Source organism: Cygnus olor, chromosome Z (genome assembly GCF_009769625.2).
Source record: "Cygnus olor isolate bCygOlo1 chromosome Z, bCygOlo1.pri.v2, whole genome shotgun sequence".
Lineage (NCBI taxonomy): Eukaryota > Metazoa > Chordata > Aves > Anseriformes > Anatidae > Cygnus > Cygnus olor.
Window position 1 is genome coordinate 70,840,507 of NC_049198.1, and position 67,122 is coordinate 70,907,628.

Here is a 67,122-nt window from a genome sequence, read left to right on the forward strand (position 1 = left end):
TGCACAATTTCCTAGGAATGCTATCACTAGACAGAAATACTTCCATTTGAGCTAGAGATCATGGGTCTACCAGCTCATGCTGGACTCTGGTTGAATTCTGCTGGTTATGGTTCTGCAATATAGTAGAAAATCTGGGAACAAGAACAGTGACTGAAAACAGTTAAAACTGACATCACATGCAGAAATATGGAGCATACCTGCCCACATATCTGGCCCTGTAGGCACACAGAGCAGATGTTAGCATTGTGATTTATTTTTTAACCCACATATTTGGTTAAGGATGTCCTGAAAGTTTTCTTCTGATCTAAACTTATTTTTACAAGGAAAGAAAGTGATCAAAGATGATTTAAGAAACTACATTTAACACCTGTTTCCTAAAATACAATTGACTGAGGCCAGCAATACTGAAACAAACAAAAATGTCCAGATGGCTTGTTGACTGTCTCTATTTTGCCCAGAACAAAGAAATCCCAACTGAAAGATTTAAAGGACTCATCAGTGACATGTAGCAGAAAGCATATCTTACAACAAAATGTTTTTCCTTTGAAACACCATCACAACTACATGCAGAAATGCTGCATTTTTACAGGAACCTGCAAGTTAGCTTACTATTACATAACAACAGATTAAAAATTTGTTTACCTCAAACTTACACAGAATTTGTTACCCAGTGCTAACAATTTCCTGCTTCCTCTAGAGAGGAAAGCACTTGTGAGATAATGCAAACATTCATATGTATCTAAAACAGTTGGTCAATATAGCACCTTCTCAAAATAGCACCATGAACGTCTGCAAATCAGAAGTAAAAGCAAGGCAGCTTCAGTTGGCTGTAACTTACTGTAACTGGCAAGTGGCCTTACTCGGGTCTGGGTGTGGAACACATATCCAAAGAATCAGAGTAAAAAGAAACACAAGTATTTCATCGTTAACAGAAGGAACAGCAGTTAAGGATCATTAGAAATGTCTCCAGAGCCTCTCGAATCGTAAGGGCACAGTTATGTCAATGCTGCAAATAGATTGGCAAGGGGCTATGTATAAAATACAGGGCAGCTATATCTCTCCATGAACTTCATTATGAGGATTATAAACCTGAATAACAGAAGTACCCCTGAAGACATATGCTATTAACTCAAAAGCTCCATTCAAAGTGGCTTCTTTTAGGACTACCTTCTAATAGGAAGTATTTTTGTAAATTGGCTACTATCTGATTAGAAGCATTAAAGTTCCTATTTGCAGTGAAAACCTTTCTAGCATAATGGCATACTTCCTCCTAATGGATATACCAGAGAGCTGGCCTTCATTAGCAGTGCTCTTAAACCAGGTTCTCTTTATTGTACAAGCCTGTTTCCGTAACAGACGAAAATAAGTATGGCCAGTAAAATTTCATGTTGTCTTTTTAGTCCAGTTCAGTAATAGTTATGCATAGAATTTTCAAGAACCTGCTTCTAACTACTTCTTAATTTCCCACTGTTTAAACTACTTGCATTTTCCTGAAATATACTAAAAAGCATTGGAAAGTTTGGGAACAACAGAGCAACATTCCTGACAGAGGCTCTAACAAGAGAAATGTTAACACTTAAAGAATTATCTGAAGAGGGCAATGCTAAATTATTTTTCTCTATGCTTCCAACACTAAATTGTAACAGATGTACGTGGAAAAAAGATAAGTACACAACAGACAAAGACAGGCTCCCAGCCAGAGGTAGGTCTGCCAAGAGTGACAAAGGAGGCAGAGAGACAGAGGAAATCTTGCAGGGCTGTAGCTGTTTTGGAGAACTTCACTGGCAGGCAGTCCTGCCTCATCGCTTCTCCTTTATCAGTCCACTCCTGCATATTAGTATGATGCACCACTGTACTGGGCAGAGACATCCAAATGAATCATTAAATACATTATGTAATTGCTAGCAGAAGCGTGGTGGTTTAATAAGAAAGAAGACTTGCTCTGAAAAAGCTCGTATTCCGAGAAGACAAGCTAGGTAGAGAATAGTCACATGCTTATTTGCCCAAGGTTACATGAAGACCTCCAACTTTCTAGAACAAAAATATGAACTTCATGTTCCTGGTCCAGCACAACGTAAGGTAACTGCTGGTCTTAGTATATGTGCAAGAAGTTTTCATTCACAGAGGATGGCATGTCATGTCTCTTTAAATTACTTCCTGCCTCTTCAGCTCTCTCATATTTAGGAACAGCTGCTTATGAATTCTTGCTGGACAAGAGTGTCAGGAAAATGAACCATAATGAAGTGCTTCAGTTTATACAGTTACACCAAACCTTGGCAATCTATCCCAATGAGAAATGGAATTAAGAACAGAATGTGTGAGAATGAATTCCACAGGAGAAACTGCAAACTTAAGTAACAGTAACCCAACAAGAACAGTTCTGTTATTCTTAATTGGTGGAGAAAAATGCTACCTACTCTTTATCACTAATGTAGACAAAGGCGTTTTTACTCAGCTGCCAACTACTGAAGATCTACTGACTTGATGGGCAGATGTAGTAATCAGTGGAAATGGTGGATAACAGAAGTAATACCCATGTATTGCTACTGCCCTAATCTCAGAAAAATATTCCTAGCTATTTGCAATTTTATGTTAATTCCTCTCTGCTTTACCAACTACAAAGCCTGCTGTTACACTTTAAAATATCCCTTTTGAACACCAGAAAAGGAATTATACCACCCAGAGAGACTGCATGCCTGAAATAAAAAAAAAAATAAAATAAAATAAAAGCCAACAGGAATCAGAAACATTTAGAATTCCAAAAAGGGATATCGTATATTCAAAGTGGTGAGATACAAAACATAACTTCAAAAAAGTGACTAAACTACTAAAGCTCAAAACTTCTTTTTATTTCACCAGTTAACAGAATGATTTTTCTAGTATTACTCAAAGCATCTTCTGAACAGGAGTGGAAGTAAGCACAGACAATTGCTTCTTTCTTATAGGAGGGAAAATTATTATTTGGGAGGATGTCATAGGAAATTGGTTAACTGTACTTTATCAGCTGACTCTAACCAGATGTTACATACCTGTGCAGACAATGATTTTAATGTCGTTATTCAGTTGTAATTATAAAACAGAGATTAATAAAACTGCACTTAACACAGGTAGCTCTTGATTTAAAATAGTTTCACATGACACTAAAGCTACTTATTTTTTTTGCAACTGCAGTTTTATAAACCGGTACACTATTTGCAATTATTCCTAATTGCTATGAGCAATGATTGCAATATCTACGGAACATGTGTTGGTGACACTATTTCACGTGACAACTTCACTCTGTACTTGTTACTGAAGTAGCGTTACGCATGAGTGACTGATGAAATCTCCTACATTTTCACTTGGAAAGACAGCAGGCACTTAATCTGAGGTAAAAGTTGATCTGTATTTTCTCTCATAATGGGTCAGTTTGTATGTCCTAAGGCATCTGAAGTAGCAGTTAATCCTCAGACAGTCTCAACTGGATCAGGGGATTATTCATGTAATCAGGTATGATACAGACACTTGCTATCAGGCATCCATGTGGCTGGAATAGCTAAAGCCTGTGGCCGACACATGAGATGCATGCTAACGTCCCTGACACAACATGTTTGTGATGGAAGGTTTTTCTCTCCACACCACGCTGTCAGAAAACAAGGGGACACAATAAAAAAACCCAGTAACAAACACATTTCAACTGTCAATGCTATAGCAGAGGTGTGCCTTACAGCTACATCCTGACAGGTGTTGGCTTTGGCAGGGAGACTGCATTTTCTTTATGCCAACTTTGAGGGATAACACGTTAGAGGAGAGAGACATTTTCGGTCTCTAGGGACGATGATGCAATCCCGGCTTGTGTCATACCCATGGTAGCAGATAAACGTACACCCTCGCAGGCTAAAGCAGCAGGTGGGGAGTGCACTGCACTGTGGAGATAAGATCTGAAGAAAGAGAGAAACATCCAGTTAGAAAAACAAAACAAAAAACAACCAACCAAAAAAAACTTGAAAATAAACATTTAAAACCAAAGCACAAGTCTGATACAGACCTTGTGACACTCATACTGATAGGGTAAAACACATTTTCTGAAGTTTTGGAGGGTTTTCTTTGCAGACCTGAGCTGCTGGTATAATTCTGAACACTACAGCTAGTGTGTGGTAAGTATAAAGTGTTCCAATAGTGTCAGATGACTGCCTGACCTAGGTTAACTTTGGCGATGATAACACTCATGCCCAATGTAGATTTTCACGAAACTGAATTTTGTCACTGTCCTTATACATCTGAATGGGCATCATCTAGTGAAGGAAACAAAGGATTAGGAGGAATGAAGCAAGGTGAATGTGTGACTAGGTATCTCAGTAATAACTGAGGGCTAATACTTAAATGAAAAAAATATTAATAATATTTAAGGACATGAGCACTCAGGTCTGTGTACTTTGTTAATTCAGTGCCAAGCAAACTCAATGGGGATCAGTTAAAACTTGTCAGCAACCATGACAGTAGGAATTCATGATCTGTCCCACTGCAGTAACATGATTCCTGAGACAGCTGACATGACAAGCTGGTGAGCACCTGAATACAGAGAACCTTAGTGACAGAAACTGCAGAGAAATCAAGCTTACAGGGACCCCAACAAATAATCCAAGACCATTCAGCTGACCCCATGGCACGACCAACTGCGGTCACGTCATTCCTGACAAATGTTTGCTTAACCTGCTCTTACAGACCACCCAGAAGCCAGAGTTTCACAGCATTCACAGCAACCTATTCCCACGCCTCCCTCTCCTACCATTCAGGAGTGCACAGGTATATCCATGGGCACCATGGACAGGAGCAGGTTGGACTTTCCATAACAGCTTTTGTGTCTTTGTAAAATATCTCATTCCCTGGCAGCCTCTTCTCTGCCAGGCTAAGCAGCCTACTAGTAGTAGGTCACCCTACTCACACATTGGGTCTGACAGATCTCATGTCTCTGCTGCTGAGTTCATCTGCCTCCTCCACTGGGCCACATCCTCCTTGGAGCACAGTGCCTAGCACCGGACTACGGCCTTACAACTGGACAGGGCAGGAGGCTTACATTGCATATTTGTTAAAACTACCTTTTTACTCAGAAATGCATTACACTGACGCTTGTTTAAAACTGAAAAAGTACATGTTATTTATGGTCACTGCAGCTACTTGTGAGCACTGGAACGTTCATATATCACAAATGTCACCTGGGTTTTCCATCCTCTGCCTCCCACTGTGGATGTGGCAGCTTTGATTTCTGCCAAGGGTTCTGTCTGATCTTCTCTGAAACAGGCAAATGCTTTTGAGACTTTAACTATACTTGGGAACAAGGGCCTACAAAATACCTGATGAGTTATCAAGTCCCAGCCCCCATAGTGTGTAAACACTGCAGCATGATCTCTGTCAAATGTAGCCCATGTACTTAGCTCCTTAAGGACGTCATTTTTTTTTTTTTTTTAATGATTTATTATTATTTTTGTTTTTCTCATTACTTTTAAAGCAAGGCTGAAATGGAAGATCAGGACCTAATCTTCTCTATACACATTCACAACTTGTTCATACTCATACATACATGATTCTTCTAGCACTGCCTATTATCTTAAATAGCTCCCTTCCCACAGTGATACTAATCGACCGGAAACAATTTTTAAAAGTATTTATAACCCCTTGTCACGTTTTTGTTACAAAAACTGAAATAATTGAGGAGCCTTTCAGAGCACAACAGATGAGGGATGTGCTTCACGCTGCAATAAGCCCTCTGCCAGAACCTGCAAGGTGAGACACCAGGACAATAATAACCCCTTCTGCCTTTACGGCCAGGTTGGATGGGGGTTTGAGCAAGCCGGTCTAGTGGAAGGTGTCCCTGCCCATGGCAGCGGGGTTGGAATTAGATGATCTTTAAGGTCCCTTCCAACCCAAACCATTCTATGATTCTATGAAATCCATAAATTCCATGCATTCCCCGAACTGTAGGCTCCTGACCATGCAAGCGACATAAATTGGAAGAATATTCTTGAACATATTAGAGCAACAACAAAGACCTGTTTTGTAGGCAAGAGATTTTACACATACATAGACATACACAGTTGCTGAAAGGCTCTTTGTTGTTTTACCTTTGAAAGGAGAACAGTCATAAAGTCATTGCCCCTGCATGAAGGATCACAAAATATAAAGAAATCAATCAGATTTCCAAAATGCTTTGTGTCCTTTAGCTAAGAATCAAACACTACTGAAAAACCATCTTCCTTGGCATTTTGAAGGAAGTTGGGAACACTGGAAATTGGCTCTTTACATAAGTAACATACAGCAACATTTCTGTTGGCATGACTTCACTTTTAGAGTAGCACACCAGACAAACTTCTAGTTACCATTAAAGCAAAACATATCTGAACAAAATTCCTCATGCTCTTCACTTTCTGAATCCTTCCTTTACTATGAGTCCGATACTTTTCAGATGTTTCCCGAGTGATTGCAAAGACATAAAAGGCATCAATTCAAGCAAAGTCAGAGTAAGGGGACACTGAAGGAATTCTTCATAAAATTTATAACCCACCCAAGAGGCCTTAAACAAGCAGGTTGGCTAGAAAGACTATCTGAAAAGCAAGACATGTAAGCGTTCTGGAGGATGACTTAACTGGAGTTTATACATACCGTGCTGCTGAGAATGACAGGAACAGTATAAGGCAGACAGCAGCAAGTGACCCAAATGCAACAGCAGTCATGTATTGAAGAGTGGGTGATAAATCTGAAAGAAAAATATCAAATAGATCAAATGAACAAATAGCAAGTAATGAAGCTTCAGTCTGGCGATGGACCTACTGAGTCTGCTCAAAGCTAGAGTACTGTAACAAAACTACTGTGCTGGACTTGCCATGCCATCAAGCAGTAATAGAGCTGACTATTCAGCAGCTACCAGACTGCTGAGGATGTAAGATTAAATGGTGCATTTCTCAAAAGCGATTACACTTCTCCATCCACCAGTTTCCCACTTTTTTTTTTTTTTGGTAAGATAATTACTGTCCACATTTTCCCCTCTCACCATTGGCAATTTCAGTCTAAATCAAATGCCAAGGTAGTCTCTTGTGACAAAAAGACCTAATGCTTAATTAAATGGCTTGATGCATCTCTTTCAAAATTTTTGTAATCTGGGCATGGATTTCCCTTCCCCATTCTTTTTTCTTCCCAAGTGAAAAAAAAACAGAAATAAACCTGGCAATGATAGCCTTATCCAAGCCTATCTTACCAGAAACCACTGAAGGACAGAACAGAAGGCTTGTAGTGATTTACAATTGAAACCAGAATTACTAAGAACTACCTGCAAAGGTTGCCTGAGAAAAGAAAATGCAATCGTTTCCAGCTACCTCCTTCCCATTTTCAGTATCAGTCATGGGTTACTCATTTCCTTCTCGATTTCCCACAGACATCTGGGGCAATGGATTTTGTTCCTGCAAGATTCCACAACCCTACTTGCTGTTAAATCTTGCAAGCACAAGTATTTAATGTCTCACCAAAAATTTAAATTCTTGCAAAAACAACACTCAGTGAAATTACAGCATATGTCTACAATGAGAACCTGGCTGCCCAAACATCAGAAAAGCAATTTCTTTTACTTAAGTGGAAAACTTTCTTTAGCTCATCTGAATGCACCGACACAAAGCTGGCTGGACATTCACCCAAAACATCCTCAACAACTCATCTGAAGCACAAATAATCATACAAATCCATAAGGTGCACTTGATCAGTTAACCATCTTTGCTCACGTCTCCTCAATAAAACATGACTTGTATCTAAGTAGCAACTCTCACCTGCTATCTTAGCTGATGTCTGGGAAAATAATTTCAGACAAGAGACCCTACGAGGAAAATCTGTTCTACCTACAAGCATGTTCAGTTTAGATACAAGTTATACATGTCCTTACATCACTGTCATGCCAGTTTCCATACGTTAGTTACACAGAACAGATGCTGACCCTCCATAAAAATGAAAGAACTGCCTTCCCAACACATAGTAGTCTATTTTGTGAAAAAACTCAAAATCTACTTTACTCAGACAACTATTTGTAACAGAAGTAAGCACGCTTGCTATAGCTTTCTACCACTCTTTATGACAATGATTTATCCAAGAATGTATACCTTTGTCTATGTGGAAGTTGAAATCTTTCAATTTAGTTTACATTTAATTTACAGATCTGCCCTTCACACAGGTTGAGCTAAGTATAACTCCTCAAAGGTTTCAGTAAGCCAAAAATACCCTCAGCCTCTCCAGCTGCAGAAGTACATTAGGCCAAGGACACTGCTTGGCTGGAAGTCTGTACAATATAGAGGAAAATGCATTTACAACAGAAAACCAAAGGCCTGTCCTACTCCCACATTCCACTGCCCATTCTTTTTCCCAAAATAAAATCCACCTACACCTAAGACCGTCTCTGACAATGCTCCAGAAGGTGATAAAAAACAAGTTCAAAGAGGACAATTCTTTGTCTTTTCAGAATTATTGTACAGCTCTTGCCTTTTTGGACCAGCAATAGAGCCATCAAGCCTATTGAATCTTTGAGCTTATCAGAGTATCTCATAACCACAACTGCCTAAGTGATATTCTACGTGTGGTGGTAAATGAACCAGTCTGAGAGTAAACCACAAAAAAAAAAACAACTTAGAAATAAATAAACACTTGTCAGTGGAAGACTAGTAATAAGAGTCAGATGTGGTTTTTGATGAACAGTGGGAAAAATGCAACACAAGTGCCTCATCATTCTAAAGTACTATCTCACTCTCCAGTGCCATTGAATTTCCAAGCACCAGTTCATGAATCTTTCAACTCAAAAGCAGAATTTAGAGTTTGTAGGAGTCTCTAGTGGTGTTGCTTTTTTTTTTTTTTTTTTCCCTCAGGAGAGGCAAGCGCTTGCTTTCGCTGAAACATGACAAAATTAATAAAGAAAGTACTTTCTACCATGGTGGAAAGGAGAAAAACTTGATTTAGAGCTGATTCCAAACTCTCCTCTGAGGTAATCTCTTTCTCTGAAACATTTTACAGTAGAAAAGAAAAACAAGGAGAAAGCTGCACTCTCCTACTGGCTTTTTAAGTTTTGCCGTTATACTTTATGAAACTGTACTTACAAGAACAAAAATTATCCATATTTTTCACTTCTGCATCGTGTCTTTTATTTTCCTAAATTCACAAAACGACTTAATCCTCCAAGGACTACCAAGGTGGAATTAACAATGCATTTCCTGATAGACAGAAAATATTAAAAACAAAACAAAACAAAACAAAACAAAAAACACCTCAAAGCCTATATAGAACTATCTTAAAACTAGTTTTTAAGATTTCACTTCTGTTCTTCAAGTCCTTTGTGCACAAATGTTGCTGTAAGATTTAGGTGGGATGCAAAGAAAGAGTAATACCGTAAAACAAGCAGAGAATCCATTTTGGAACATCATAATCTAGATACCACAGTGCAAAATGAATTTTTTGCCTCTAACCTCTCCCATCCTCAAAGTCATTCAACTATTATTGGAGAATGAAAGAACAGCCACAGCAATTACTTGTTTATGCTGGCAAGCAAGGCTATGATACCTTCTATTTTTTCACTAAAGGAAAATTTGACTTACTTTTAATTTGTGCCCATACAGCACAGGACTGTGTTCTCACCTGAAAATGAAAGCATAAAAATTACTGTTTCTCACGAGAGAAATTTATTATCACTTACACACTCTGCAAGAGCAGTCATCCACTACGTACTGAATTTTATTACTTTTATGGACGTTTTTGTTTTTTTTTCCCCTGGTAGCAGCCCCTATCTTGACTATAAATTTTATAAGCTATAAAGATAAGATCAGAGATACAGCTTTGATGAAAGCCCGGCTCTAGTTTTTCAGATCATCATTCTTCCTCTCTTTCTACAACCTATGCAGGTAAATGTCATCAAAGGATCTTTGAAGCTGCTTAGATACGAATTCAGAATTTATGAAATGCCAAGATAAGGCTGAACATGCTGTATTAACTCTATCCCCATGTAGCACATATACATTGAAATACTTAATGACATGGTTTTCAAATACTACATCACTCCCCCTTCCCCCACGTCCCCAGTATGACAACTTGCTTGGTAATTTTAAAATATTTTTATACAATACGTAAAGTAGCTAATGTTTACAGTAGTTGAATAAATGTTTATTAAGGATCTTCTTTTGCAATTGTTTAACAAGTTTGCTTTTTACTGTAAGTTCTGTTCCCTGTATAGCTTTCCCCCTGCACTTCACACTCATACTTACACAAGAAGACTCCCAATTGCCAGTTCTGTTTAATATCTACTGTTTATTTTGTCATCACTGTGAATTCTGTTTTTGTAGTGCTTCTGCACATATTTTCCAGCTAAATGATTCTCACAGACCTTTGTAAAATAAATGCACACATTTTTTTGTGTGTTTTAGCAAAATACATATTATGTTGCTCTGGATAACGACATGTTTCTATGAAATCGAAGGCTACATTTTGAAGCATTTGCACAGAAGGGCAAAGGCACATTTGTATGCATAATTTTCCTTTGGTGTGTTGGCATGAAGTGTGGAATTTCAGTGCTTCTTAAAATACTTTTTATACAGAATTTTCTGGTTATTTAAAATGACAAAACACTAACAGAGGGAATCCTATTAGGAGAATCAGAATAAATATTAAGGGGTGGATTTAAAACCAAATGCCAGATTCTGGCAAGCATTCATATAAGTGCCATCATCTTGAGATAGCTGCCTCTGCCACATACTCTGGTTTGCAGGAAATCACTGCTCTCCTGCCTGTAAGAGAAGTTAGAGAGCTCCCAGGAATCCCTGCAGTGAAGTTCACTGACCTACACTTCACACTAAATCAAATTACAGTCCCTTTCTTTGATGAATTAGCAGCTGGTCACAACAGTAAACCTCAACACCCTTCCAGAAAATTATTAGTGAAATTACTCCTGCAAATACTCAAGCATCCATGGATCTCAAACTCCAGATTTCAACCTTGGTATTCAGCTTTCTACACTGAAAATAGTTAAACTGGGGATAGAAACTCCTTTCAGAGATGAACACTTAAAAGACTTCTGGAGAAAAGAGAAAACGTCTTGTACACATACACTTTTCTTAGCTGATTTCTTATTGGGCTAGTTTTAACTAACTTTTCTGCCAGCAGAGGCCATTTTTGATTAATTTTTTTAAAAAAATCTCTCGGATTTTTATTGAAAATACTGCATGTTACAGAACTGAGTTACCTTCACCTTTCACAGTACTACTCTTACTTTTTACATGAATAAACTGTTCGCTCCAAAACAGCTGATGTTGACACTGAAGACTGAGGCTGAACAAAAGTTATACTAAAGAAATTATTCTCAAATAATTTTAAGCTTGAAGCACCTTTTTATTTCTGGCCCTTCACTTTGAGCCTTGGCTCTTTGCACAGCATGGAATCCATAAAGTAATCACTGGAGACAAAAATAGGTACCACATGGGACTGAGTTATTTGATTAGAAACATCCTTTACAGAGAACAACACTTCCAAGGGTGGACAATTTGTTCCACTTAAGTAGTGTTTTTCCTTGTCTGTTCCCAAACCATCCTCTTGTCTCCATCATTCCTATATTCTAATTGCCAAATTCATCGATATGAAAAATGGTAATTTCTATTATCTCTAACTTCCTAACTGACTTCCTTTTACATTCCCAATGATCTCTTCAGATAATATGATTAGCCTTTTAACACATCTGAATGTCTTGCACAACTGAAATATGCATTTCTGGTCCTCCACCTTGAAAAATAAGCAGGAAATAAAAACCACACAGCAGACAGCTTTCTCAGGGCTTCCAAATATGAGAAAATGATAAATGAAAGTGAACTCAGTATGACAGAATAGCTTACTTGTCATTACCATGTCCACAAAATTTTATCTGAACTGATTTTCCCACCTTTGCTACAAAGAAGATATGTTGGGTATATGGAGGAATAACGGCAATAAAAAAATCACAACCTAGCCATGATTTTGTAGCATGTATGACACAAAATACACCATTCTCAGCATGAAGGGACCTGGAGCCAGAAGGCACTTTGGCTGTATTCAAATAGAAATGTAGGCACAGAATCACAGAATCACAGTCTGAGGTTGGAAGGAACCTCTGAAGATCATCCAGTCCAATCCTCCTGTTGAGCAGGATCACCTAGAGCATGTTGCACAGGATGGCATCCAGGCAGGTTTTGAATATCTCCAGAGAAGGAGACTCCACAACCTCTCTGGGCAGCCTGTCCCAGTGCTCTGTCACTCTCGCAGTAAAGAAGTGCCCTGATTTCAGATGTGATAATAAGTGAGGGCCAATTAAAGATCGTATTTTAGAAAGATTTTTAAATATGCAATTTTAGAGTCCAAATTCAGTCACCTTAGTGATCAGACTGTCAGAAATTCTCAGCACCCAACAGACTTCAATTTAGAATTCTGAATTCCTGGAACTTCTCTAATACCAACAGTTGTACAAAATATGGTGGCGTGAGAACTGAAGACAAACCAATACTTATGAGTTACAAGAAAATGTTCCGTTTCGAAGAAGAAGGGACGGGAATGAAAGTTGTCTGGTCTTTTCAACCCTAATGATGATTTGTAACTGTTATAACTTTATGTACCGTATTTATTAAGAAAAGCCATACAGGAAAGTGTATATTAGGGAACTAATGTGTTTTATGTAATGAAAGGAAGCCGATGTGTGTGTGTGAATGTGTAATGAAAGGAAGCCAAGAGTGACTTCTACAAATAAAAGTATTAATATTCCATTAAATTGGTGGCCTAGAAAATATGTCTGGCAATGCTGAAGATGAAAAAAACAGGAAATATTCTATATCAAAGAGAATAAGAATATAACTTAGAAGCAGTTCAACAAACAGCTTGCAGAGCTGCTTAAGCAGTCTGCACTGTCATGTGCAGGAAAAGCCTCAACACAAATAATAATAAGTAATGTTCCCCAGTAACAGAAAACATCAAAAGGGAAAGAGCTGGGGAAACCAATACGTAAAACCCTACAATGTATAAACTGAGCTCAGACTTATTTAGGAAAGCTTAGACAGGCTAAACTTTTATATACTTCTGTCAATAACAATCCTGCTCCACGGAGTAAATTCTTCTAAAAAATACAGTCTGACATCCAAAGTCTGGAATATTTTGGGCTTATTTCTCCTGAACCAAATGTCTTTAGATGTCATTTCTCTACTTACTGCCTCACGCAAATAATTAAAAATTTATGACAAGTTACAGACTTGTATCAGGATCAGAAACCAAGTTGTCTGTGCTACAAAACTTCATGGGCTATTATTAAAGTAGAAAAAAAAAAACAAAACAAAAAAAAAAACAAAAAACATACTTTGCACTGATTAATAAATACCAGCAACAGCTCTTACATGTATTTGCTTTATTTCACTCAGTTTGGACTGAAACAGTTATATTTCTTACCAGAAGCTGTATTCACTTACTCAGATTTGGGTGTAGGCATCCAAAATTACACAGAATTATTTACAAGTGACTCACAGATGAGTTTTTGCCTGCTTCCTTGCTTCGTGGTGCATACACAAGGCCCCAGAACTCTATTTTCATGTTATGGACAGCAGGCTGAGACAGCTTTTAGGTGTTTCGGGTATTTTTTGTTTAGTAGGTGGTGGTTTATTTTGTTTTTACATTTGACATTCAGGAACTGTATGCATGTGAAAATTACAGTGCATGGGAGAAAAACTACCTACTGCTGAGGCCGTAAGATTGACAACCTCTTGACCATTGAGATGGATAATGACTGGAAAACTAGTGGCATAATGACATTGTGGGAGGCAAAACACTGGAACACTGAACAGCTGAGAGAAACCTACAGTTAAGAAACATTTTGTTTCTAAATAAAATACATATTTACCTTAAAATGTAAAAAAATGAAATAAAAAAATGCTAGTAGCATGGTTTTTCCGACAAAGCTTCCTCAAAAGAGATGGAGTTGACATTCTCTGTTGTTCAGAAGGTAACACACATGCCAAAATATACTTTTCCCTTATCACTTGGAGAACTGGAATATAACTTACAATTCAAAACCGAGAGAATTTTTCATTGCTAAAGAGAGATTTGCAGGTTTTCACAATAATCTCTTTCACCAAGTTCTCGCCTAATAGACACCCTTAATCGTGCAGGGAAGAGATGGCCCTTCATATTTAGCTCTTTCTATTGTTTGCCTTTTGGCATCCAGAGCTGCTCCAATGTTACAATGAGATAAATATCTGTATGGAATTACAAGAGTTATTTAAAGAGGCTTCAGATTTAATCTAATTCTGTCAAACAGCATCATAAAAATTTAACACAAAGCTAACGTTTTCCTTTTTTTTTTCCCCAGCAACACTTCATTCAACTGGTATAAAGAAAAGGTTTTAGAACATCCATTACCTTATTCCACTCGCTTATTATTCTCAAAAAAACACAGTACTCGTTTCCCAGCTTTAAAGGAGCATTATAAAACTTTCCGTAGTAATGTCTGTCTCCAAGAGCAACTGGCATGTTATCAGCAACATCCTTCGCCTGAAATTCAGCTGCTACATATCCCTTAGTGTCAGTGGTGTTGCTAAAGAAAGTTGCAGCAGCAAAGGAGTCACAAATAAAAGTACTTTGCAAACCCAGAGGAAGCACAATCACTTGATAAAGACTAGAGTGAAACAAAAAAAAAAGTAAACATTAGCCCTCAGTTCAATATAATAAGCAACAGATATTCATTACATTTTCATATTATGTTTTCTACATATAACCTCTTAACTGCTTTTAATCAATGTCCAATACAAATTCTTCTTGTACTGAAATATTTCTCTGTGAGTGTTCCCTTGCATTTTGAAATAAATGCATGCACAGTTTAAACCCGGGACTCCTTGTCACATGCAAATTAACATGCCCATTCATACTCAGAAGAGCATCAAACCAAATTACTGCAGGCTGCCTTTGGCTTCTCTCACCTTACACTTAAGTTCATCTACGAAACAGAAGACATCACTGGCCTCTAAAAACAATGCCTAATTTCTGAGAAACAAGACTTTTTCTGTTTCAAGGAGAGGACAGATACCATTTGTACAAAATTAATTACATCTGTCTCCAAACCTCTCAAAATAATGTTTTGTTTATGGTATTCAAAAGTACGAAGAGTCATTGTTACAGCTGTTACACTTAGTCATTTCCCGATATATTATCAGCTTTCAAATGTTTTCTGCTTTACAGAAAATATATGTATTTTTGAATTACAATTAATAATTCTTCTCTTTCTTTCACAAACAGCACTTAGCAAGATATAAAACCTTTTACTCTAGAAATGTATTTTGGTAGTAATACTCTAATGTGAAAATACTACTTCAGCATACGCGTAAATACAGACTGTTCTAAATTGCCTCTGTGTCCTAGAAAAAAAAATTCTGGCTGCATGACTTCATTGGAAAACAAAAATTACAGGGGTTGTATTGCTCTTGGATGCATCAATAAAAATCTAGTGTGACTTTACTGTGGATAAAGGGGGGAAAAAAAAACAACACTGAGAACTCAGAATTATCAAAAACAGAATTTTGGTCCAGGAAGTAGGGAAGTCTTTAGCCAAATATTCTGCTAAGGGAGGAAAAACTGGGAGTTACAGCTTAACTTTTCTCCCATTACTAACAACAACAAAAAAATCTAATCCAAACAAAAATCTCCAATATGGAAGTAACATAAATCTGCAGAATGTTTCTTCAAAGGGTAATGAGTGCTCATAGACAAACCTGATCGGCCCATTTCGATCTTCTGCTTTCCGGAGTCTGAGCAAGGGTGCAGAACCTTTTGCTGCAACAAATTCTACATCTGGGAATGGGGGATCTAAAAAGTAAACAAATACCAGCACTTCAGAGAGGTTTTAGAAATATTGCAGGCATGAGGGTTCCTAGTTACTTCTTCCCCCAGACTTCTTCTATCAACCAAACTTCAAACCCCAGTGGCTACAGTCTGACTGGTCAAGAAAAACACTGGGCAAATATGAGCACAATGAAACAGCAACCCTAACTCAAACGCCTGCATTGAAGTACATGTGCCACTTGGGCAGAACAGAGATACAAAGAATAATGGCAGACTGCAAAGAACAGGAAAGATTTATAGGAAGAAGCAATATTATTTAGTAGACTAACTGAAATGGTCAAGGAGAAGTAAAATGTAAATCTTTGGGCACATAGCCCACTATGAGAAATAAGTCAGTATGAATAAAGGAAAATTTATCAGAGCCAAAAGTACTTTCAAGAAGGCAAGTTCTATAGTTACTGCACACAATCAGCTAGTGATATCCAGCTCCTTAAATTGGATTTCGATATGGGTACCGTGCTCTAATTTGTTCTAGTGGGAATTTGCATCAAGGCCAAAACAGAACGAACACTTTCTGCTGCCAGTTTTGATGGCAACAATGACAGCTGCAGACTGACAGAGATCGGTGCTATGGTAATGGAAATTACCACTATCAGCCTAGAAGCACAAACGAAAAGAGCTTTGGTGTGTGCAGCTGGGGTGGGCAGAGTGTGAAGTTTAGATAGTATCACCCCAGAAAACCAAAAGAACTAGCATGGATATTTACAGGTATGGCTAGGCTGTTTGAAAACTGGTCTATCAAACTGTTTACATGACTTTGAGTAACAAATGCAGTGCTTGTTTGCAGGAAAACCAAGGCTTCAGAGTGCCATTTGAAAGAATAATCAATGTCATGGAGACAAACAAGAAAACCAAGGCACATTTGCCAAAGTTAAGACACATCAGGCAAATCCTTGCTGAGATATGTGGACTTTTCAAACAGCTGGAATAGAAGCAGGTGTACATACATTTTGACCTACAGAAAATCATCAGTACAGCTGGAAAAAATGAGGGTTGGCAGAAAAACTGTAAAGTTTTTACAGACGAACTGGTAAATGGGGAGCTAGAAAAAGATAAAATGTTGAAAGCGGAAGTCCTGGCGTGCAGAAAGGTCATGACAGTTCCTCCAAGACTGAACGCAGGAAGTACCAAGACTATCATCTTGTTAACAATCATGGTGCAAAATCTGTGTGTGTAGAGATGAGCATGCTGCTCAAACAATGCTAGGCAGTGTAAAATCAAAGCAGTATGGGGATGTTACACAAGAGGAACTGATTGAACTTGAGAGCTGTTGTTCTGAAGAAAAGGGATGCAATTCAACAGCATAATGTGAAAGGCAGATATCCATGGGGCTACTAACATGATTTTTTTTGTTGTATTTCTAAGGTTTGCTTGAGTAGTAGGAATACCACCTTAGAATGACTGTTAGTCACCAGATCACCAGAATGGTAACAGAAAAAAAAAAAAAGAAAAAAGGAGAAAAAAAGAAATTGCAGCTTGAAAAAGCCTAAGAAATAGATTTCTGCAACACTAGAATAATACCAGCACAGGTACAGAGGATTCAAGCGTGGTAATTTCACAACAGTCTGAAGTTCCAATCAGTCCAACAGAGCTAAATCAAACCAGTGCAGAGGATGACTACAAAAAAGTACTATACAAATAATGAATACGAGACGAACCAGAAACTTGTCTCATACCTTTGAAAATGAAATTTGAGAGCCTACATGATCTCTGCTTTAAATAGATAGCACCAAGATGGGAAAGGAACAACGTAAGTATAACGTACCCAAAATAAACACAACATGCCAGACATATATCCCTATGAAGGAAAACCCTACCTTGCCCTTGGTAAAAATCATCCTCAGGAGATCCTCCTGACAAAGCTACCCTTTGGCTAGCTTACCTAGCCAAACTAATTGCCCTGGCAGTTCCCTTTATCAGGTCCTCTTCAAAACCAGGCTATGGGTAAACCACTCACAAAGAAGCCAGTTATGAACGATTAAGATTGAAACGAGAGTAAGATCTGCATCCGGCAAAGCCTGAATGTTTTAGAGAAGCTTTTCTCTAGCAGAAGACAAGGCAGAAAATCCTTTCATATAGTTTCCTGAGTTAATGAAGTTTATTACATGGCTGCCTGCAAGAACAGGAGTTGGTCTTTACTTTGGAGTGTCATCTCAATACTTTTGTGACTACAGATACTTTAACATTTATGGACTAGCTATTTCTAGCTGAACAAAATAAATGAACAAGTAATATTTGACAGTCAAGCTCTATGTCCTTTACACCTTGCAAAGATAAGTAAACAGAACTTAAGACCTGCAAACCCTCCCTTAACTTCAATGGTTCCTCAGAAGAGACACTGCCAGTGGACCCGGAGATAGGAATATACATTCTGTCAGGGCAGATTTATCTCGTACATTTCTCATACCTACCTTTCCCTTCATATCCAGTACGACCAAGAGACACTATTGTTAATTTCTCTTGTGAATTTTCCAATATCCAAGAAAAAAACTGGGAATTTCTTCTTTAATGCCAGGTAGAATATGCAATGCATACAATGGTTTTGCATTTTTTTTTCAAACAAGCATTGATTGCAAAAGGGGAACAGGCAGCAAAACCACTGCTGGCACAGTTCATGACAATTACATGTTCCAAAATGACAGGAAAAATGCAGTATATGAAAACAAACTGATGTCTACCACTGATAGCCCTAGAAGGGGGGCAAAAGAGAACAAAATCTGCGAATTACTGTGGTTTTAGCACTCAGTGTCTTCCGCTATTTTTAGTTGCTGTTAAGAAATACAAATTACTACAAACATCAAGCACAATTAAGACAACTGTCTGCTTTAGCAAGAAGAGCAAACAGCCTGCAACAATGCAAACTAATGATAATAATGATACATGAAAGGAACGGGTTTCATTTTTGCTTCAGTAAACAGTAAGGAAACTCTGAAGGAGTTACTCTGTACACAATATTTGGTCACTAGGAACTTTTAAAAAGGAGCGTCCTTCCAGAAATTTAGCATTTGCCAAAAATATCTGCTCTAAAGACATCATACTGTTCAGAGTCAAAAATCCACATGGAGGAACTACTGACTTAACACCATATAGAAATGGTGGAGGGAAAAGGGGAATACCATCAACAGATAAATACTTGTACCAGGTGGATTGTGAGAAGAAAGCAAGATTCTCCAGTGTGTTCAGGTGCTGTTGACAGCTAACCTTTGTAAAGGTTTCTTTGTCGCTTTTTCGTACTGGTGGTTGGTTGGTTGTGTTTTTGTTTTGTTTTGTTTGTTTACTTTTTACTTTTCACCAAAAAAACAGACTAATACCTGTAGCAGCACCAGGAAAATGCAGTAAAACATAGCAAGAAATACATCAAGACGCAGTCCTGCTCTTAGCACTTGTCACAGCAATGTTGGGTTTCTAGTGCTTAGACATTTCATCATCACGCTGATTTTCTACATTAAGAATCGATGTGCTGAGTGTCCCTTTGAACATGAAGCCAGGCTGCAGGAAACAAGTGCACTTGCTTTCTCAAGTGCCATTGCAAAAGCACAGGAAAACAACACAGGCCTCAATGCTGGAGAAAAAAAACGTTACACTGTAATCATACTCTTCAGAAAAAGCTAGCATGCTGTGGGCACTTCACTTTCAGTCATCATTAAAGTGTTTCACAATGGAACATGTACATTTAGGTGTAAAAGTGTTCTCGAGAGCAAGCCTTAGGAGGAGCAGCTGAGGGAGCTGGGGTTGTTTGGCCTGGAGAAAAGGAGGCTCAGGGAAGACCTCATTGTACTTTACTACTGCCTTAAAGGAGGTTGTAGTGAGGTGGGGGATTGGGCCCTTCTCCCAAGCACCAAGTGATAAGATGAGGGGAAATGGCCTCAGGTTGCACCAGGGGAGGTTCAGGTTGGATATGAGGAGAAATTTCTTCACTGAAAGGGTTGTGCGGCATTGGAACAGGCTGCCCAGGGAAGTGCTTGAGTCACGACCCCTGGAGGACTTCAAGAAACATGGAGATGTGGCACTTAGCAGCAGGGTTTAATGGTGGACTTCAATGCTACGTTAAAGGTTGGGCTAGATGATCTTAGAAGTCTTTTCCAACCTGAATGAGTCCATGTTTCTATGGTTTATTTTTTCTTTAGTTTTGGAAATTGCAAACTGCTGCAAAATGAAGAACGTGGGTAATTTTATGGCATTCTCCAGTACTGGTAACAGGAATATTTAATGCTTTTCCTGCCATCTGACCTTCGCACCATTGGAAATACAATGCCAGCAAAAAAAGCTGTAGCACAGATCTGTCCTGTACAGACATGTCAACAATCAATGCAAAAATCCATCCCTACACCATGCTAAATAGGTCTACATATAAAACCTTTGAAGCTGGATAATTTGTTTCTTATTAAAAAACCTTTGTTTGGGGTCAGCATAGTCCTGTTTACTGCTTCCCTTCGTTATTTTGTGCTAGTGATAAAGCTTTAAAAATAATAACGGAACTAAATCACAAAGTCCAAAAACAGATGGTAACTGTTCCCAAGTTCAGGGAAGTCAAATCAAAGATTTCTCTTAAGGCCAAGTTATAATTGAAAACAACCATTGCTGAAATAATGCCATTTGTGTGATCTTATTTATTGCAAAAGAAGGGTTGTGTGGTTTTATTTTTTTAACGGTTATTCCAAGGCTGTATGTCCAAAAAACATTTTTACTGGATTTTAAAACAAGGAAGTCAAAAACACTGCTGTAAAATGTACACAATAATAAGACAGAGGCACTGATTCAATAGAAAAGGAAAGGGATTTTTTTTTTTTTTTTTTTTTACTATACTGCTGTCTGAAGAGTAACTAAGTTTATAGTATATATTCCAGTATAATTGCTTTAAGAGATTTCTAGTTTGGAGAAAAACATTATTAACAGGTGGAAGGGAAGAAGGGAGGGGAATGAACCAAGACCATATCCACAGAAAATGATGACTTAAATAATCTTCTTTAAATACTGTATCTTAGAAAGAGAAATACTAGCAGGTTGTGTGGGGAGCGACTTTTCTTGTATGAATTCATGGTTGGATAGTCCTTAAATCTACCTTCCTCCTCAATGCAGCTTATTCTTGAATTTTTCCCTTTTTGAATTTCAATCATTTTGGAAAATATGAGTTGAAATAACTAGTTAAGGAAAACAAAGATCAGTGCCGGTATACGGCTATAAATTTGTGAAGAACCACTTGAAGTAATACTAAAGAACTCCCAGTTGACACAGATGGAAGATACTACAAAAGTAAAGAATTTTGGTCAGCGTATAAAGCACAGACTATAAAGCATAGACTCCATCATCTGTATCAACTGTTCTGTTGAACACAATAATAGAGTTGATGAGAATGATCATGATTTCACAGGTATTTATGAAAAAAATCTTGTTATGAATGAGGTCAGAAAAATAACTGAGAAGTAGAAGTCTGTCTTGGGACAGGTACTGTTTAATATCTTTATCAATCACATAGTAGGATCGAGTGCACGCTCAGCAAGTTAGCAGATGACACCAAGCTGAGCAGTGCAGTCACACAACAGAAGGAAGGGATGTGATCCAGAGGGACCTGGACAGGCTGGAGAAGTGGGCCCACATGAACCTAATGAGGTTCAACGAGTCCCAGCACAAGGTGCTGCACCTGGGCCAGGGCAATCCCAGAGAGGAGCACAGACTGGGAGAAGAACTCCTTGAGAGCAGCCCTGCAGAGAAGGACTTGGGGGTTCTGGTGAACGAAAAGCTCGACATGAGCCAGCAGTGGGTGCCTGCAGCCCAGAAGGCCAACTGCGTCCTGGGCTGCATCAACAGAGGGGTGGCCAGCAGGGCAAGGGAGGTGATTGTGCCCCTCTGCTCTGCCCTTGTGAGGCCCCTCCTGGAGTGCTGCGTCCAGGTCTGGGGCCCCCAGCACAAGAGGGATGTGGGGCTGTTAGAGCGGGTCCAGAGAAGGGATACAAAGATGATCAGAGGGCTGGAGCACCTCCTCTGTGAAGAAAGGCTGAGAGCGCTGGGGATGTTCAGCCTACAGAAAAGAAGTCTCTGGGGTGACCTCACTGCAGCCTTTCAATACCTAAAGGGAGCTTATCAAAAGAGATGGAGACCAACTTCTTGCTCGGGCAGATAATGAACGGAAAACGGGGCTTAAACTAAAAGAGAGGAGATTTGGATTAGATATTAGGAGGAAATCTTCTCACCACTCAAGAGGGTGGTGAGGCCCTGGAAGAGGTTGCCCAGAGAAGCTGTGGATGCCCCATCCCTGGAGGTGTTCAAGACCAGTGTTAGATGAGGCCCTTTGCATCCTGATCTAGTGGGTGGCATCCCTGTCTATGGCAGGGGGTTGGAAGTGGGTGATCTTTAAGGTCCCTTCCAGCCCAAGCCATTCTGTGATATAAGTAGGTTTCATATGACCTTATGCATTTGAATAGTCTTTGCATAAATACAAAGCACACACCATGGAATTTGTATAGAAATGTTTACAGAACCAGTAGCTAATTTCCTCCTTACAAAAGAATGATTTTCATGCTCAGGCTTTATTCACTCCCTTTTCTCTGTTACAAAAGCCAGAAGCTCCTTTGCAATACTAGTGCTCTGAAGCAGCTCACTGTAATGGACTCTCTGGAGGCATATAATTTGCTGTCAGAGTAAGAGCTGTCAAAGCACTACTTCCCCAACAGTCTTTTACTTCCTTACTGGAAAGCAGATTGGATTTTCCCTCTCCATTTCCAGACCTTAAAGAACTCCCTCTTTGAAAGAAAGCATAAATCTTTTCCCACAATACAACAGAGCAGAACAACGTATCCTTTATGTGTGGCCCTGTACACCCACGGGCACACACACAAATCAGACTTCTCTACCTCATCTCTAATAGAATCATTTAAGCTGGAAAAGACTTGTCAAGATCGTCAAGTCCAATATAGTACCTTTTCCACATATGAAGGCCACAGAGCAGAATTCTAGAAGACTATACTCAGTACGCGATGAACTTCATTCTTCTAATTCAAATCACTTTCTGGACTCCCTGCTTGTGAATTCCAACTTACACGCTCATAGGAAGAGAGAGAGGATACACATACAAGAGTATGTGGCCAGCACATATACCCTGGACTAAAACAAAAGGAATAGTATTTGAGAGACAAAGGAACTACTTCTGCTGTCTGAGATACACACACAAGCTATATGGCAAACCCACCCAAAATCAACAGAAAGTGCATGTACTGATAAGTAAGAAATGGCAGCAAGTGTGAACATTAAGCGTACTACAAACTCAAAATATACTTTTGATTTTGAGCAAAAAATTGAGAGTAGGAAGGGTAATGAGAAATTGTCATCAAATCTATTATGAATAATTTTACAAGAACGAAATGCAAGATTTCCCTATTTAGCAATTCAGACACAAGACAGTTACTTCTAGTGTCAAGAAAATTCTGTCTTACAAATACAACGCCTTAAGTCACAGTGACCATGTCTAAAACAAAGAATATTAGCCAGACACCATAAATAAGCAGGCATTAACAAACATCCCAAAGACCAAAATTTTGTCACGTGTCCATTATGAGACTCTACCCCAAAGCAAATATCAGTATTATTATAACGTATCTCAACTGAAGAAGTTACTCTTATTTAGAATATTAGAAGTGAAAGCCCTTGCATTAAGTCTTTGCCTATTATCCTGTTTTTCAAACACTTGAAAGCTGTTATAAAACTCAGTTTTCTTAAATTTGTATGTGAAAACAGATAATGAAATTAAGAAGAATGACTTGTTTCAGCATGCCTACAAATAATCTACCAAAAAGAAGAGCAACATAACTGCCTGTAATTATAGTAATCCTGACAGAAATTATGAAAGACAAAGTGCACCCGGAAGACACACTCCTTTTCCTTGGAAATAGAAAAAAAACCAACTCCCTTCTGGTTTAAAAGACGATCTTGTTACAATCTTTTCACATCTACAATGTAATTGCTGCCTAACTACTTTTTATAATTGACTTAATTTCCTATCTTGAGTAGACAGGTGCTGAGAGCTTGTCTAAAATAAGCTAAGAAGACATAAAAGACTGTGTGAGATGTCTGTCACTGGAAGTATGAAAGGAGCAGAATTTCAATGATCCACAAAGCATTTGGTAGACTATATTTACCATCCACAAGATGATCGGCAAAAACAACTATGTGCTCAGCACAGAACTATTTTTAAAGGATGCTACTTGCCAGGATGAGAAGCAGGCTTCTGAGTCCCAAATTTTGGGGGTTTTTCTTCCTCTTTAGAAATACTATGGATATAATATATCCTGGTTTCAGATATATGAAGTAGAAGTAGGTTTCTCATGCATTTACAAGTCCTCCTTCTTGGAAAAAAAAAAAAAACTTGCTAGCATTTACATACTTACAGTATTTTGCAACACTCTCAAGAGTTTATACACATTGTCAGAAAACTAAATCTTCATCCAACTGTGACATTTTTTTTCCACAGTATTTGAAACTCTGCAGGTATGACTCCCCAAACTCTCAAAATATGAGAGATGTGTGGAAGTCTAGGAGATGCAACACCTAACAGACTGTGGATTTGCCCCTAGCTGGGGAAATAAACCAACTGAATGTACATTTGTTAGCAGATGCTACATGAAACTTTAGACAATAAACCAGGCCACTTCCAATATATTAACAGTAAAACATCTGTGCAAGTCTCAGCTTCTTTAGTGCTTCTGTGCTTAAGGCATATCTTGCATTTACACAGTACTGTTTAGCCAGAAAACCATGAGAGACAGACGACACTTTTCAAACTTAAGCTGGCAGAAAAACTGAGATCATTCCACCCACTACAGAAACACAACCATCTGGTCTAACAACGTACATAATTACAAAATAACTGGACAAATGAAGAAGCAAATTATACACCTACTCTAAAATTGTAAGTAGTTATTATATAAATTAAGTTGCTTGTAAAGATAATGCAATTCCCCTCCCATACAGAAGGCATGGAACTCAAAGGGATATTGCCAAAAGAATTATTTTAACTGTTTCCTTTTCATCTTGAACCAGCTGAAATAGAAAATAAAAATAAAAATAAAAATCTTAGTTAGATTCTCATTGTTTTGTGAACTTTTTTTTGCATGTTTTGTGAACAGCATGATTGCTGTTGGCTTTGTAATTTTCACTCAATTTCAACCACAAAAAGACCCATTTCAACTTTTTGGCTTTCATTTAAAAAAAAAGCACAATATAAAGTGTTTGTGTGACACACTTCAGGAAAAGACGGCAGAGCAATGCCTACCTTTTATTGCTCACTGAGAGAAGTAACTATCAGATATAACATGGCTTGTGGCAGGATCTCCCTTCGAAATGGCAATGACCTAACTTTTATGCGAAGATCTTTTCTGGGGCTACACAAGTGTATTTGTTAAGCACTAACTCAGTGGAGAGGCAAAACGTGCCAGCTGCCAAGTCACAAACACCGCTTCACACAGCACCTGCTGCAAAGTGTTCTCTAGAGCTCTTTTCAGTAAGTGACCTGATGCAGTCCCGTAGGGTTTAGGAAATACGACAGGATGACAGAGAAAAGAGGAATGCCTTTACTCTGAGTATGTGTTCGTAATTACCTCAGTCAACCAAACTCTTGAGACAGCTTATTAGTTTTTACGAAGCTACATGTACTCATGGATGCTACCTTTGAGTCACAGCTAGGCAACTTATGAAAATCAATTACCAAATCATTACTGCAACGTCATTTAAAAGAAAATCCACGTCATTGTATACCCTACACAGTACCTTTAGGAAACATGATGTTCTGCCTTTCAATCAAGTCCAAAAACTTTAGATTTACTTTTGAAAATATTGTAATACTATGAATTTCAAAAACTGCATATCTCCAGTTCTTCATCTGCAGTTGGAAGAGAATTGGTTCCACCTAATGGCTGAAAGAGTTACATACGCCCAGAGAGCTTTAAGGTTTCTTACCTATCTATTCCAACCAAACAGGAAGGAAAGGTACTAGCACCAAGCACTGCATTTCATAGTATAATAATAATAATCTAATACAGAAAGTCTGACAGTATAGGGGTGGTGCAAAACTATTCTGAACAATGAGTTAAGGATAATTTTTTTTAATCGTGACATTTTAGTACCATACACATATCTTGCAAAATCCTGAAGCTGACTATCTCCCTACAGTGTGCTTTTTGATCAAATGCCTTTTATGTTTTGTACTCTACTAATTATAGATGAAGACATCTATCTACAGGACTCTTTGTACTTTGGACCCTTGTAGACTTTAGTGATATCTATTCTGCTTTTATAACCATGGTGGAAAAAACTGGCACTGAAAGAGTAACTCACTTAACATCTAACAGGGCTGGGAATTGAACCCCGCTCCCCTAGATACTTAATGTCTAACCCACCAAACTGCCTTTTCCCTGCTGTGTGAAAACAACACTTCAGAAACACTGCGCCCCATTTCTCTCCTCCTTCAACCACTGGACTGTCAACATGTTAAATCCATTAAAGGGAATAATAATGAAGAATAATGAGCACAGAAACAGCCCTTTTGACAGCCCACCACACAATGCTGAGATCAACCATGCTGTTTCACCTGAGTCTTTTGCACCCAACAGGTCCTTTAGTAAATACAACATATAAATGGCAGGACCTACCTGTGATTTGCGTTGTCATTGAAACCATCAGTGAAAAATTCAAAGCTACCATGGAAATATTAACAGAGTAATTGGTGCCTGGCTGCAAATCAAAACAAACTTCTGGAGCCTGCTTGTGTGTGGTAAGGTTGAAGGTCATTTCATGCAAGAATTCCTTCTGATACCAACGCTGGCCTTGCACATGAAACTGAAACCAAACAATCATGGCATGGAAATTGTAATGTGTTAATATATCACTTGCATTCATTCATATCGTACTCTTAATCGGAAGAAACCGCAGAAAAACACATCATTGCATACAGACTGCCAAAACTACTGGCACTGACAGTTATTCTAATTCAAATGCTTCCAAAATTTGACAAGTGCAGTCCCTGTTGTTGATCAGCTCTGACAGTGTGCTAGTTCTTTCACTTGTCCTCCTGATAGTCTGTCTATCCTCTTTTCTCTGAAAACCATAATTTTCCCCAAGTCTTGCTTGCTTCCTAACGTGCAGACTTCCAGTAATGGTGCACTTTCATTGTAGCATATCCTCATGGTGCAAAGCGATGAGCTACGAAAGTAAGCTCACATGCATACATCTCTGGTTTGACTATGAAGAGTAAGTGAAAATCAAGCCATTTTGATCTACGTCAAAATGCCAAGTAACCTCAGGTTTCTGCTGACAAAGATATGGTTCCAGGGAAACTTACAGACCCAGTATTTTTGTTTCAGTTGGATTTTTGGTGCGTTTGTTTTGTTGTTGACATCCAAAATGAATCTGAAGTTATTAACTTAAGGCCTTTCGTGATCATTCTTCTATTAATAAAAACTAAACTGCTTTCTGTGTTTCAGCCATGATTATTTTCCTTTAAATGGATCCCATGCCTTTAGATAATCTCTGAGCACTCTGAGATTTGAGATAACAGCTGGTGGTCAGAGTCCAGGCAGAGGTAGTTCACACAGAAAGGACTTGCTGGGCTAAGGGAAGATTGGAGGCATATCACAAGGCAGAGTGTACTGACTCTGTGGAATTGGAACAGACTTGTCTGGGGCCTGAATGTGAGGAAGCTGAAGGTACAGATAGGGGAGGCAAAAAGTACTGATAGGGAAGGTACAGACAGGTAACAGTACAATAGGGGAAAGAATAAGTAAGAAACAGGAGACTACAAAAGAACATGGTAGAACATTTCTTTTTTGAAGGCTGCTACGAAGCTTATTCCCTGACTTTTTATGAGAGTATTAGAGTGAGGAACAGTGATGGCAACAAGTGCCTCAGAAATTACAGATTATTCACATACATCATTTATATAAAATTGTTTTCTAGAGAGGTAAAATAATTTTTCATTCAAAATATGGATTATCACTTACAGAGTATCTGTCTTCCGTATCAGCTCCCCTTATATTTCTCCGCCATTTCAAGCACGTGTCATTAAAAATTAACACATTATTGAAAGCTTCCTTTACTGTAGAAACAATAAAAAGGGACCAATTATTACAAAGACTTCACCCTCTACAACAAATTGAATTTGAGTAGATGCGAATAAAGGAAGATTTTTATTTTAATTCTATCCTGAAGAGGAGGCAGAACCTCATTTCTTTTCAGATGAATACAGTAAATAAAGCAAGTATTTTTTCCCAAGAAAATGGCTTTTGGGAAAAAAAAAACAAGCATGCTATTTGGAAAATCGAGACAGGATTTATTCGTCTCAGACTGAGGAAGGGTGTAATGACAAACATCCAGTGGTTCGGACCCTCTGATGAAAATAAAGTTACCACAGAACCATTTGTCACAGATGATGCCCTTTAGGAAAAAGCTCTTGAGGAAAAAAATAAAAATAAAAAAAATAATTGTGGATTCCAAAGACGATTATTTCTCACGGACTGTCTCATTAGAATTAGTGTGTCAGAAGGCAAGCCTCAAATTTCCATGACCAAAATATTACAGAACCCTGCAGTTAGAACATGCCTTCTCTACAGTTACTGAAAAACTGCCAGAACACTGCTCATCAGTGCTAAACATAGGAGCATTATCTATAATGCTCACATCACTTAGATCAGTATCACACAGCTCAGGAACAGCGAACTCTCCCACAGAATTGGTTATCAAGGCAAGGAATGGAAAACAGTGAGCACTGTGCCACGGACTGAAGTTCTGGCACGTAGCCAGCAACAGCACCGTATCCTGCTTTAGTCAAAAGCCAAATCCTGAAGAAGCGAGACTGCCAAGCCTTTTTGAAGGGCACTTACGGTCACAGCTTTGTTTGATCACAGATTAAATGACTACAGTGAGGAGAAAGAAAAGCATCTCTCTTGAGAAAAATAGGATGGTGGTAGCAGCTACATTTGTGCAGTGAGCATAAAGAAAGATACAGTCTAGGAAACAGCCTGTTATCTTGTCTGCAGGGCTCCAAACAACTCTGCACCACAGTAAGTTCTGCAAGCACAGCAAACACAAGACAAAACCTACCCTTTGTTTGAACTGCTACTGTAACTGACACGCTGATGTTTGTGGAAGAGATGGTAGTAATATTCACCACGTAGTTACTGCCAGAGTTGAGATCTAAACACACCTTTGGATTATCTTCACTCGTAGTGATGTTAAGTATCACATCCTCTGAGAATGTCTTCTCATCCCATCTTTGGCCAAGTATATGAAACTATTAAAGGATTAACAAGAACAATATTGCGATTGTATGTAGCTCCCCAAAATTCAGAATACTGGTTCAATTAAGCCTTGAGAATCTGGGTAACGCCTGTCTTAGAATATCAGTTCAACTGAAAAAATAGGATTGTGACCAACTGTTCTGGTGCAACAAGATGACTTTGTAGATTAGATCTTTAATTTCTTCTGGTTGTTAAAACAATGAGTTTGTTGTGTTTACTTCTACAACAAATAGAATGGATTTAAAGCATGGACCCTAAAGACATCTCCAACATGAAAAGCAAGCTGTAAGGGAATATTCTTGTGTACAGCATACAACTGGAAACTACATTTGCTCACTACTTCCTCTTCTTTTTTCCAGTTTTTCACCCTTGCTATACAGAGCAGCATTAAGACTGAGTGCCAAGCAACAATAAAAGCCAAGCTTTGCTCTGGTCTTCTCAGTACTGTGAAATAAAACCCTGGTTATTTGTATGAGGTGAAGGGACAGACAAAGCTTATCTAGATGAGCTCAGGGCAGTCCAGTCCAGACTGTGTTCTGAGTTTCATGGCATGTATCTACGTATGCATCATCCTCAGTTTTGACTATTCTGAAGTGTCTTGCTAAGAACTGATTTCAGGCAGAAGCAGGTACACAGACCACATTACAACAGAGATCCACAGTTTGCCAGTTACCACTGGGTACAACGCAAAGCATTGGTTTTGAACCATTAAGATAATTTGGAACTTGTTTTTTCCATCTCACTGGTGCTCAATAAAAGCACTCAAACTAGAACCACATTCGTTTATCACACAGTAGGAGAAAGATGGATTGTTATCCAAAATCATCACCTGACTTCAAAATGCATTTTCCGTATTAACCTCCCCACCCTGGAGATCGTAAGTAATCCCATTTTTATTTTTTCCATATTTGGCCCTCAGCACAAGAAGGACCTGGACCTATTAGAATGAGTCCAGAGGAGGGCCATGAGTGCTGGAGCACCTCTCCTGTGAAGACAGGCTGAGGGAGTTGGGGTTGTTCAGCCTGGGGAAGAAAAGGCTCTGGAGACCTTCCAGTGCCTAAAGGGGGCCTACAGGAAAGATAGGGAAGGCCTCTTTGTCAGGGAGTATAGTGATAGGACAAGGAGTCATGGCTTTAAACCACAAGACAGTAGATTTAGATTAGATGTAAGTAGGAAACTCTTCACTCAGAGGGTGGTGAGGCACTGGCATTGGCTGCCCAGAGAAGCTGTGGCTGCCCCATCCCTAGAGGTGCTCAAGGCCAGGCTGGATGGGGCTTTGGGCAACCTGGTCTGGTGGGAGGTGTCCCTGCCCATGGCAGGGGGTTGGAATTAGGTGGGCTTTAAGGTCCCTTCCAACCCAAACCAGTCTATGATTCTATATTTGGACATGCTCAGAAAAAATAATCTGCCTCTGGGCTGTTGTTATTCCCAAAACATCGGAAATCTTCTAGCATTGTTTTCGGTTTCAATAATTGAACAATTTTTTCTAAGAATGTATATCTTCACTTTTATTCTTACTTTTACAGATGACAAAAATAGTAATTATAAAGGTTGCTTTCAACTTCTAAGAAAAACAGTTCTAAAAATGTTGAAATATAAGGTGGTTGAATTTCTTGAGCAAGGCACAGTGTATATATGTACGTTGCATCTCTAAAACAAGTTACATCCGGTATCTACAAGTGATAGGCTATTTACTTGAAATGTTTGCCTCACAGATAGGGACAGAGACCACGTTGTGCAATGTTTTCTATGTCAATGTGACCTCCAGCTCTACAACGGAATTTCACTAAAACACAAACTTGTGCTGAAATGCTTCTTACAGTTTCAAGGAAATATTTAGATACTTCAGTTGTTGGAATCAGTTCCCAACAGCTTTTGAGTCTTTCAAGTAACACTGGGACAAGTATACGTTTCTTTCCTAACCCAGTCACCTTTAGGGTTCTGGGAGGTGCACTGGAAGAGTGAGCCAAGAACTTACAATACAAACCAAACCCATAGAACTGACTTCCACTAATGACTCACCAAAATTAACCAGGACAAAACTACTCCCAGTCTCAAATACTGCCCCCCACTTACTGTGTAAGTTTCCTGCATTCCTCGTCTTCCAGTTTTTCTTTGCCATTTCATGCAAGTTTCATTGAATATGGACAAATTACTGAACAATTCCTCCTCTGTGACCAAAACACAAACACAGAACAAAAACAGTGATTATTTCTCAAGCAAATTTTAATATATTTGGAGCAACAGTTTATTTATTCCTTTTCCCTGTTTCTTTCACAAAGGATAAATAAAACCAAGTAGGCGGGAGTTCTGTAGCAAGTCTTCCCTTAACTACTGTGGCTCCTAAAATTAAAATACAATGCTAAGTGAAGAAATATATTCTGAGCTAATGACTGCAAGGTGCTTAGACACAGAGCCAACATTACATGAGGTAACATGAAAAAGAAAACCAAAAGACTTTGCTGGGTTTGCATTTTAATGTAGAACAATTTTAATCCTAGCAGCTTTATAGATCTTGAAGAGGATGTTAAAACTGAATTACAGTATCCTGAAAGCAAAGGAATAAGCTCATTCACTCCAGCAGACCTCTGATATGTTTCTGCATATCAAAGTACGTGTATACAACATCACTGCTTCTTACAAAAGGATCTTCATTACATACTGTACTAAAGACCTTGTTCTTTCATTCTGGGCAACCAATCCAGAAGAAAGAGATTTTGCTCAGCTTTATATGTTCCTCCCAGTCATAGTAAACTAGACTTGTACCATGTACATGTATTCCTGTATGCCTGGCCAAAGTCTTTCATTAAAGTGTGCTCATGACTGTATTGCAACCCTAAAAACGATGAGCAACGCCCCAGTTCCACTACTGCTGCCACTTGTTCTATACTCTCCTTGAATTTCGGTGCCAGCATCTTGACCCCGTGAGATGCAACAGTCTGCCTTTTTAAGAATAAGCTGCTCACAACCAAACTTGAAGGCTTTGTAGACCATTTAATTTCATGGATGAGAAGTCATGTTAAACTGCAGACAAAAACTCAAACTGCTTTGAAAAATCTGTCCATAAGAAGAAGAGACTACCAATAAGCCATCTAAGAACAAAACAAAACAGATCACTCCTCTGAATACAACAACCTGCATAAAAGCATTTTAGGAAACCTGTGCTAGACTGGAAAAGAGTTTTTTTTTTAGCTGAACAAACATTTTAGTTCGTTGTTTGGGCTTCTGTTTTAAAAAGCTGTCTACATTTTTTCTTGTCTTATAATAAATAAAATTAAATGACACAGCCACATTAAAATTTTTCACACCAGATATTAGATTAAAGGAATGAAACCCACAGAACTAAGCATGCAGTGACTATAGTTGTAATAACCAGCAACAGAATCCTCAACATACCTGTGTTAACTTACAAACTATTTTGAGATTTGGTTTGTGTCTTAGAGAAAAAACACAGCCAGAAAGATCTACTCATCCATTCTTTTTTTAGGCAGCTCTCTCACTGCTGTCATCAGACACGGAGCAGTTGCCTTCACATGACAAGATAATCAAATATCCTCTCAGAGCTAAGAACGGAGCTCCTTCTGGTCACAATTTAGATTGACAGCAAAGGTATTTGCTCCTCTCCTTGCCTTTGCTGTCCTTCAGATATGCCATTACTTTGTCCTGCTGCTGTATTTTCTTATCATATTCACCACATGACCAAGGTCATACAAATCCAAGCTCATACAGATATTAAGCTAAAAAGCCCTTACTAGCCACTGAAAATATGAAGGGAATTTATATAACAGCCTTGGTTGATACTTTGGAAACATTCACACAGAAGTTGATGTAACGCTCTGGACTAAAGGCAGGCACAGCTCAGGGACCCCGTCCTCTGTAAGTACACTTCATTACCATTTCATAATTGTGTTTTCATAAACGTCCCTCTTCTGCAGAACAGAAGAAAAAGGATCTGCATGCCCTCTCAAACAACTTTCTGTGCAGGTGGCTGTGTGATTCATTGCATTTAAATGCTTACTCCTATTATTTGTTTCGCAGCAATGACTAGAAACTCCACAGTATTAAGACAGTTGTACCAACACAGAACAAAAGAATACGTTCAGTTATTGTATTCTTTAAATCAGACACATTTTCATTAAAAGACTGGATGGCAACAATGCCTCATTAGAGAGCAGCCAGAGGGAAAATATTTACATATACATTAAATTTGAATTAAAATGCCAAACAAGTAAAAAAAAAATTAATCTCTGAGATCTCTCAGCAAGAAAATCAAGCACTTGATTCACGAGTTTATAAAAAATTCTGTAAAAAAAAAAAAATAAACAGCCAAACAACGAAAAAGTGACTATGCTAGGTATTCAGGCATAAACACACCTTATACAATGGCCTTCTTGGAAGGGAGTACACAGAGTCATTAGCGTTTTGTTCTGTAATGACATCTATTGGTTCTGCCATGCTTTCTGCACTTTCCAAAGGAGAAAGTCACCATACATTTACCATACATCCCCAGCATAGATGGCAGACTTATCCCCAAAAGTTCACGCTCTGAATGGGTAGGAGTGAGAGATTATGAAACGCTGTAACATGCACAGAAAGCCCAGCACAAAAAAGTCCTGGGCCTCCTGAAGAGGCTGACCTTCCTCCGTTACTCTGATTACAAGCTCTTAGGTTGGATTATCAGATACACAACTATGGCTTGATTAAACTTTAATCCTGGTAAAATAAACACAGTATTTAGTAACAGCACAAAGGTATTTATAAAAATTATTCCCTCACCTAGAGAGAAACAGGTTTTCAGGCTGTCTTGTTCTCCTATGACATCTAAGAGTGCCAGAGCCTCCCAGAGTTTGGAACTCCCCCCGTGTGAAAAGCACTATACATGCCTAGACTCTGTGAGATGTCTTAGCAGACAATGGCATCCTCGTCTTCAGCATATCCCACTTTAACCCACCTCTTTCACTCAGACTCACAAATGAGATGGGAGAATGAAGAGTCTCAATTTTGCCGTGCTTCAGCACTAAGAAATTTCAACTTGCGATTAACCAAGAAGGCCGCTGGATGCCACTGTTGCTCAACTGACCTTCAGGTTACCTTCACAACCTCCATCCCATCCCGAGGGAAAGAGTCCTAAAAGCAGCATGCAAATGGCTGGGGATCAGAGCAGCAGGGTGGGAAAAGATCCTGGATGAGACACTGAAAGACAAATTTGGGAGAGGGCTGAGACACAAATAACACCTGGCTGTCAGCTTCCAGGCAAGGCAGGTGCTGGTAAACAGAACACAAATGGGAAAACATAAAAAGCAAGCAACAAAGTGATTTGTCAGCACAGTGAGCACTTGAGGGGGAGAAATCATGCTAGGAAGACAACAGAAACTAACTCTAAGAAGAAAAGAAGATTAATGTCTTCTTTGCTCCATTCTTAAAAGTCCTGCTAGGAAAAAGGGCCTCTTTCTGTGCTTGAGTGCATGGAAAAATGTTCATATTAGTTACAGACAGTGCATAAACACCTGCACTGTTGTGCTGTCCCGCCTTTGCTCTGTGCTGTATGGATCAACCCTAATCCTCAGCTTTTACAAGTTCAGGTGCCAGTACTCAGTACTATTATTTGCTGAATCAGAATAAAAAATAACACTCAGACGACTGTATGTCCAAACAAACAGTCATTAAAAGCACACAACTTCTTTCACATACACCATTCATTCGTCCTCAGCTGAAAGAGCACTTGACTGCCATTGACCTGAGTTTGAGAAACGTTTTGCCAGTAAAGTATTCCTCAACTTGCATGAAAAGATGCTATTTAACAGAAAGCAGACAGAACCAGCTCTCATCTGTCATCTCATCTTTAGCAAGTAGCTAAAAGAACATCCACACAGGCGAATTCATGTACAGAGCTTTTCCCACCCATCCTTGCACATACACACAATTTAGAGGAAAGAAAAAAAATGTTGTCTTTTTTTGTATGTTTTGTGTTTTCAATCCTGTAAAAGCTGTGAATAATGCTGCAAATGCCATCTGCTACCAACATGCAGTACACATATGTTCAGGCACAGAAATGAAATGTCTGCAAGTGTATTTCAAAGGGAACTTCTACTCAGACTGTTTCAAGGCACCTGTTCCATGGCATACAGGCAAACTCATCTTGCACAGTACTGTTTGCAGGCATTTTTACAATTTATTTTACAAAGAGGTATCTTCAGTGTTTGTACGTTTTAGGATAGTGTATTTTTTAAAGATGTTTTGTCATTTTTGGTAACACACTTGCTTCCAGTTTATTTAGCATTGAAAACTTCAGCAGGTTTCCACCTTCTGCCCCTAAGTTTACATAGAGGAAACTCTCAAAAAAAAACAGCAAAGCTACAGGCATGGACAGTCATTTAGGAAGAAGCAGACAGATAGCTAATGATTTACTACTTCCTTCACCTAAAAATGTTACCAGGAGACAATAAGGAGTACAGCAATTGAACCAGATTGACAAAAATGTAAAGATATAACTGTAAGCATACATAAAGGAAAACTGTATCAGCCAACCATGACAGATTAGATGGGATTACCTGGACTGGAACTAGAAATGCACATGATTTACTCCCCAGGTGAAAGAGGTTCTGGGGACTGCTATTTGCCATCGCAAACTGAGTAATAGTTAATTTGGTTTCAAACAAACAAAAAGACTAAATAGCCCTACTGAGCAAAAAGCTACTCTTTTCTTTTTCTTTTTTTTTTTTTTTTTTTTAACATCACTGGGTTCCATCGCTTTGTTCTAAGGGGCAGCACCTACTGAGACACAGATTCCACATGTGCTTTTTCCAGGCAATTGAAAAAATTATCAGATTACCATATATCTGGATTTAACATATCAAATTAGCCCTTTACAGCAAATCAGGCCAATCAGATCCTTTTCACTGATGGCTACAATTATCCCAATTGTTTGATGGGGTCCTTATTCCTACTGGGTTTTGAATCAATGCCCACAGATGTGAGTGACACCTTTTCTATTAAGCTTGCAACTGTTGACATGAATTATTTACACGTGGCTGGGAATAGAAATTAGTAGGAGAGCGATCATTAACCCATTCACTGATGCATGGAAATTACTGACACTGCCACCACAGAAACATCCCAGCTATTTTTCTGTATCATCCCTATATTGTACAATTGAAAATGTAAAACCTGACATCCAGCTAGACAGGAAAATAGCCATTGCGATTAAGGACAAAGCACAGGAGAAAAAGGGAAATTGAAAGCAAATAAAAAACAACTCTGATTAAAAAAGACAGTAAGTAGGCCCTCTCAGTTGCATGAAAATTATCTTTGTTTTGGGTCTGCAGTTAAATTACAGCTGAAAAGATGGTCCTACCCTGTTTATTCCAGATTCAGATTAAGATTTTTTTCAAGACTTTTTTTTACAACATAAAAATATTCATTTCCTCTTTTGCAACGTTTTAAAGTGCACAGTATGGACAATCTCTTGTGCCTTCTCTGAACTGATTCATCAAACTGCTCCTCCTTCTAAGCCTTCAGAACTCAGAAGAAGCATTTATAAGAAATCTGCACGTATGTAGCAAGTATCCACCATCCCTTAGGATCTTCAGTGTTGGCATACAACACACATTTACTAGGATGTGGCTCAAAAACAACAGTTACTCCCTAGATGCTTTTAAGATATTTATTATTATTGTAATATTCAAGTTCCACATTATTATCTAAACACAGTCACCAGAGGTGAAGACAGGCAGCTAAACTCTGTTCGTAAATGGGGAGCCACAATACAGAGAAATGAAACAGAAAATTAACCTTCGGTGAAAGAGAAAGTTGATATTGCATTGAGTAAGAAGCACTGTAAAAAAGAGCATGCACGTACAGTTATGACACTGAAGAAGTTCCATTATCAGGATCAGATGCAGTGGGTACGGGCATAGAGAACAGGGGAAACTCCTATCTGAGTTCCAGGATCACAACATGTTGGGACTGAATCATCTCATCCTCTGTGCATCAGAATCCTACAAACTGCTGACAGCCTTTACTGCTTAACACTACTTTGGAGGGCAACTCACAACTGATCAGTGAGAAACCTGTGCTGTCAGACTTAGCATCACAGTGACACAGAGGTCACATTTCCCTCATGACTACCAGAAGCTGTTTCTTACTGCCAGAGTTTTGAATGCTTCACCAGTAACGTGCATCACCTTCCCACACCGGTCAATTCACTCATTTTACATACCCATGTACTTTTCCCACACGTGTACTGCAGTTGCTTCTATTGCAAGGACTGTATTTCACTTAACGTATCCAAGAAGTTTTAGTAAATGCATTTCTAAAAATGCAGTGAACAGGGTTCCTGGAAACATATTTAAATATTGAGAAGCTATTCTTTAAAGCAAACTTGTATTTTCTTTTCTTTGGATAAAAATAATGAAATTGGGTAAACCGTATTCCTTTCTTAGGCACTATATTGTCCCTACCCACATCAATAGATGCTAAACACAGCACTGAATAGTAACTACCTCCACAGAAAACAGACAGAGAGAAGGAGTTTTCTGGGATCAGAATAATGAGGAGCAACTAACCCAATATATGTGGTCAAACATTTGCATAAAAGCTCACTAAAAGACAGAAACAATTCATTCTACACTTGCATTTCAGATAACCCTCTGTTTCCTCTCCCTGCCCGTCACAGATACCCTTACAGACTTGTTAATAACATATACTGCATTTGCAAGTGAAGATTTAGGAGCAAGCATCTCAGATATATAACCAAGGCACAAATTTTTTCGGGCCTTCTCACAGCTATGATGAATATACCCAACAATAAAAAACAGAGTGGGAAGGTTTCATTTTATATATTTCCCTTTTATAAAATATGCAACTGTAAATAAATGTTACCTTGTGTAACATTTCCTGCACATACCCAGAACAACCTCTGCAGGTAATACAAATATTACTATCAAAAAAGCTCAGCTTTGACAATTTCTTCTCTGAAATTCGCAAGGTGAAAATGAAGCTTCTTGTTTTAGACTATCTTTTATTCCACTGCTGCATGCTCTTGTGCATTATAGCCAAAGCCTTTCTGTTACACAGACAGAATCATTATTCTTACAAGAGTATCTTATTTTCACTCTAAAAAAAATTTCCCAGATTTACCAAGGAATTTTCTGCTACAAAAAATACAAAAAAAAAAAAAGTGAAACCATGCATTCCTGCTCTACAGAGGAAAACAGCAATTTTATTTCATTTGAAAGACACTTGTTACTGTTAATAAGTGTTAAAAACATAGTAGTTTAAGAAGTTAGAGACTTCTGTACTAATTTTTGTACTAATTTCTTATTTATGATTTTTTCAAATATGTCTGGACTAGTTAAGCCATTTCTTTAAGGTGTTTCCATTCTACTTGTCCATAGCTATGACCTTCTTTTGCTGTCTGATCCAACAGCTAGAGCTGGAATTCACCCTTCTGCCTCTCACAAAGACCCTGCTGAAATCCACAGTAAACCTCTGAGTGCAGCCTGCAGGTTCTGACCCTTCAAAGCTTTACAGTGCTCGATGCATTCAGAAAGGAGAGCAACGCAAATGAAGTATGGATCATGACTTCTAACACCAGCAATTCCATTTTTATTAGGGCACTATAACAAGTGAGAGACCTGTTTGTCTGTGCGCACATTTTAAGTGATGTCTCATGGTTTACATTCGCAGTGAGTATCCAAGACATCAAGTGAGGCGAGAGAGGCCACGCTCTGTGTAAAGGTTTGGTCTGTGAAGTGGTAGCAGACAAAGCGGTCAAAGGGACACTTCCAGTCCCTCTGGAAAACATACAGATGCTACAAAACTACAGGAGCATTACCATCTGCAGAAGACAGCAATGCTACTTAAAATCAAGAGATGGACAGTCATCAAGATACCTCTTTTACGCAGAACAATATTGAGGAGCACAGCTACCACAGTCCAAGACATCTGCTAATTCCTAGCTATTATTAAAATGTCATTACATCCTGTTTTCAAGCCCACAGTATGACAACACCTTCCTCACAGAACTCCCTTCTCAGGATTTGTTCTTTTGTAAGACAATCCTCCTGGACTGAAATTCAGAGAAGCCTGAGATCTAGGCTGGAAAGGTCCCCAAACAAACTCCAAACAAATTTTACTCTGAGTATCAGGAGAGAAGAAAAGAAAGGAATTTTCAAGTCCATTGCCCCTACTATAAGATTGACCACAACAAGAGTATCAGGCCCAGAAGAGAGTGTTATTAAATGCCGCCTTCTTGACCGATGATGTTCCACTGTCTTTTAGAGGATAATGTTCTCAGTGCTGGAAACAAACTCCACTTGCATTAGTCCCTTTCTGTTTGAAATAAAAAGCAAGGCAGATACAGCATGATCTAGCCATGACATCCCCTAGAAATCACTGCATGGTTACCATTCTCTTCCTTGCCTTTTCTGTCTGAAAGTACTATCATATTCTCTACATTGCAGATTAAAAAGGCATTTCTTGCTTTCCATCTACCCTACCTTCAGAACAGGAATTAGAAACTATTTAAATAGTCCACCCCTAGAAAAATTTCCTACAGTAATATTTACCTTTGCATACATAAGTAATATTCTCCCACTCTTGATCCATTGTGCATTCTGAAAAATTCCTGTCTCCATCGAAATAATATCCTTCTTTACACTGATAGTACACTCTGCTCCACAGAGTGGTAGAGTTATCCCAGATGATTTCTGTGTGTGGAATCAGCAAAGGTCTGCCGCAGTCTATTTCTGGAACAGAAAAAACATTATAACAAAACGTGAAAATGGAAACAAGGACGGCCTGTCAAAGAATTGAAGGAGATGTGAATAGTCCCAGCAAACACCACTTCACATTTTTTTAATTCCTAATGACTTCTGGAAGTCAGGTCAGTGTTTCAGAACCTGGAATTTCATGACTTGAGAATTTTTAAAAAGGTGGAGCATTTATCCTTCAAGATTAATAGTAAAATAAAACAGCATACTGTTTTGAAATGGAGAACAAGGATCTCTAAGCAAATTTTTAGAAATGGAGCTATCTTCCCACAACAATACTCCACCACGTTATTTATTTCTTTATTTTTCCAATCATTAGTAACAATAGAGCTGAAAAATGGTAAGTGGTCCAAGGAGCGACATGGAAGAACAGCATCAAGAGGCTTATGTCCCCTTGCCAGTGGATTTAACTCAAGCTTTGAAAAAAGAAGAGGCTGCTACAGACAAGCAGAAACAGCACTTCTGGGGGAAGATCTGATGGATTGTTCAGACCTCTGGAGAGGTAACTGAAAAGATATGGTAATCTGCTTCAAAATTAGTTCATTTACTTGACTGTCTTCAGGGAACTACAAGAATAAAAAAAAATATCAAATCAATGGAAGAATATTATTTGGGGTTAAAATTCACTCTCTAATTAATAAGGAACCTTAAACCCTAGTTCTGCATTGCTTCATTTATGAAAAGTAAACAATATAAGAATTAAAATCTTATCTTCACTAAAGCTTAAACACCAAAAACAAAACTTTTAAACCTCTTCAATAAATGATCTTAAGTGATTCTGAAATTCTACTTGAGAAAAAAGGAAAATAAAGTAAAAAATGAAGACGGTAGAGTAAAAGTTAATTGTATATATTGCAATGTGGAATACATCTATCATAATGACTATGTATCTTTCCATATGCCAATGTGTATGAATGTGTGTATCAATTACAAAATATCAGAAAAAGCTTTAGAATAACTAATTTACATGTATAGAATGTTTAACATATATAAGAACAGTATGTGATGAGATGCAAAAATTACTGCTCTTTAAATACAGCTCTCTGCCTACAGCTATCCAGTAATCATACTGAAAAGCAGAAATGTGGAAGTACATATATGTGTAACACACACAACCTTTTATTTAAAGCGGTAACCCTAAACAAGAATATTAAGAAGATTTTAATAGTGGAGAGTGGCTGAAACACCATTAAAAAAAAAAAAGACTACATTTGATTGCAATGAACAGAAGACTTGGCCTCACGGGACTGAGCTGATGAGACATTAATTGTCCTGCAAATGGAATGCTGAAGTTGTGTCAGTGTAAAAACTGACTAAAGACTGTACTTAACCTCAGGTCACATAAGTCATTAATATTAGCTCAATAGTAACCATACACTAGAAATTTTGCTGGGTAAAGCACTTTTTCTTTTAATGTTACTTTCGGTTTCTTTCTTAACAAGGAACTTGTTAGGCTACATTCTTCCAAATTACAAAAACAGAAGGGATTTATGAGTTATGTCAAGTAACAACAGCATGGTTCAGCAATCTTAGTTAGCAACTTGAAGATGTACTGGAATTTTAAGGAAAGGCTAACTACTAATAATGATTCAATTTCTGAGTAGTGGCTTTAACCACAGAACAGATACTAAGCTAGGAAATAGCAGCAGTTTTGGCTGAATTTTCATCTCGTGGAAATCCCAATGTCTAACATGCAAAAAATACTGAAAATGTACCTCTTGTCCTTAGAATGTTAATTTTTAAGAATTACTGCAACTTCATTAACAACACAGATTAAAAACTGCTTAAAATATGGCTGTTGTTTTGTGATTGTACTTCATATGCCAGAAGACCATACAAACCAAATTCCTAGAGAAGGTGTCTCAAACTGATGACTGTGTGACTGCTATTTATAACGATGGCTGAAATAGTATCTATTCAAATTAATCCAAAGGCAGATTTGATTTACCTTTGCATACCAAATCAGCACCATCCCACTGTCCTTTGGCATTGCAGACTGCAGTCTGATTGCCACTTGCGATAAAATAACCATGAACACAACTGTAAGTAACTTTACTTCCATACGTGGTCTTGCTTGCAGATGTTGGACGTGTGTTTAGGATAGAAGGTGGAACCCCACAATCCACACCTATGGAGAGGACAAAAGAGGAAAAATAACTGTTCTGTCCAGAAGTAATGGTGGCAGCAGACCCATTTATCAGGTTCGTTTGCTGTTATCAACAAATTCTCTTCTCCTGCAGTCGTCCAATTCTTCCTCAAGTCCTCTGTGACACTCCCACCGCAGCTGACAGAACTGCATCTACTCCGGAGCTGCTTCTAAACTAAGTGAGTTCTGTCAGCCCTTCCTCTCAGCATGGCATGCAAGTCTGCGACTCCTTCCTCAACCTGGTTGCTAATACAAAGAGAATGTCCTGGGTTTTTATTGTCCTTACGAATCTCCTGATGTTGCGAACCAGATTAAGGGTGGTCTTCTGATTCTATACCATTTGCAGTGAGTCAGAGGGAGGCAGACAATCAAACTCTTTAGGAACTGAAATTTTAAAAAGTGCACAAAGACCAGAGAAATGCAAAGCCATAAAAAGGTAGCAACATGTGAGACAAATGCTTCTTCTTAAAGCAAGAGTCTACATGATGTTCAAAACACACTGTAACAGCAGATCTATTCACAAACACAGTAAATTGGCATTTACAAATGCACAAAACAAAGAAGTCAAGTAGCACAAAAATAGCAGTAAATTTGCTACCATGCCCGTTTTTCTTAAGCAATCAACTTTCTAAAAGGTTTTCATATTAGCATGACAAAACACTGTTATTCAACAGTTTAACTACACCTCTCCACATACAACACAACTCCCTAGAAAACTGACTTTTCACCTCAAATTTTTGTTATTAATATTTAAGGGAAGCTGTACTCTTAGAAGACACAATTTACATATATTTAAATCAAAAAAGAGGTACGTTCCACTTTCAGTGTCTTAATGTGAGGCCAGACATCTCACCAAGTTTGGCCTACCATCAATGATCAGTTTTTATCATCACATAAAATAAATTCCTAAATTAGCGTAGAAAGGAAGACAGAAGACAAACTTATTGATTTTGCTGAACAAGACAACATTACACCTGGCCAGGAGAAGTTCTTCAGTTAGCTGTGATAAAGACTCATCAGAGAATGAATAAATAAATAAATAAATAAATCAGGCATGCTAGTTTTACAAAAAGAGAAGTTTTACTTGAAATCCAGGAAAAGAAATTGCAATACAAAGGGGAAATAGTTTGTCATTTCAGACTCATGGGTTGTTTCCTGGGTTTTGAGGTGTTTTATTTCACTTAACAACTGGAAGTGTGCTCAGAAACTCCAAGCTGACCTACTGTTAGACTGCAGGAATTCAAAAAGTAACATGACCAAAATATCAATGAAGAATATTTAAAAAAAAATAAATGTTATCAATAATTCACGAGAGGTGCATTCCACAGGCTTTATTTAGGGACCTTTTGAGATTTTGGGCACTTCCTTTTTGTTTTTTAGTTCACTGTCCTTATTTGGGGGAAAAATATTATTTCAATTCCTTTATTTTCAATGTCAATGTATTTTGTTACTTAGCAGTAACTGCTACTAATAATTTAATATTAAATTCTTTAACCTTTTCTTTCTCATGAATTTTCTAGTGCTGTTTAATATTTCACTTTTTCCAGACATCCTCCTTTAGCATCCTTTTCCTTATTCATGCACACGTCCATAAATACTACATTCTGTCCACTCTCTAAAAATAAAGAAAGCAGGAAAGAATTGTACACCACTCTCTTCTCTAACTGATCATTTTCAGGATGACAATCTTCCTCTCCCCTGTAGAACTGTTACACTTCTCTTAACTAGCACTTCTAGTCTTAGTTAGCTAACGTGCAGACTTTCTGTCTACTCACAAGAGGAACACAGAGTCCTGCACTGGTGAGCAGTAGCATTTCACCAGAATGAGCAATCAGAACACCAAAGCAAGTAGAAGTTTTAAAGACGCTCGTGAGGAACTGCACGCTTCAGGTATCTAGAGTAGAGGGGTGGTACAGATGCTTCTTCTGCAGCTACAGTCAACCTTTGGAAAAAGCTTCACAAGCTGTCAGAGAAATAGTGTCTTTGCCTGAAAGGTCACTGATACCTTCCAACTCAGTGGCCTTTCCCACAAATTGCTACAGCAGTCTAGATGCTTGCTAGGCCTCAGCTGACAGACACAAGAACACGCTGTGGCATCTGTAAAAATGCAAGGGTCAGTATCAAAAATGTCATTACAGTAACAAAAAGAGGTGGCATGATTTTATTATACAATTACTAGAAAATAAGCTTGCTCTTGTAAAAGACCTTTGTAAAGAATCCTGACAGAAACAGTAATTCATTGTTGATGCTGCAAATGGTATATTGGCTTTGAAGTACACTCAAATTCAGAATCTACTGAATATGAAAATAGGTTCAACAACCTTCCTCCCCCCCCCCCAACCCCCTTTTTTATGCTATGTCTACTGCCTTTCACAAACACACTTTGCCATCCATATACCCCTTTAGTAGAGAATTTAGGAAAGATTTAAAACTACAAAAACTCTTCTCACCTTTACAGCGTAAAATGGCAGGCTCCCAAGCTTCCTTTGCAGTGCAATACGAGAACTTTCCCTCGTCGCTGTAAAACCCTTCTTCACATTCATAATGAACCGTACTGCCTGGTACCGAGCTGTAGTTTCCTACAATGTAGCCATGCTCCATTTCAGGAGGGGAGCCACATCCAATTTCTGCAAAAGATTGGGTTAAGAGCCTTCACAGCACAAAAATCGCAACAGACAACCACTTTAAGAGCTGACAGGACAGCCGCATCACAAAACTCGCCTACCCTGATCAATCTGAGGGCTCACCAAAGGAGAAGATTAAAGCTAAGGTGATGCTGTGGCCATGGTCTGAGGAACACCATGATCCAAGTACTGATCTACATCTTTACTAACATACAGCTGGAGCCACACACAACACCAAGTTGTGACAGTCTCGTTACAGCAGTGGTGGTATTATTCTTCAACCTGAGAGGCAGACTTCAGGCGCTAACAGACAGCTTTTTTTCCTCATGCACAGGGAAAGTGAGGTTCTACAGACAGGCTGGAATCAAATGCTCTGCCCCTTGGCCCCTGCAGCCCACTGAACCAGACTGGGGGCACACACAGAGCTCCTCCACTTTGCACAGTCAGCACCAACACACCGCAGGTGGAGGGGTTGGTTGGTGAGATGCAGCGCACTGCAATTCTGGTAAAACAAAGCAGAGAATTCCAGCTGAGAAAACTGGGCAAACTACAGGCAGTGAGTTTTACTGATGGTTCTTGCAATGACTGGGAAATGAGAGCTGCGTATAACCAAGGCAGTTCCTTCCAACTGGGTTCTTCAGGTACTCTGACAGCTACAGTAACACTGCTAGCCCTTTGCATCTGTGAAAACTAGAGGGGAAAGGAGGAACAGTTTCACACTGAAAGATTGTTTTCTGTTTTTTTTCCCCCTCACAGCAAGATAACCAGTGCAGTTTATTCATGCAGGTGGCAAAGTATGTAACAGATGGGTAAATTATTATTTTATTATTCCTCTCCCCTAGGCTTGTTTTACTCACTTGACCTTTCTCACAAGCTATTTATCCTCTCTTCCCTTCCCTTCAAGCAGTGTGATTACACAGGCAAGTGGATTATGCCATATTGCCTCCCTGTTCCGAAACTATGTCACCTTTATTGCACTATTAAACTTCTCTGATGCTGCACATCTGAATGACTGCCAAGAGTCTGTAGCAATCACAGCCCATGTTGACTCTAACACCTCGGTATTACTCGAAAAAGTTGAACCCAAGAAGAAGAAAAAAATAATCATACGACAGGTCAAGTCCGTGGAGAGGGCTTCTGTCCTGCTGCTTAAAAGCACAGGCCATAGCAGGTACTACCAGATCAAGACAAATTCAATTTTACCTGCTTGCGCACACAGCATCCAAAGACTCTCACCTTGGCATGAAACTTTGTTCCCATCTGGATGAAAAGAATGCGCTCCATTTTCTAATTTATAACCATCATTGCAATAACACTTGTAGCTTCCTTCAGTATTTACACATCTTGCATTGTGACCACACAGCCCAGACTCCTCACATTCATCTATATCTAAAAGTTCAGAGAAAAATATATACACATCATGCCAGATTTTAAAAAATTAATTACCATAGGACCCAACTTCAAAACAAATACAGCATTCCCTGAAGGGTTCTACGTAACTCCTGTTTGCTCTTCCGGGAAACAAAGGAGCTTATCATGCCTGCTGCTCAAGCATCTGCAAGGAGGACACTCTCAGAATTTTGTAGCTAGCTGTCTTTTAAAGTGTTTTTTGTTTCATCTGAAAAATAGTGTCTAATATATTTCTTGCTACAGCAATTCCAGAAAAATCCCATTGCTGCAAATATCTTAATCACAACAGTCCGTGAACTTAACAAGGAGCAGACTAATATCTTACATTAAACAAGAAGACAACATTCCAGGGGGAAAGATAAGTATCATCCTGTTTTCTTAAATCTAGATTCTTTTTCTGGAGATATTATTGATCAAGTGTGACTTTGAAGAAGTAATTTACAGTAACAGAGTAAAGAATGAAAAATTGAACCAATTCATAGCTGTTAGAACATAGATGTCAAATAAGTGTTTGCATCACACAGCAGAAAGTACTCTGATACAGTTTCAGGAAGTAAGTTCTGAAATGACTAGAAGGAAAGACTTGTGCAGTAGAAAATGAAGTTCTGGATTCCTGGTGATCAAGATTCCTTGTGTGTCTACCTGTACAGTTCGTGCCATCATTGGGAATAAATGTCTTGTTGTTGTTAGAGGCCCGGTATCCATCAAGGCAAACACAGTAAAAACTTCCATGCGTGTTATGACACAGCGTGTGATTTCCGCAGATCTTGTTGGCTCCTATCTGGCATTCGTCTTTATCTACAAGCAAATTTAAAATACATCAGAGAGATACTAAAAATTAGAATACCCACCTCGTCTCGCTCATTGTTATGCAATCAGACTTCCCCTTGCTGTTTTTCTTTCAGAGTTAATCGTGAGGTAAACACTGCTTGAAAAATGGAGTATTTAGACCAATAGAGGTTGTTGTTCCTGAATGAAACTGTGAATGAAGTTTCACGACACAGCTCAAGTTGACCTAAGGGTTGCTGAAATCAGGACTGCTCTTCCCTACGCTTCCTTCCAGCATGCACTGTCTGCACTTGTGGAACTTGTGCTGATCTTCCTCCATGCACTCAATTGGCAGAGAATTAACATGGCAAAATATGCAGCTTAATGAGATAACTGGGCCCAGTGGGTGTCAGTGCTTGTGGAGGAAGGGGAAAAGATGGAACGGAAGGTATCAGAGGTTGAGGACCTTCCCCCCTAAGCAGTGGTAAGTTGTTACATTCCCTGAGACACATTATTTGATGTCAGCCTCTGATTCCCATACTGATTTGGCATGTATGAGATAGTACTAAAAGGACAGTATTAATTACAGCCATAAAAAAGTGTTAAATAACACTCTTCATGTAAGATATTTACAGTTAAGAAATTTGTGTATATAGGCACACTGTTATTATGAACAGACCTTCAGCTTATAAAGCTAATTGTTAATTGTCCGGTAACCTGAGATAACTGGAAAAAATCAGTGAAGAATGACAATTTTAATTGTCAGCATTATTGTTTAGTTCTCAGTTCACAACGATTGAAAAGAATACTGAAGTGGAACCAACTTTTTGTTGTTGTTGTTTTGGAGCTAGGATAAAAAATTATTAAATAATCCATTCCAATACACTGCATTTTGAAAGCAAATGTTTTATAAAAGCCCTCATTTTCTGACACAAAATGAATTTACAATTCTTCATTATAGACTAGAAACTGAATAATAACTCAAAAACTGAGAATAAAACAATACTTACATTCAGTACAAGTGAAGTACTGCACACGGCTAGCCATTAAAAAAGAAAAAAGAAAACGCACACACACAGAAAAAAAACAATCCACACATATTCTATGTTTTGGAATTTCTGCCACGAAATCAGAAATTTCTTATTGTGTTTTGAAGAATTCAGTAATATTACCTAAGAAATGACATTTTAAGAACGTACAATTTCCTACCATTTTACTAACACATAGCCTACCTTGACAGTGGGTTCTTCCATTCCCCACAAATCCATAGTTACAGATACAGGCACTTTTTCCTTCAATTTGATGACATGTAGCATGAATGTGGCAAGTCGCGCAAACATCTGGAACTGATCGGTTCACAATTGCTTTAAGAACAAAAAGAAACAATTAAAACAACAACAACAAAACATAAAGCTGGTCTGCTATGGGTAAGTGGTACAGAGTTTGAAGTGGAGGTAAAATCCTGATCAGAATACATAGAATAAAATCCCATCTCCTTCTACCTCATTTTCAAACAGGCAGGAAAAACAAAGCCATAATATTCAGACACACCAACAAAGGAAGCGTAAACAAAATATCTATACTGGACAGTTTTCTCCATCCATCCATCTATTCTTTCACAGCAAACCAGCTTTTCATGACAGTTGTTAGCAAAGCTTATGTGACATATAATGAATAGCTCTATTCAATATTGTTAATCTCTCTCTACATTCATTTTCATTCCCCTTTTTTGGTTTTGTTTTCTTTTTCCTCGTTTGTTCCATCATTTTTTTTTCTTTCACTTACACATGGATGTTTGGACTATCCGTTGGTCTGCTGGTATCTTACATCATCCATATGTATATGGTATATAAGCTATTCATAAAACTGACGTTGAGAATGCTGCTACCACAGAAGTGACTTTATTAAAATCATCTTAGAAATTAATTTATCTTATGAGTAATTTAGCAGCTTATCACACAATACCTAATTTATGTAATTTGATAGGGATGTAAGCATTCATGAAACTAGCATAAAGTAAGAACTTACTCCCCTATTTGTACTCATACTTTTTGTGCATTATGTGCATTTCTGGTTTTTTTTGTTAGGTTGTTCCTGTTATCTTCAGACATGCACTCACTTTCCAAGCAACAAACCTCAGAACAGATGGTTTGAATGCAGACAAAAAGCCTGTATATGCTTACACCTGTTTTACATTTCTTAAAAGTAACACACAGTGCAGAGGTTGATACTGTCTCAGCATGCTGGTCACCGCAACGGGGACCTTCTACTTTTCTAAGACAGCTAGGACTGAGACGGATGGTGTGGTTGTTACAAAACACAAATCTGACAGCAAATGTTACACCTCTGACAAAATTCTGTGTGTTTCTACATAGTTTCCAAATAAGTAAACATGACTTGAAGTAGAAAGCAGCGGAAGACTCCAGCTAGCTTTTTTATGCCTCAAATTTATCAGAAGGGCAGTTTCCCTGTCCACGTGCACAGTGTTTTCGTTTTCCTTGGAGCTCACAGGAAGCACGACGGGCTCCCACTCCTAACTCCCAACACTTGCATACACTTTTCTGCTTGTGCTCCTGGCGAGAACAGAAAACAAAAACCTGTCAGCACCTCACGGTAGCCAACATCGATTAGAAAACTACTCTTAAAAACAGCCACGGTAAGAACTCCCTCGTGGTGCTTCAATCTTCTGATAAGAAATGGGAGTGTCTTCCTCAGATTGCTGCTCCGGGAGATAAAAAAAAAAAAAAAACACTTTTTTTTTTCCACCCCCTTACCTCTAAGAGACGAAGCTGCACAACTCACTCCCCTCAACAGCCCCCAGGGTCTCTCAGTGGGGCACAAGACCCGGCCCCCCCGGGAGCCCTTCTGAGGGCACCTTCCCAGCCGGGCCCGAGCTCCAGCCCCACAGCACGGCCCCTGCTCGACGCCACCACCCCGGGGACACCCTGGGGACACCGCGGGGACATCCCGAGGACACCGCGGGGACACCACCGCTCCCCAAACCCTCCGCTCCCGTCCCCTCCTCGCCCTTCCCGGCTTCGGCTGCGGGATGCCGCCCTCACGGCAGCGGCGGCGGCACATGGAGCCGGGCCGCACTTACCCCGCCGCCGCCCCGCACACGGAGCCAGCACCAGCGCCAGGACCACCAGCAGCGGCCGCAGGGCCCGGCCGCCCCCCGGGCTCATGTCCCCGCCGCCTCCGAGCCCCTCAGTGCTGCGCGGCCCCGGCGCCTCCGCATCCTCCCCGCCAGCTGCCGTCGCGCTGCCCCTAGCGCCTGCCCCCGGGACGGCCAACCCTTATCGCCGCCCCCGGCCTTCCCCTCGGACAGGCCCCTTTCCTCCCTCCGCCGAAGAGCCCTTGCCCACAAAACTTTCTCTCTCTTTTTTTTTTTTCTTCCTTTTTTTTTTTTTTTAATATATATATATACTTTTTCTCTTCGTTGGCACAACCCCTTCCTTCCCCAGGACGCCGCCTCTGCCCCAGGCGGGCGGGTGGCAGCGCTGATAAGGGCTCCGTGGTGGCCAGCCTTCGGGAAGGAGGGGGGCGAAGCGGAGGGAAGGGTTGTTTATGATTAGTGGGAAAGGGGGAAGCACCTCGGGAAGGTCACACCTCGCCCCGGGTGCCAGCCCCGCCATGCCACCGCCTGCCATGGAGTCCCCTTGCCCCCCCACAGGAGCTGGACAAAATGGCGGCGCTGCGCCCTTGGTGATGGCAGCTTGTGGGAAGCGGTGGCTTGACAGCTCTTGGGCCGCCGGCACGTCAGGTTTTATAAATTTAGCGTGAAGTACATACCTGTACTTGGAATCGAGGAGCACTTTTCCCCTTGTAGGCCTTCCTCAGCATACAGCAGTGTCCCCAGATGCTGTTTTTAATCAACACCAGCCATGCTGCCTGAAGTGGTTTCTGGTGTATGACCAATAATTCTCCTAAAGCTTATCACCACTGCAATAGAAAAGTGCCAAGGAGAAGAATGGGGGAAGCCTTACAAAGACAGATTTAGGCAACTTTTATACACTCTAATGAGCTTCCTGAAGGAGTTTACTCATGCACTGTGTTGGCTTTGCATTGATGCCACTAAGGCAGTCAAGCCTGCCATCGACACCGAGTTTAATTAATGTAACATCATCTTTCACTGCTGCATCTGCTGTGTTACAACAACAAAGACCAAACTGTGCATCTGATTTCAATGGAAATAAAATCCAGTTTCATAAAACTGCAATTTTTGTTATTTTTCTTTTATTTATATAAGGTGATCACTTCCTGTATTCCCAATTACTGTTCTGTCAGCTTAAGTATGCATACATTTTTAACCAGTTTCTGCTACCCTTAGTTATCTCAACCAGGACACTAAGTGACTTGATTCCCTGGCATTGGCCAAAGTCCTCACAAGTGATCCTGCTTTTAGAACAACATGCTATCGATGCTGGTACCACACATTTCTATCATAAGCTACTGGAGCTGAAGGCACACATTCGCAATGGTGGTAAGTAGTTTATCACTATAAGAGGTGATTCGGAGAGATGTTCTGCTCAATGTATTGGAAATGATTTGCAAATGACATGTTTTCCTCTTCCTTAGTAGCCAACCAAGATACAAAACCTCTGACACTTCAGTTTCTACTGTTCCTTTCATAAAGAGTAGTAGCAGCAACCTCTTATAATTATAAACACTTTATGCACTAGAGGGAAATATTATTATATTAATAAAGAGAATAAATTAAAAATAGAACATATAAACATTCTTTAAAGAAAGTTACAAGGAAATGTATTGATTGAAGAAAATACAAGACCTAGACTGGAAGAAAAAACTTGTTTGCTGATTAGTTTAAGACACTTCAGAACAAAATAATCAAGGCTACTTTAATTACATCTATGTTGTTTATATATTTACATTCAAAGCACAATCATAAGAAATAAGGGTCAAAAGGATGTTAGGTCATCTAATCCATTTTTCTGCTCTAACACAAGCTTGACTACATAAAATGATTCTTGACATACTTGTCTATCCTGATCTTTACCATGACAGTGATGTTGGATTCACAGCATTCACATGCAATCTATTCCAGTACTTTGCTCTGTTTGCAATCTGAAAATGCTAATCCAAGTTTAGTTAAAATAGTAAGTCTTTGTCCTGTTCACAACAGACTCCCAACAGTCTTTTTAATCTGGATGCAGATGTGAATCAGATACTGAAAAAAGTCACAGATCACATTTGGTCTGTTGTCACCTGCCAAGGTGCTGAGTTACTTTATTTACAAAGACAAAGATTCGGGAGAGTAAGGTAGAGATCAGTGTCACAAGATGCTGATCCATACAGCTTGGGCAAATTCAGCATATTTCATACAAAAATCTGTCTCATGAAAATACAGGAAAAGATACATAATTTCTGCTCCAGAGAGCATAAGATTTTTAATCTTTTCCCTGTCAAAGTTAAAGGATCTAGTTTGTAATGTTAATATTTCTCTTGACCCTAACAGCATTACATATCACTACCCGGCAGGCAACTATACCAGTATTTGCTTCCATTTCTCTTCTTTGTGATAAGAAAACAGTTGTGATGGTCAAAGTAATTGAATTCATTCAGAGACACATGGAAGTTTCCTGTGTGGCTTTTTCCTTGCAGGTGTCTAAATGGAGATAATTGAAAATCAAAAAAAGGCAAGCAGGATTAAACATCTTCTCAGTTGTCTGTATTTGTTCTGTCTTCTTTGCAGACAGTGAATGTCACTATGTCATTTAAATCACATTCATTTTGTAAGGATGTTTGGCAGAGATTACACTACTTATTCTGACATATAAAGACAAAATATTTGATAGTAACAGCTCTTTCAGCAATCAGATTTCTAAAAACACAGCAAACTTCTTCAGCCAGACTAAATAAATATAATTCATCCTTGTTAACAGATTACTTAGCTTTTCATAAAGCAGTTGCATTCTCTAACAGCTTGCTATCGAGCACTTCTTTCCAGCTGGCGATGAAGAGAGTAATGGTAACTTGACAGGAGGTTCTTTCTGCCTTCCTAGCCTATTTAAAAATGAGTCAGATTAATAACTGTTTTCTGGTTATCCACTTTATTTCCAGAATAGGCAACTGCAGTTGTTGAAACAGAAATAGCTGAAAAATTGGCTGTCCCTCTTCAGGTTATAACGGAAATGCTTTAGTAAATATTGCATGGAGGAAAAGCATTGTCCTGTAATGCATTTTGCTACAAAGCAAGTATTACCACTCAAGTTGTTTGCAGTGTATCTGTGTGTGCTCTCAGGTGCCATTTAATGCCATTATCTATGCCATTTGTCTCAACTCCTGACAAATGAAGCCAAGACCGGAAAAAAAAAAAAAAAAAAAAAAGAAATGGGATCTTTGTGAAAGAATTCAAGTGCAAGATACCTGAATTTGATCAAACCTTATTAAACCTTAAATATTGAATACTTCTGCAACACTTCCATGGAGGATAGGCCTTGGATGAAATAGACATCAGAGCATGCCATATACATTTCATAGCAAGAGCGTGTTAGGTGATAAAGCCTGCTGACCGTTGCTGCTAATCAGAAGAGCAGTTTTACAGAGCAAAAGGGCTGCTATCTGTGGGTTTTAGCATAGAAGTTGGAGTCCAAACTGAGCTTTGCCACAAGCTCACTGTGACCTCAGATAAGATAACCCCTTTCTGCCTGTCTTGGCTTCTCCCTCCCCCCTCTGCTGTGAAACTGGGAAAATATTCCTACAAGGGTGTCCCCAGGGTTAGTATCTTAAAAGTGGGTCTGAGGTGGTAGAATGTAAGCTATTCTGACAGAAGTTTTGATGTTACTAAAATCTGCCCCAATTTTTAAACTATAAGGATAGATAGAAGGACTTAGGCGCAATCAGTTTATGTGGAAGCACACTACTGTTGCTGGATCTAGCAAAATCATGCAAGAAGGCTGCTGACTTGACGCTGCTGCTGATTGTTCCATGCTGTTGCATGCAAGTTGTGTCATTCTGACAGCTATGCTGACTGAAGGTAATAGTTAAGAGGAGAGATGGAAAGCCACAAAGTAAAAGTAAAGAACAGAGTACCATGCAAAACAGCACTCCCTTCGTGTGTCATTTCAAAATTAAAAAACAAACAAACAGTGTTGTGATTTCTTGAATTCCAGATGGATGTACAGACATCTTTTCCTTTTTGATCGTAGAATACCAAGTAATATTGGAAGAGAAAGAACTGAGCAATGAGCTTAATGCTCCCTTTGCCATGTTTCCTGAACTTACCCACAAGAATTCTGGCTTTGTTATGCAGCTGTGCCAAACTTGGTAACAACTTCTAGTTATGGCAGCAATTCATGGTAATTTCTTCAATGGGTACAGGAAGAAAACCAAGTCCCATTCGTTATAAGTACTATCCTTCTCTCTCACCTTTAGCTTTGCTGCATTTAAAGGCAAGATCAGTGTATAAGTGCTACAATCATTAGATGGGGTATATGAAAACTTACTAAACTATGTTATCCATGAAAAGACATGCTTATGGGATTTTTGATTATGAGAAAGGAAAACAAATATTGATGAAATCCTATAAACCAAACAGTTCTCTTCAAGTATCTAAGGATTCCTTTCCTACAGCTGCTTCTTTCCCTACAGACCAACTATATTTTGTCACCAGGTAGTTTATTTGCATCAACGCTTTGTAGGACGGAAGAAAGAGGGAAGAATCTGATAATCAAACCTTTCATAGTAAGTACCTTGACCTTTGCTCTCAGAGTTGTTTCATAATCAATTCAGCTTTCAGATACTGTTTATCCATTGTAAAGAAACCTTTGTTATGTCAATTAGAAAGCACCTCAAAGTTACTGTATTTTTAGACTCTGGCAACACAAAGTCAACAGGATGACTTGGAGCCTCAGATTCATAATATTATGGATTCATTTTTGGCATACAAAGAGAGAGTGCTTTTGTTTGGTTAAAACAACAACATGAGCTCTGCTCTTTGGTCTTTCAGAATTCAATTAGGTATAACTCTATTATTTGTACATTTACTGGCAGTCAGAAGAGAAAAAGACCCTGGGTGAGGACATTCATGTGTTGTCATAAATTGCAATAAAGATATAAAATTGACGTTTCTAGGGAAAGAAAAGGTTACCTAGTCTTTTTTTGTTTTGTTTTGTTATTAATTGCAAAACTGACATCCTTGTTTCAAATACTTTATGATATTCCCACAAAACTCTTCAAGTCTATCAGCAATGCAGCTATCCAGAAATTGGCAATAAGATACCATTTATCACAATATTAAAGGTTGAATTCTATCTAGTAGTTAACATTTGTTATTGGACCACAAAAAGACAGTAGCTAAATGAGAAAATCATTGATCTTTATTGAGATTTTGCCTCCTACCTGCTTCTTTCCACCAGGAAAAGTATGTATTAATCAGTATTACCTAAATAAAAGCTAGTGAACTAGAGCTAGATATGCTTAAAGAGGATGGAAACTTCTCTATGGAAGCAGAAGAAAGTATTTTGGAGATAGATGTTATCAGTCTAAATGGCCCTGAAAATTTTGAAGAAAAGACAAACACAACGACACTGGTCAATTGTTTTCTACAGACCCAAGATCGGGGAGATTATTTTACATCACTTCTGATAAATTTGTGTAAAAATACATTTTGAATGTACTGCTTGTAAAATTACCAGAACATAAGCATTTAATACAAGTATTTGTTGGCTTTCAGAGAGATTTTTTTAAAGCATTGTCTAGGATTAAAATATGAAGATAGTACCAAAATGAAACCATTCTTTAATTATCCCTGGTACAATCTCAAAATTAGGCTAGTAAGTGTCATTGTAGATAACATAATAGCTAGGAAAACCAGAAAATGTATTTGAACCTCATACCTTCATGGAAAATCATCAAATGATAGAACAGCTTGGGTTGGAAAGGACCTTAAAGATCACCCAGTTCCAACCCCCCTGCCATAGGCAGGGTTGCCACGCACTAGATCACGTTGGCCAAGGCCCCATCCAGCCCAGCCTTGAATACCATCAGGGATGGGGCATCCACAGCTTCTCTGGGCAACCTGTTCCAGTGCCTCACCACCCTCTGAGTGAAGAATTCCCTCCTCACATCTAATCTAAATCTCCCTTCTTTTAGTTTAAAACCATTCCCCCTTATCCTGTCATTATCCAATTAGCAGAGTTGTTATCCATCTTTTTTATAAGCCCCCTTTAGAATCACAGAATCATTAAGGTTGGAAGAGACCTTCAAGATCATCTGGTCCAACCATCCCCCTATCACCAATGTCACCCACTAAGCCATGCCCCTAAGCACCACGTCCAACCTTTCCTTGAACACTCCCAGGGAAGGTGACGCCACCACCTCCCTGGGCAACCCGTCCCAATGCCTGACCACTCTTTCTGAGAAGAAATGTCTCCTCGTTTCTAACCTGAACCTCCCCTGGCACAACTTGAGGCCATTCCCTCTAGTCCTATCCCTAGTTACCTGTGAGAAGAGGCCGACCGCCAGCTCCCCACACCTTCCTTTCAGGTAGTTGTATTGAGCAATGAGGTCTCCCCTGAGCCTCCTCTTCTCCAGACTAAACACCCCCAGTGCCCTCAGCCGCTCCTCACAGGACTTGTGTTCCTGGCTCTTGACCAGCTTCGTAGCCCTTCTCTGGACAAGGTCACAACGAGGTCTCCCTGGAGCCTTCTCTTCTCTAGGCTGAACGGCCCCAGCCCTCTCAGCCTTTCTTCACAGGGGAGGTGCTCCAGCCCTCTGATCATCTTTGTATCCCTTCTCTGGACCCGCTCTAACAGCCCCACATCCCTCTTGTGCTGGGGGCCCCAGACCTGGACGCAGCACTCCAGGTGGGGCCTCACAAGGGCAGAGCAGAGCGGGACAATCACCTCCCTTGCCCTGCTGGCCACCCCTCTGTTGATGCAGCCCAGGACGCAGTTGGCCTTCTGGGCTGCAGGCACCCACTGCTGGCTCATGTCGAGCTTTTCGTTCACCAGAACCCCCAAGTCCTTCTCTGCAGGGCTGCTCTCAAGGAGTTCTTCTCCCAGTCTGTGCTCCTCTCTGGGATTGCCCTGGCCCAGGTGCAGCACCTTGTGCTGGGACTCGTTGAACCTCATTAGGTTCATGTGGGCCCACTTCTCCAGCCTGTCCAGGTCCCTCTGGATCACATCCCTTCCTTCTGTTGTGTGACTGCACTGCTCAGCTTGGTGTCATCTGCTAACTTGCTGAGGGTGTGCTTGATCCCACTGTCTATGTCACTGGTAAAGATAATAAAGAGTACTGGTCCCATGATGAACCCCTGAGGTGTCCGTCTATATCTTTAACAGGAGCCCTTTTTTTTTTTTTTTTTTTCCCCCCCCAATTCTAACAGGGCAAATTCCTACTTAGTTCTTTCTGCAGGAGAAAAAATCAGGGAATCATCACAGATGACAGTTTTCTGAAAAAAACTAGTAAACAAAAGTGGTTTTGATTTTGTTTTTTAAATAACCTATCGTGTGGAGTCCTGCCTGTGATAAAAAGTACAATGTAGAAGCACTGCAAGGAGTTGAATAGAATAAGAAAAAAAAGTTATGTGTGGAAGCTATTGCTTAATTGTGATCAACAAATGGTGAAATGTTTGGAAAAAAAAATAATAAACCATCGCTGTCAGGAAAACACTCAGAGATGTTTGTGTATTGGAAACACAGAAACACACATAGGCATTATTAACCTATCTTGTGTCCAAAGACAAATAGCTATATCTCGGAAATCATGAAATTAGAAGCAGCCTACCAGCCTTTATGGTTCTTTTTGTAACTCTTTGTACTTGTAAAGTGTCCCCTAATGACAGTCCAAGTGTTTCATTGCAGGTTACTATGCAATGGAAATATAGTGCATAACAACCGTGCTTTTCTAATGGTCTCTGAATTATATATTTGTCCAGCACAGCTCATCTCAGACAGAAGCTCTTCAAAACCTTAGGAATACAGATTTCTGAGCATATTTTTTACTCAAAACTACAACTTTTTTTTTTTTTTTTTTTTTTTAATAAATACATATATAACCTAGAAATTCAGCTTTCACTTAGTGATCCTTCTGTACTGATGATTCTACATATAATTACGCATAAAGTGAACACTTTAACCCATAGTAAATATTTAATAACTGGAATCAAAATCTTTGGCATGTTTTAAACTTTTCATAGCTTATCTTCCTGAGGAATGCATGGCCAGCTTACGTTCTATAATATTGCCCCTAAATTAACTGGACAAGGCAGACATAAAAATATGATACATACACAACTACTGTGTTCTTAGATTATTTTTCTGTCCTTGTTATTAGATTACACTTTACAGCTACAGAAGAGGCAAAGATTTTTTTATTTTTATTTTTTAAATCATGTATAATATTCATTTCAAAACTCCTGCTATAGTGTTACAGAGAGAAAGTGAGACAAATAAAACTTGTTAAACCCCTAAAAAAACATAAGCAAGAAATCAGGGTCTGTATTACAATGCATTGTCATAGCCTTTACATTTGAAGGCAAAAAAGTCCACACGTAAATATAAATCTTAACTAGAAAAATATACAGAAACCAACCACCAACAAACAAAACCACCCTCTCTCTCTATAAGAGACCTCGATGCAGGTAACATATGACTACTGTGCAGCTCTGTTAATGAGCTGCTGACACTTCATATTCTTTTTGCCTTCTTGGAGAACTTTCTGTACACCAGAAGAACTTGAGATTCAAATAATGGACGTCTGTAGTAACTAAATGACGACTTCCTATTTAGTTCTGCACTAGACTGAGGGTTTTGTTTTGTTTTTATTAAACCACCTCATCTAATTACAATTATGTAGTTTTTTAGTTCAGACCTATTTGAAGTACAACTAATTAATCTGTAACATTATAGAGCTACATAAATCAAATATCCCCATTTATAACTGCCTTAATATAACACAGTGGGTGTTAACTTAAGTCTTTTGATCTTCCTTTCAGTCTCCCTAGACAAAACCAGGGAGTGTTTTAAAGTTAGGCGGATGTTATGGTCCATTATTGGGAGTGTAAGTGAGAAGGTATGTATATTTAAGGTTAGCAGTGTGTTTTTTTTAGACTGGATCCTGGACTTTGGAGGGGAGAAAAAAATCAAGATTACTCAGCAGAATTTCTCAACGTACATTCAGCATCTTAATCAAGCCCATTGTTTCTATGCAATTGATCTGCAAAGTTATCAGCATTTTTCCTGTTAGATTACATGAGACAGTAAGTGAGTAAGATATCCCAGGCAAGACAGGATGTTGTTGCTAACGTCTGATGGTTGTGCCAGAGCTTTCAGAAGTAGTTTTGTGCTTATCTTTTTTATTTTCCATACGATGAGTGGCCATAATGACTGTAAAAATATTTTTCAGGGACCTTGATTAAAATCTGGTGCATCACAATAAAGACTTATAAACTCTTCCTTCCTATCTGACAAGTCTACCCTTCCTATAAAAGTGGGAGAATCTAAGCCCCACTGAATAACAAGCAGCTTCTATAACAGCTAACGATAAAGATAGGCGGTAGTCAAACAGCTTCCTCAAAGAAAAACAACTTACACCAGCAGCAGCCATGGTCCTGCACCAAATGCTAAATACAGGGCTCCATACAGGAAGTTCTTCATGAATCTTTTTGTGTATTTTAGCATTTATAGAACGTCCTGAAGGAGAAATCAGCCCAGACCATCTTTTAGCAGACAGGCTGTGTAAGTGTCAACCCAGTGCAAGAAGAGAAAAAAAAAAAAAAGATACTTATGTTATTAAAAGTCTTAGCATCAAGAAGTATGGTGTTGTGTATTAACCTTGATATCCCTGTGGTTGAATTAACATCAAAAGCTTTTATTCTGGAAGGAGCTTAAAGGTAAGAACTCAAACAGCATAACCCACTACCAGTTACTCTTGAAACTGAAGACACTCATTTATCAACAAACTTAAAAACTGGATTTCAACATGGTTGAAATTGGGATCCATCTCCTATCAAAATCTTTAACTAGTCCAGTACCTATTAGACCACTGAAGTCTCTGAGAAAAGTGGTAAATGTGTTGAAACATATAAGGGAAAAACATGAACAGTGAGACCATTTATGCGCTTGTCAAGATAATTAGAGCCTCAGCAAGAGAGAATTTGAAGCTATCCAGTCACTCTGAGAATACACACACAAAAAGGAAAATGATACATAATGCAACCAAACTTTGTATACTAAGGAAACTGTAGAGCAACTTATGGTCAATGTATACGACAGAGTGAGTACTCAGGTAACAAATCCTTTTCAAAAACTTAATGTGCTCTTAAGTAGAAAAACTGCTTACATTTTTAAAAGAGGAAACTTAGTTGCATAACTTACAAGGTATTTCCAAATTTGTTGACCAGATGAGTTAAATTCCGCATACACAGGGACGGCATTTTGCTGAACACACTGTGTTGCAGGTACTGAATCTCATATTGCCATTGGGCAACTTGGCCATGGGAAAGAATTGGAAATAAGAGGGGAGAGAACAGGCTGGAAGTGCTGAAAAATCAGCTAGTGACATTCCAGTGTTCTTTTATAAGATCTAAATCTCTTAATTTCCATCCTTTCTTCACACTTGACTTAAAGTTTTCAGTTAGAAAAGAACCCAACTAGAACTGGACAACTAATGTCTCCCTCTCAAGCTATTTGGGAACGTTCTACTGATATCATCACTTATCTGTCTTGTATAACCAATGTAGAATTGGGTCTAAGGGAAATTGCATCTCCAGCTTTCTTCTATTTTTAGGCCCAAAACCTCTGAGTTCTTGAAAGTTGTAATAGATCAAATGCCACTCTTCAGGCAGATCAAACTTTTCAGAAAAAGTTAGATTATCTCTTGAACATTAGAAAGGAAATTTGTTTAAATGTGCAAACTTTTTTAATGTAGACTTTTCAAAGGTAGGACAAGGGGTCTCAATCATTTAAGTTTTGAAATCACTACCTTAAAGAAGTCTGTCCTTTTTGTGAGTGGACAATTTTGCCTTTTTTTTTTTTTTTTTTTTTTGGTAGCACCCAAGCTGAATCCATGGTTGACAGCAAAGGCATTGCTCTGGAACTGGTCTCTGGGAGTATTCACTTCTGAGATCTCTTTTCTCCACTGCCCCTGCCTCCTGTGTTTCCTCTCTCTGATATATTTTACCACACGACTTTCATATCTTTCCTTTAGACACCTTTGTACTCCCCTGCTATACTCTGAAGAACTCAAAGGCAAATATATCTGAACTTAACAAAATACAAGGTGGGTGGGTGCAATGCTCCATTATTATTACTGTTTTTTTTTGTTGTTGTTTTTTTAAACACACATTATCTTGTCCCAACTCCGTAAATGTCTGGGGCTGTAGAGTAGGCATTTGGGAAAGGTCCCAATAGTATGAGATCTTACCTGTTTGCATATTCACAAGTTACTGCCATTTCTGTTTCAGCTTGTTAGTAAAAGAATAAATTCTGGTACCAAAAAGTTTATAACCATACTGTTTAAAAGTAATTTTCCATTTTCCAAGGTAGATGCTTATGTTTAACTATTTAAGGAAAAACAATTACTTGGGATTATATTCAGAGGGTATAACAACAGTAGACAGGAATTTGAGTTGGGATTTACGTTTTTGGTTGTGAAAGAACAGAGGACGGGTAAGAATCCCACTCTCTCCAGAAAGACCTGGTCAAAGAAGCAATGTCAGATTTTGACTATCAAAACCTAGCACCAAAATGAAGCATTACACTAGGGAAGTACAACTCTAGCCTTCAGAGAACAAGCATTTTGCTCAAAGCTGCAATCCCTTATAAACTGAATTCGGATTTTCTCCCCACAAAGCATTTATCTTCAGAGATCACTAACCGCTTAGTTAATGCCAGATTTGCTCAGTGCTCTAGTCCTGGTCAAGAGACACAGGCAGTCACTAAGTACACATATGAGACTTCAAGGTCTGCTAGGCTTGGACTCAGTAGCTGACAACGAAATCCTTCCCAGATTGGCTGAGAATTTTAGCTCAGCAAGGGGGCACTGCACTCCCGTCATCACCCTAATACTTGTATTGTTTAGCCTCCTGCCCGTTCGCCATTATTCCTCGATTTTGGATTCATGAACAACAGGGTCTAAATTAGTGTTGTGTAACACACAGAAAGACAAACAGAAGGGCATTAAAGAGAAGCAGTCAACCAGAAAGTCAAGAAACAGGAAGCTAAAAGCTACATCTTTTTCAGCCAGCATTTAAATTTTGGAAATGTTTGTGCAGGTGCTACAAGCTTGAATCCTATGGCTATAGAAAAGTACAGCTAGGCTAAAGAGAAAAAGAAAAGAAATTTGATTGATGAATCCCCAAGGCTTGAAGTCTCTCATCCCTGTCTCAGAGAATGAAGCAGTCTTCAACTGCTGAAATGGATCAGAGTGGTGGTTTTCCATCCTACTGAAAATGAAGATTTCTACCCTGTTCAGGTGTTACTGAACTTCAACTGTTGTTGAAGATGTGCTTTAGTCCTCTTAAGATACATTTGATATAAAATGCTTTTTCTTAGATGGCCATGGTTGCTAAAGAAAAAAATTAAAAAAGGAAATAAGACATTATTAGCTGCACAAATATAAGACAAGAATAAACCCAAAGCAATAGACAAGAACACAGGAAAATTCAAGAGAGTACAGATGTAATGACATTTATTAAAAGGCATGCTACAACAACTAGAGTTAGGAAAAGAGTTAGGTGTAGATACCAAGTAATCAGCAAATACACAAATTTAAAGGAAACCATATATTGCAGTGTAAACAATTTCAAACTAACCATGCACTACACAATTAGAAAATAGTTTTTCTTTTTTTTTTTTTTTTAATATTACATCATCTTTGCCCTTATAATATAAACCATCTCAACAAACATGGAATCCTTTTTCTCCAATGCCAGAAGCTGCTTTACAAATGAAAGCTGGTACTGTTGTTTATTAAAATATACAAGACAATTGATGTTTTTATATAAAAGCATTTTACACTTTCATTTGTCCCCCAAAACAATTTTTGCCAGGTTTAAAAAAAGGTTACAAATATTTACAGCATTTTCTTGTGTTAGATTAACATTTTTATAAACCAAGAGGGGACTTTCATGAACAGATACTGTAAAATGAAGGAATGTCAGTAATTCCTAGTCATGCTTTCGTGTCTTGAATACAGTACTAAAAGTAGCACGTTAACCCCCTATCATACATCATTTGGTTCACTTTATGACCTCATTTTCTACTAAGTGTTTCATCCACCAGCAGCAGTCTCAACTAAAGGCCACTTTGCACTGGGTCTTCCCATCAGTATTTGATCAGAGAACGTGATGCGCTGATGCAAGAATCTGCTTAGTTAGCGACTCTAACTTAATGTGCTGCTGCAGTTCTAGGGTGAAATTTTGCAGAAAGTGGACAATATGCTCAAGAAAGATTGGAAAGTGCTTAAAATGGACTAAGTACATAGGTGGTTAGATTCCCGCTCATCATAAATAATGCACAGTTTCCAAGAACTGAAAAACTGTTTACAGTGGTGACATTAATCTAAGGTAAAAGCTTAGAAAAAAAAATCCTTCAACTACGTAAGCATTTCATTTGTTGGGGACTGTTCCAGGCACAACCTGTTGTTACAATATTAAATTGGAAATATGTCGATTATGCTTGGATTCTGGCATACTGCAGTACAAAATAAAATAAAATACTGCAGTGGTAAAGGCAAAGATATAATTAAATCTGTATTGAAAGTTGCAATTGACTGCTTGTATAGTCAGTGGACAACATTCATTCTTAACAATATAAATATACAATTTCCAGGGGAAAAAAAAAAAAGGGTATTTATTATACTTAAAACAGCAATAGATACAAAGAAAAACCCCTACATATAGGACTGCAGAAGGCACATAAACTTTGGTCCCACTTTGTGTTGGTCCCTGCCCACCCTACACAATAAAGCCCTGAAATTAAGAATCTCAGGATTTTTCTGTTCTTTCATGAAATAATGCACAATTCTTAACTGTTAGGATTTGCTTTAAAAAAAATAGGCAAACAGTCTTGTATATAGCAAAGAGGTCTTCAGAAGACAGTTAGAAGATGAAGTTAATTTTAAAAAAAAAAAAGTATAATCTGAACAGTATCCTTTCAACACAACAGTAAAAACACTCAGTCTGGTAGGTCTGCTTTAGATAGCAGCATGCCAAGACAAAAGGTTAAAGCAGAAAGAAAAAAAAAAAAGCTTCTTAGAAGCAGTTACCCTCTGACCTGAAAAGCAGCAGTACGTGCTAGTTGTATACAATGACAAGAATAGGTCCATATCCAAAACAGAATAAAAACCTCATCACTTTGCTAAACAAAATGAATGAATCTGAGGACAGCAAGACACTCTGGCAGTTTTTTTCAACAAGGGCAAATAGTTTTCTCAGCATACAAACGCAGGTTTGCCATCCCTAAACACAAAATGCCATAGAGGCAAATCTCTTCAGATCTGTGCAATAATAGGCACAAAAAGACATCAATCTATCTCAGTAAAAGGTTGCACATAAAGTGCAACTGACAGGACCGCCAGACAATGCAACCAAATCAAATTAAGAATAAAATTTTCAGCGATTTGTTCCAATTTTCCAAGACCTTTTAAAGAACTTGAATGTAAATTTTTACCATTTAGCAACAAATTGCAATTGAAAAGGCACTAAGGGACATCCAGGGTTGTTAAAAAAGGGCTTACTACACTTTGAACCAAGCGTGCTTCCACCAAAAAAAATGGAGTTGGAAGTAACCCAGAGTTGATTTTTGACTTGACATATATAAAGGCAGAGAACTCCACCGTCAGCCATTTCTGGCAGCCATGGTCAGGATTTAAACACTAGTGTTCTAGAGTACAACTTATGAGTTACATTATACACATTACAAGGTACTCCACAAATGATTTAAACAGAAATTAAGAATTTACGTTAAAGAAATTATAAACTTATCTTTCACAACTTAGCGCCAGAGTATAGAGAAGATGGAGCCAGGAACATTTTTGGGAATTGCACAGTAATAGCACAAAAGGCAACGTATGTAGGATGCAATATGCTTAAAGCCTAATTACATAAGGGAAAAAAATCACAATGAGGGCAGTCAAACATTGCAACTGTGGCTCAGTATTTCTGAAATATCCATTCTTGGAAATATTGAAAACTCTGGACAATTCTCTGAACAACATCTCAAAGCTGGCCCTAATCTTAGTGAGAGGTAGGACTAAGGCCTTCAGAGGTTCCTTTCCAACGTACATCTGTAAGAATCTACATTCTGTGTAAGAATCTGTAGAATAAAACCATTCTTTCCCAAGTCCTGCTCTTTTCACCGATATCAAGCTCATATATGCTTTTGAGAACCATGAACTGAGATGCAACTGTGCTTTTGCAGCCAGGCACTGATGAGTCAAGCACGAAGTATGAGAATTACTCCTTTTGTCCTGATCCTTCAAAAACGGTGCATTATAGTACTGGTTTTGCTTGTAATTATTCAAGGCAGAATACTGAATGACATAAGATAGCCTTAACTAGTACCATCATTCTGTTAAGCAAACAGGAAGATGTACTGCTATTTTTGAAGCCTGCCTGCACTTTTTGTACAGTCAGATCTCTGTAAGAGGCACCATCTCTAAGATATACACCAATCTAGATGTAAGTTGAAGAGAATAACTCAACTAAAGAAACACAGCAACAACAAAAGTAAATTATAAAAAGATAGAGGATAAATGTATCACAAAAGCAAAAACAAACAAACAAAATAAACCATAGCATCATAAATATCTACTACCCAGATTTTTCTTAAATTAAAAATCTGTAAATATCTGGCAACTTAAACTGTAGGCCTCTACATTTCAAACTGCAAGCAGTCCAGAGCTGACATTAGCTATATTCTAACATTAAGATAAAAACAAAAATATATTCATTTCTCTTTCTGAGAGAATGTTGTAGGCCCTTTACATTTATTTAAGGCCCCTTCATTTATCCCCTTACGTTTATTTAAGCATTCTCACCTTCCGTTATCATAGTCAACAAATTAAAAAGGCACATAATTTGTCTGTTTGTATATACATATAACATTTTACACAGACAATATACATACACTGCTTCTGATATTATATATGTCAATATTAACTCTCAAATTTAAGGTTCCTTTTCCCTGCTTCAGAGTTACATTCAGGTCTAATGTGATTTCTCTTGTCTGTGGCTGTAGTTCTTCAAAAAAAGTGACAAATCGTATTTTATGAATAATGTCTTAATACTATCAAACCGCTTTATGTGCAGTAACAAGAAACATTCTCAGTCCAGCAACTGTCTGTAGCTGTTATCAACGTGACTGCTAAGAAGGTTAAACGCAGACATGAATTACGAATTAATTATCTTGTTGAAAATGGTTCTATCTGCAAATGAACAAGGCTGCCTACAACTGTACTTTGCTAAAAATGTAAAGATGATACTTTCTAGGCTACTCTGGCACCACAGAATTAATTTTCATGAAAAAAAAAGTTTGAAAATTCACCAAACTGAATCAGCCATTTCAAAGAGGGTAAAATGGAAAGACTACCTCAAATCCCAAAGACAACATAGCTATACCTAAACCACAGTAACTTTCCATTAAATATTACATTCTGAATAATTATTTACTTGTGTACAGCATACAACTATGGCTACCTACATAGTCAGCATTTTCCCAACTGCCAAATAGCATGTTTTTGTTGCTGTATAGAGATCTGGCACCTTCTTCACTATGGTTGGCTGCTGCATTTCTAATGAAGTTATAGACATTAATAAAGGGCAAGGCAGTATCTCACTGATTTTACAAAAGTAATTCAGAGAAACTATTTGAAGAAGTTTACTCCAAAATGCTCAGATCTCTCTAGAAATACACTCTATTCTAGAAAACAGGAAAAATCCTTAAACTCATTTAAAAATCATGAAAAAAATGAGTAAGTTGCAAAACATTATTGCAGAAACAAACTCCACAGTAGTTTTAAGTAAGCAATGCTATGATATCACCTCTTTAAAAACTGACATTTTTTTTTGGAAATACTAAAAAGAAAAAGCACTTATAAATGTATTTTTTCTTAAAATACAGTCAGAAATCAGTGAAGTTCATATGTACTTTCAACACAAACTAACTGCATCTCAGCTCATTCTCCAAATAGAAATGGACAATCAGTATTGAACTTTTTGATTTCTATAAAGGAAAGAATGCCCTTTAAGGTCAAAATTG

The 67,122-nt window shown here is 38.6% G+C and overlaps 1 protein-coding gene across 2 annotated transcripts; it reads right to left on the bottom strand.

The window, feature by feature from the left end:
• Nucleotides 1-1,914: 1,914 nt before the first annotated feature.
• Nucleotides 1,915-50,251, bottom strand: SUSD1 (sushi domain containing 1). 2 transcript variants are annotated; one of them, XR_005815249.1, is made up of 17 exons: nucleotides 49,998-50,251; nucleotides 48,130-48,261; nucleotides 46,772-46,927; nucleotides 45,956-46,108; nucleotides 44,546-44,722; nucleotides 41,898-42,077; nucleotides 39,746-39,925; nucleotides 31,254-31,348; nucleotides 28,981-29,170; nucleotides 27,882-27,976; nucleotides 26,535-26,721; nucleotides 15,765-15,858; nucleotides 14,419-14,674; nucleotides 9,600-9,639; nucleotides 6,640-6,733; nucleotides 3,708-3,920; nucleotides 2,824-3,622 (listed from the first exon to the last, which is right to left on the bottom strand). XR_005815249.1 is itself a non-coding variant. In XM_040541084.1 (16 exons), the coding sequence occupies exons 1-16, from the start codon at nucleotides 50,080-50,082 to the stop codon at nucleotides 3,782-3,784; spliced, it is 2,253 nt and encodes a 750-aa protein (XP_040397018.1). In that variant the 5' UTR covers nucleotides 50,083-50,251; the 3' UTR covers nucleotides 1,915-3,781. The 2 variants fall into 2 exon arrangements, 1 of the variants encoding a protein (XP_040397018.1); XM_040541084.1 differs by having other exon boundaries at nucleotides 1,915-3,920.
• Nucleotides 50,252-67,122: the final 16,871 nt, after the last annotated feature.

Bases quoted from the DNA above. Each gene is read 5' to 3' on its own strand.
- SUSD1 (XM_040541084.1), bottom strand. From the start codon at position 50,082: ATGAGCCCGGGGGGCGGCCGGGCCCTGCGGCCGCTGCTGGTGGTCCTG. The intron at 48,262-49,997 runs GTAAGTGCGGCC...TTGTTCTTAAAG, and splicing joins GTGTGCGGGGCGGCGGCGGG to CAATTGTGAACCGATCAGTT. The intron at 42,078-44,545 runs GTGAGAAGAGTT...TCCTCTCCATAG, and splicing joins TGCCATTTTACGCTGTAAAG to GTGTGGATTGTGGGGTTCCA.